The sequence below is a fragment of the Lolium rigidum genome, chromosome 3, assembly GCF_022539505.1.
Source record: "Lolium rigidum isolate FL_2022 chromosome 3, APGP_CSIRO_Lrig_0.1, whole genome shotgun sequence".
NCBI lineage: Eukaryota > Viridiplantae > Streptophyta > Magnoliopsida > Poales > Poaceae > Lolium > Lolium rigidum.
This window is the reverse complement of record NC_061510.1, coordinates 341,621,842-341,692,717: the sequence shown is the minus strand read 5'-3', so window position 1 is coordinate 341,692,717 and position 70,876 is coordinate 341,621,842. Positions and strand designations below refer to the sequence as shown.

General features: G+C 48.1%; 4 protein-coding genes across 5 annotated transcripts; 1 reads left to right on the top strand and 3 right to left on the bottom strand.

Annotated features, from left to right (window-relative positions):
* Positions 1-21,553: 21,553 nt before the first annotated feature.
* On the bottom strand, positions 21,554-23,218 carry LOC124697148 (premnaspirodiene oxygenase-like). Its single transcript, XM_047229781.1, has 2 exons — positions 22,325-23,218; positions 21,554-22,204 (listed from the first exon to the last, which is right to left on the bottom strand). Exons 1-2 carry the CDS (start codon positions 23,216-23,218, stop codon positions 21,554-21,556), a joined length of 1,545 nt encoding a protein of 514 aa, XP_047085737.1.
* A 19,873-nt stretch (positions 23,219-43,091) lies between these two features.
* On the top strand, positions 43,092-46,954 carry LOC124703959. Its single transcript, XM_047236193.1, has 6 exons — positions 43,092-43,757; positions 45,010-45,112; positions 45,409-45,464; positions 45,817-45,981; positions 46,241-46,354; positions 46,678-46,954. The coding sequence occupies exons 1-6, from the start codon at positions 43,113-43,115 to the stop codon at positions 46,768-46,770; spliced, it is 1,176 nt and encodes a 391-aa protein (XP_047092149.1). The 5' UTR covers positions 43,092-43,112; the 3' UTR covers positions 46,771-46,954.
* Positions 46,955-47,551: 597 nt separating this feature from the next.
* Positions 47,552-49,696, bottom strand: LOC124703957 (proteasome subunit beta type-2). Its single transcript, XM_047236192.1, has 3 exons — positions 49,437-49,696; positions 49,231-49,354; positions 47,552-48,081 (listed from the first exon to the last, which is right to left on the bottom strand). Exons 1-3 carry the CDS (start codon positions 49,592-49,594, stop codon positions 47,728-47,730), a joined length of 636 nt encoding a protein of 211 aa, XP_047092148.1. The 5' UTR covers positions 49,595-49,696; the 3' UTR covers positions 47,552-47,727.
* A 9,412-nt stretch (positions 49,697-59,108) lies between these two features.
* Positions 59,109-70,034, bottom strand: LOC124703955 (chloride channel protein CLC-d-like). Of its 2 annotated transcripts, none has more exons than XM_047236190.1 (24): positions 69,628-70,034; positions 69,441-69,513; positions 68,578-68,799; positions 68,456-68,502; positions 68,268-68,366; positions 67,497-67,571; positions 65,880-65,968; positions 65,175-65,315; positions 65,020-65,090; positions 63,844-63,923; positions 63,607-63,756; positions 63,448-63,507; positions 63,296-63,370; positions 62,739-62,890; positions 62,417-62,552; positions 62,213-62,344; positions 62,036-62,113; positions 61,910-61,965; positions 61,752-61,829; positions 61,504-61,660; positions 61,329-61,430; positions 61,183-61,224; positions 60,702-61,069; positions 59,109-59,161 (listed from the first exon to the last, which is right to left on the bottom strand). In XM_047236190.1, the coding sequence occupies exons 1-23, from the start codon at positions 69,814-69,816 to the stop codon at positions 61,052-61,054; spliced, it is 2,322 nt and encodes a 773-aa protein (XP_047092146.1). In that variant the 5' UTR covers positions 69,817-70,034; the 3' UTR covers positions 59,109-59,161; positions 60,702-61,051. The 2 variants fall into 2 exon arrangements, with proteins under 2 accessions (XP_047092146.1, XP_047092145.1); XM_047236189.1 differs by having other exon boundaries at positions 61,178-61,224; positions 69,628-70,033.
* Positions 70,035-70,876: the final 842 nt, after the last annotated feature.

Here is a 70,876-nt window from a genome sequence, read left to right as displayed (position 1 = left end):
GTGTACTGCTAACTTTGCTAGAAGTTCAGTTGTCTTCTTGTCAGTCTGATATCCTGAGGTAACTTGCTCAACCCATGTGGGTTGTACTGTGGATATGGCCATAGATGTGGCAGACTCTGTCGACGGTCGTCGAGACAAGGCATCTGCTGCAGTATTTTCCACTCCCTTGCGATACACAATGGTGTAGTGTAGGCCCAGCATCTTGGTGAGTGCCTTATGCTGCCATTGTGTGTGCAGGTGTTGATCATTCAAATGGGACAGACTGCGCTGATCCGTGACGATCTTGAATTCACCACATTGCAAGTATGAGCGCCACTGGTCAATAGCCATAAGTATGGCCAGATATTCCTTCTCATAAGTGGACAGTCCACGAGTTTTTGGACCCAGAGATTTACTGACAAATGCAATGGGGTGTTTATCTTGTAGCAAAACTGCACCAATACCTGTATCTGACGCATCTCTCTCGACAGTGAATTGCTTGGAAAAATCTGGCTGGGCGAGTACCGGTGCAGTGATAAGAGACTGTTTCAGTTGCTGAAATGCAGTTTCAATTTCAGATGTCCACATATAAAGCACTCCTTTGCGCAGCAGGTTGGTCAAGGGTTTAGCCAAAATCCCATAATGTTTCACAAATTTGCGGTAGTAACCAAACAATCCAAGGAAACTACGAAGTTCCTTCACATTTGTGGGTACTGGCCAGTCCCTCACTGTGTCAATTTTCGTCTGGTCAGTGGCTACCCCTTCCGCTGAGATGATATGTCCCAAATAGGCGATGCTGGGTTGTGCAAAAGCACATTTGGACATCTTAACTTGCCAGTGATTCTCCTGGAGGCGTCGCAGTACCAAAGAAATGTGCTGCAAATGATCCTCATAGCTGCTGCTGTATATCGAGATGTCATCGAAGAATACCAGTACAAATTTGCGCAAATAATCAGAGAGTGTATCATTCATGGCACTCAGAAATGTCGCGGGTGCACCTGTCAATCCAAAGGCCATAACTGTGAATTCGAACTGGCCGTGGTGAGTCTGGAATGCTGTCTTGTATTCTTCGCCAGGTGCCATGCGAATCTGATGGTAATCGGCACGCAAATCGAGCTTGGAAAACCATTTGGCGCCCGACAGTTCATCCAACAATTCATCGATCACTGGCACAGGATATTTACTCTTTATTGTCAGAGCATTGAGATGGCGATAGCCCACGACAATACGCCAGGATCCATCCTTCTTGCGCACCAAAATGATTGGTGAGGAGAAGGCGCTGGTACTGAATCTAATCACTCCATTTTCTAGCATCTCAGCAATCTGACGTTCAATTTCAGTCTTGAGTTGAGGATTGTAGCGGTAGGGTTTTTTGTTAACAGGTTGTGCTCCAGGAATGAGTGGGATTGAGTGATCACAGAGACGTCTGGGTGGCAAACCCACTGGTTCCTCGAATACAGCTTGGAATTTCTTCAGAATCTGCACCACTTCGTCAGGTAGCTATGTTCCACCACTGTACAAGTAAAATGGCTGAGATTGTTATTGCTTTGTAGAGTAACAGTGTGTCCTTCATGGTCAAATGACATCCATTGCTCGTCCCAATCCACCCTCATAGGGCTGTGCATTGCTAGCCAGTCCAGACCAAGGATACCATCATATGCCCCTAGTGCCAGAAACTTGAATTGTGTGGTGAACTGATGTCCTTCACACAACCAGGGACAGTTAAGCAGAGCTTTGTCGCAAACCATCTTGGCACCATTATCTACCTTCACTTTGACATTAGATTTCAGTGCAGCTACATCGGTGAAACGAGGAATGAAAGAGTTGTTGATGAAGGAGTGAGTACTGCGTAATCAACCAAAAACTGAATCCTCTGGTTCTGTACAACACCAGTTAGCTGAAAAGTGAGAGTACTTGGATCCTTGACCACTGATTCAGTAGTCATCAAATGTAGTTCAGCCATGGTACTGGTGCTTGCACTTTGATCCTCCTCACTTGCTTCTTCCCCTTGAAATAAATCCAGCACCTCCTGCAGTTCAGTCCTTCATCGCCATCGCCGGGGGGTTTCGATTCCCGGAGGATCTTGCAGCGAGCTGGAAGGGTAACAACCCATGTGATCGGTGGCTTGGCGTCTACTGCAACAAGAACGGCGAGATCACCGGCGTGAACTTTGGCCACCTCAAGTTCAACGGCACTCTTCATCCGTCTTTCGGCGATCTAAAATCCCTGATGATGATCATTGTCGCCGGCAACAACCTCACAGGTAATGTGCCTCCGTCGATCGCCGCATTACCATCTTTGAGGATCATCGACGTCTCCGACAACTCACTGTCGGGCACCATGCCGACATTCCGTAGCGGCGTGATGATCTGGGCTGGAGGCAACAAGAATCTCACCGTCGCAGGCACCTCCCGGCTGTGCATCACGGACCCTATGTGTCGTTTCGCTGCTGCCGCCGCTGCGGCCATTGTTTTTCTGGTGCTTGCTTGATTAGCGGACTTGCTGCTTGTGATACTTAACTCAGGGTCAGTAGTCACTAGTCAGGACTTTTATCATTTAGGTGCTGATCTGTTGCTTTGTTATTCTAGCTACCTGATGTGCTTGTGTTTTAACTTCCCTTGTGTGGCCTGAATTTGTAAGAGAGGCAGAATAACTCTTTGTTTCCCAGTATTCTCACTGTTGCACTTTGCAAAATCCTCGGATTAATTGCATCCTCATGTCTGTTACCTATCCATTCTTTATCCTCCTTCCCAGAATGGTTTCCAGAGTTTAAGGTGTTGAACTTGAACTTGTAAACCTGGCACAGTACCATTAGGCTGTCAGTTAGTTGTGGTTTCATTTAGTCTGTCAGTAAGCTATGGTTAGCAGTAGCGCTTCTTGACTGAACAAACGGCCAGTTTGTGAGCCTATTCTCGAGCTGACACAGTAATAGCAAGCCTTGTGTTGTGTCGTGGGATGGCATGAGTAAAGCACACACCGCAGAATAGTAGGAGGTCATGATCGGGTGATCTCGGGATGGAACAATTACAGCAGCCCGGACATGCCTTTTAATTTGGATCTTCAGTTAGTTTTGTATCACTACAAAGAACAGAGAGAAGAACAGAAACGCTGCAACGTAAATCATCCATCGTGTGTGTGATTCGGTATTTTTCGTGTGTGTTTGAGTTCCGTTTCTGACACAGGGCATCTTCAGAACTGAGCGATTTCTCAGTTGAGTGTTTGACACATTTTCTTCAATGTGGGAAGAGTAATTTAGCAAAGCATCCTATTGCATATGTACATTCTATGATTTTCCGAAATAGAATCACTGACAAGTAACTGCAATTCGACATGGTCGCACAATTGGATTCAAGTTCAACATGGAGTTCTTATAGCTCCAGTGCTGAGTACAAAGCCTCACGACTGATGACACTATAAGCCTTTTCAGTGCTGTTCTTTTTGCAGACTGAGGTCTCTCACTGCTGTGGCAGAGAAATACTACATTTTAGACCACATATTGCGTCTAGATCATGTTATGCCTACTTAGCTGGCATCTTATCATACTATAGATGTAGTCCATGATGTAGAACATGTTCTTGTAGTCAGGGCAGTCCAATAGCTTCATAGAGTGACCCCTAATGTTGGTGGTGTCTCCCACCTTAGGATCAAGGATGTACCTCAGAATTGAGTTCAAGTTAAGGAATCCTTGATGCAAGCAATCTCTAGTTCCAATCTTGGACCTGTCTTCATACCATTTCTTGACGTTTTCCTTCCCTTCATGGGATTGGCATGGATGGTGATGTATTGAGTGTTGTCCTCGGAGGGGCTATTAAGCACCCTTGCAAGATGATAGGCACTACATGTGTACCTTTTTTCAATTGCCATCCAAATGAATATTTTAGAGACAACCACTCAAAATTGAAAGCCCCGAAGAACTTGTTGCAAGAAAAAAGGTTATTTCTCACAATATTGCTTGACTAGAGGAAGCTTTGGAATGTCATCAATGTTTTCCCAATTGACATTCTCATATCAATCAATGGTAGATTGTTCTTCATAATCACATATTGATTGAAATTTCGTTGTTCTATAGCATGGAAACTTGCATCAGTTGCTTTTTTTTGATCAAGGAGCATAGCTCCAGCCTCTGCATCCAAAGGATGCACACAACTTTCTTCTTTATTAAATTATTCGCAATGCCTTACAAGGGGAATACAAAGATCAACTCGAAGCCTCCTTCCTAGCGATAACTCGCTATACCTAGGATGAAGAGGGGACCATGAACAAGGCCATACTTCCTGACGGTACACCAACACACATCATCCAAAAAGCAAAACCCTGAGGGTGTATCATTGCACACGTTGCAGAGTTTGCAACCGCCATCTATCTTGAACCCATCTCCAAGCAAGATCAACGCATTGACTGTGCCAGGCCTGCCGTCGATGTCACCATAACACCAAACAGCTCCACCATCTTTCCCGCGTCCAGCAGTCCTCACCCGTCTTCGATACTCCGCAGCTCCACACCGCTGAGAATCATCGACGACAACGTGGTAGATGAACACCACTCCACCAAAAACCACCTCCATCCAGCCGCTGCTCCAAAAATGATGCCCCAAGAGGTAGCACGATGTAGGGAGCTCCATCATCGTCCGATCCTTGCTGGATCTAGGGTTTACCCCGGAGCAGCACGAGTGAGTTCCCACGAACTGCGACGATGATGCCTTCAAGAAGGAAGCGACGCTTAACGCCGCCATCGCCCGCCAATCTTGACACGGTTTTCACCGATAGCCGCGAGTCTCCAACTCGGCGAGAGCAAACGGAGAGGCCAACAAAGATGATGCCTTCACAGGGGAACGACGCCTATAGCCGCCGCCATCATCCGCCAAGAACAAAGTCAAGGCGCGGTGTTCACCGGTGGCCCCTTCACCGCTAGCTTGCCGTCGACTAGATCTTCATCGCCGGGGTAGAGGGATCTCGTGATCCACCACCCCAGCAACCAGCCGACCTCCTCCGGCGAAGAAGAAGGCCGCCTCCACCGTCGAACCCAAGGCTGCTGCCCTGGGCGACCTCGTGTCGCGGGAGAAGCCCGAGACCATCTCCACGCACCGGTGAGAGGCCGGGGGGAAATGCCGCAGACCATGGATCAGTTGCTATACTAGGCTTGGCATATCTACAATTTAGCTAGATCTTCCTGAGTTACTTTTGGTTGCAATCTCTCTCCTAGTTCATGAAAATTGTCTCATCAATCCTTCTCAAGGGTATATGCAAGATTGGCTTGGGGCTCTCAGCCCCCCAAATCAACAACTTCAGGAAATGCACCAGATGATGCATGTTTCTTCCTTCTACTCCTTTCTTTGAGCCTTTAATATCTGGTAGAAGACATGCCCTGAATGTCATCGAGATGGGCATGCTCTCCCATGAAAGGATTCATTGGCACTTCTTATTCTTATTGAACATCTTCTTGAAATGCTTAAGCAGCTAACTTGTTCTTTGCAATAGTCTCATCCCTCTTTTGGTAGTCACATATTGCTTTTTCTTGGCCTTGTTGGCCAAAGTTTCCCTTTGGTCTTCATCTGCCTTCATGTTGCCCCAGTAAGATAAGACTTTTTAGGTGTGAGTAGCAAAGTCTTCAGCTTCATGAGTAGCAGTTAACTTGCCTTTGTCTTGTTTAGAGGCTTCTTCTTAGAAGGTGAGAGGTTTGTGTCTTCAACTTCATGAGTAGCAGTTAACTTGCCTTTGTCCTGGTATTCTGGTATCTTGGCCAGTTCTTTCACGCGACCTCCCTCTCCCTCTACCTCTTCCAGTTGGTTTGATCTTTTCTCCATGCAGATGTGGCTTTGATGCTATTGGAGTTGTAAGAAGGTTCACCCTAGGCATCCTCTCTCGGTTCAACTTATTACTCATGAAAGCCAAGGGGTGAGTTTTGCTCATCAAATTCATCTTATGATCTTGGAGAAACCATCCTCGCTCTCCTGACTCTTCGAGGAGTCAATTGCCTCCCAGGGCTAGATTCATGGTACTCTTTAGGTGGAGAAGTTAGTGGATCATCATTTGGATAAGCATCATCTAACTCTTGAGGTGTAGAATTGTTGTCATCATGAACTCGTGCTGCCACCTATGAATAGAAGGACAGAAGATAATATAGTTTAGATAAGGAAACATTGGCAAGAGGTTTTTGGAAATATACTGAAGAAATTATTTAAAACAAAGGTGTTTTAACTAGTCCGGAAGTTCCAAGTTATAGTTATTCAACAAAACCAAGCGCAACAAAAAGTTGTTCTTAAAATGTCGATGAGATAACTCGAAGGTTAGAAAAGAGAGGTTTTTGGAGTAACATCAACAACATGTAATGGCAACTAAGCACATTGATGACATGTCATGCTATTAATTGAGAAAAGAGAGGATAGTGGTAACTAGCTATGTTACCATCACATCACATATTTCAAGGCAAAATGAGTCTACAACTTAATAAATATAGCATTTTGTGTTACTACACTTATGATACTTACCACTATGAAGGTAGTAACATAGAGTAGTAACATGTGTATGCTACTACCTAATGTTATTCCCCACTACGACTAGTCTTATGTATGAGTGCTTTATTATCGCATACACTACGAGAAAAATAGGCGCTGTCGTGTGCCCCCACACGGTAAATATTTCTTTGCCGTGCGCACGGAGGAAAACGCACGGCAAAGATCTTGGCCACGGCAAAGACAGACACGAGCGCACGGCAAAGATACGATTCAGGGTAACGACGGAGGAGAGCGCATGGAAAAGAAAGCTGCACGGCAATGGACCAACACAGCCCACAGCAAAGATTTGATGCACGGCAAAGCACAAAAGGCATCACCGTGCATGCCTTTGCCTAGTGTTTTTAACAAACGCACGACAAAGCAAGCCTTTGCCTAGTGTTTTTAACAAACGCACGACAAAGAAGCTTTTGCCTAGTGTAAGCGCACGGTAAAGATGTAAAAACTGGATTTTTTTCTCAACTCAAAAGGCGTGGCGTGGTATAGTTATCAATAAACGAACTCTTAGCCCAGTGGCAAGGTTGCACGCTTTCCCTACTCTACGCCCTAGGTTCGAATCCCAAACTGGCCAATTTAGGGCCTTTTTTAGATAAACATGTTTGGCACACGAGGTTGCCGTACGGCGTCGCATGGCAAGGCCTTTGCCGTGCAATGTTGGCGAGTCGCACGGCAAAGCCTTTGCCGTGCATATAGGGCCCTTTGACATGCAAATAGTTGCACGACAAAGTCTTGTTTTCCCATAGTAATAGGACCCTCATAATTCCCTCCGTCCATCAAAGAATGGACGGCCTCGAGAGAAATCTGTGAAAGAGTGGACATCTACGTCCCCCCGCTGGTAAATTTGTGTGTAGCCCCTCGGTCCATTCCTCGAGCTCACCCCATCGAGCGACGACCTAATAATCTCGTCCTCCCCGAAAATACCCCAAACCTCTTCCTCTCCTCCCAACATTCCTCTCTCTAGTCCAATCCTTGATCCGGCCCGCCGCTCCAACCTCCAATCCCCGGCCACAACCTCCGTGCCCAATCCATGTAAGCTGCCGGAGAGTAGGGATTGCATCCCACTTGAACCATGGCAGGTGGAGGAGCGGAAGCCGACGATGGCTAGCGAGTCAAGGCCAGCTTCCCTGCCGGTGGTGCAACACGCAGCCGTCGCGGGTCTGGTTGTGGAGTCCCCGACTGTGCTCTATTAAGGTAGTGCACTATTAATTCAAGGTACAAAATTTATCTTTTTTGAGAACGTCATCTCCCGCTAAAGAATATTCCGTCTTTATAAGACACGAAAGTGTCAAATCCGGGATTTGCACGAATGAAGGGGTATATTGCCATTTATTTCTAGATTACGCTAGGCAGTGCAGATTGCAGAATATATATATATATATGGTATTTCTTGATTCGGTAGCAGCCCATGCCTTAAATATTTGCAATTGATGCAGCATGGTGCCGTCATGGAATCGAGTATATATAAGTGATCGAGGCTGCGAGGGCAAGTCCGATCGTATGGGACAATTGCTTCGTATCCCCAGAGATATTTCAGTAACAATGTCAATATCCTTGATCCTCTTCCTGGTCACGCTGCTGGGCGTCGATGGCGGCTGCCGTCTCTCGGCCGCTGCGCCCACGGACGCCACGGACGTCGCGGCCATGCAGGCCATCGCCAAGTCCACCGGCGCGGACAGATCCCTCGGCTGGGGCGTGAAATCGGCGGATCCATGCGACGGCACCTGGTCAGGCGTCCACTGCGACAAAGATCTGGGCCACGTCACCGCGATCAGCGCCAGCCGCGCCGGCCTCAAGGGCACTCTCTCCGGCACCGACCTCGTCAACCTCAGGTTCCTCGCGGAGCTCGATCTCAGCTTCAACTGCCTCGGCGATGACCTTCCCATCCTCACAAGGCCACTCAACCTCTTGACGAATCTCAATTTACAGTCCAATTGTTTCCAGATCATGCCGAAAGGCTTCTTCCGCTCCTTCCCTTTTCTCGAGACCGTCGTCCTCGACGACAACAAGGTTATCATGGGTGACATCACGGAGATGCCGCCATGCCCCGCCCTTAGAAGCTTCTCGGCCAACAACGTTACAATCTGGGGAAAACCCCCTGCATACTTCGGCAACACAACACTTTTTCCTGCTCTCGAGAGACTCTCGCTGGCTAGGAACCAGCTCTGGGGTGTGGTGCCCCCGTCCTTTGGCAAGAACACCAATATAAAATTCCTAGACATCAGCAGACAAGATGATGATGGATACACCGGCAAGTTCACCGGACGTCTAGATTTCGTCCTTGGCATGACTGGACTCGTGGAGATCTACCTGGCTGGCAATACATTCTTCGGGCCACTGCCAAACGTCTCCGGGCTTGTCAATCTCAAGGTGTTTGATGCCGCCGACAACCAGTTGTGCGGTCCGGTCAAGTTTCCTTCCGGCGTTACTGTGAACGTAGACGGAAACCCCCAAATCGGCAAGAGCTGTCCATAAGCAATCATACGATAATAGTTTAGCAAGAGTCGTTTTATTCTCCACCACTTTATTTTGGATTAACGGTCATTATTATAAGATGTGATCGAAAAGGCAATGTTATCTTTTGGAAGAAATATAATGACGTACTATTGCCATTTCTTTAGATCAACTATGTTGCATCTTGCCGTAATGATTAACTATTTATCGTGGAGTTGCAAACCCATGTGTCAACCAACCAGTGAAATTACCAAGGAAAAAAATAGCGCGCTTGTTGACTGCCAAAACCCACCGGCGGGCAGCGGCCTTGTCAACACTGTAGAGCCGGGAAGAGCCTAGAGCTGCGGCTGGCTGAGACCCCTCCGAGCGACGGCCCGCAATGCTCTTCTGGTCACACGCGGCGTTGCGAAGTGCAAGGGCGTGCCACCTGACCTATACCTGGTCAGGAAGGTGATGAGGATGCCTCGCTTAGTTTCCTGCAGGGCATACATGTAAACGTTAAATACGAGCCTCGATCGGCTCTCGGGTAATCCCGTGAATCGGCTCAAAGAGCCGATCCACCCATGATCCGTACGGGGTGCACGAATACTTGGTGGTCCTGCTTGATCAAGATGAAGCTAATGAGATCTACGACGATTTAGGGTTTTCACCGCATAATCGGATCATCCTACTCCAGGTTGGGCCTTGCGGCCACGCACGGTGCTCGTAAGCCGATCCTAAACAAGGCCAAAAAACCAACATGAAGTTGATCCTAGGAACATCCCGTTTAGGACTTGCGAACGCCACCCTACGTGCCACTGGATCCTCCCCCCCTTTGTAAGGCCTAACTATTGCAGATATTAAACTAATCCTTGTAGAACAAGCAGGGCCGGCCCACAGGCCGGGCAAACAGTGCGCCCGCACTGGGCCCCGCCGAGCCAGGGGCCCCGGCCCAGCTAGTAGATTCATTAGTAGTAGTTGAAGTTTCTGATTTTTTTAGTCCTCTAAATAAGATAAAGGCCCATATAGATGTGCAGCCCACCGAGGCAAACTAGCACGTACGGGACAGGAGTTCCATTCCAGGAATCGATCGATTTTTTTGCTCGGTATCGTTCTTGATTTCTCCTTTGTCTGTGTTCTCTCGACGACTCCATCGCTCCAATAGCCAGACGAGACGACCCGTCTCCTCGACTCCTCCCTCAAATCAGGTCCTGCCCCAAATCCGATTTTGCGGCCAGCCATTAAAAGAGGACAAAGACGCAGCTCAATGTCTCCATTATTCCCAGAACTTCGCCCTTCAATTCTCAACATTTCTATTTTCTCCAGATCAAATAGCCGTTTGCGACTTGATTTTAGAGAGGTAAAAAATTTCCGTCTGCCCTAACGTTGCTCTCAAGCCTCAATCCACTGTTAAATAGCTCCACTCTTGATTTGTTCTTCACTTCTTCAGATCAATGCCTCAAACAGCCAAGATCCCTAGAGTCGGAGAGTGTTATCGTGTTGATTGGATTTGAGAGCAGGTCTGTATGAGAAAAGACAGAGAGTGCTCACTGAGAAAGAGGGAGAATCGTGCAGTTTATGTCTTCCTGAAGGTGTGGTCAGTGGTCTTCTCGTTCATCCGAATCGAGCTCAGCCAGGTGATTCCGTTCCCTCTCTTGACCTTTTTTAGGTAACTGGTATATTTTATTGGTTGATATGTCTTCTATAAAGGAGTTATCAGGTTGTGCAAAAAGAAATAAAAAACATAGAGATGCCTTGTTAGAATCTTAAAGAGGAGTTATTCACAAGTTTATTAGAAATGGTAGTTCTTCATGGGAACCGGACTCTCTGCAATTAGCCTTAGTAATTGTTTGCACCGAGGCCCTTAAAATTAGAATAAGGGCCCCTTTCTAACATTTTGCACCGGGGCCCTGAAAACGTATGGGCCGGCCCTGAGAACAAGGAGCAATCGTAACGGATCAGATCTACTAAATAATGATCAAGCGGGGTGCCGCCCCCACACCTGAGATAGGCGTGAGGGCGGCTAGATATGCAAGGGTTGCACTACGTAAGCATGCTTAAACGAAGAACAATGCTAACCCTAACACATCTAATGATAACTACGTTGCTCGCCATCAAAAACGCTTCAGTACGAGCAACGCATGAACAACGTGCTTGTGCTGCCTAGATCGCAAGATGCGATCTAGGCAGCATGTCGCTTACCTGATAGAAACCCTCGAGACGAAGGAGTTGGCGATGCGCCGAGATTGGTTTGTTTTTGGGGTTGAACGTGAGTTGTTGTTTATTCCATAAACCCTAGGTACATATTTATAGTCCAGGGGACTTTCTAATGTGGGCGTGCACTAAACCGTGCACGAGTAAGATTCTATCTCTTATCTAAAATAATAAACTACTAAATAAAGATACACGGGCAATTCAGCCCAAAACCCTTCGTGCCAGGCCGCTTTAGAAATCTTCCACCTGTAATCTTCCAAGCCCGGCCCACCTCTGGATTTGTCTAAAATCTGGTGATAACACATGCCCCCCTGGTTTTGGAAATAACATTTCCAAAATCATTATGCTTTCCCTTCGAAGGGTCATGTCGTGGCAGAGCAGAGCCATTTGCAGCATCCGTCATCATTATGCCCTGTCTTCTCAGCTTCTCTAAAAATTCTGACAGCTTTAGCATCGATCCCTTGGAAGCTGTAATGGCATTAAACCTTCACCAGATTTCTCATTATTTAACCGTGCCGACTGGTTAGCTCTCTTTATCCTCTATTCCATCCCAGCTATCGGCACCAAAAAAACCCTCTCCTCCTGTAGCGATGTCTTCCTCTTCCTCTTCCTTCTCAAAACTCTTCCCCCAATCTTCGCCGAAGAAGAAGAACGAGGACAGCCTCCACCCCGCAGTGAATCCCTTCTCCTCCGACAAGGAGGAGAAAGAAGGAGAAGCAGCGAAGGCCAAGGCCTCCCCTCCGCCAAGCTCCCGCCGAAGAAGCGCCCCCGCATGTGGGCGGACAGCGAGGACGAAGATGATGACGAAGAGGAAGAGGAGGAGGATGACTCCTCCTCCATCGGGTATCCGCCGACCAAGCGCTTCCGCTCCTGGGCGGACAGCGAGGATGATGATGATGACGAGGAGGAAGAGGCTCTGGCCAAGGGCTGGGGCAGCAGCGACGAGGAGCTCCTCGGGAGCAGATGCCGACGACGTCGACGGCGGCGATGACGAGGACAGCGACGACTAGTAGTATAGGACTAGTAGTAGCGAGGCACTAGGCACCAGATCCCTCTTTTGAGAGCCATCGGCTCTTTCTTGTAAAGCCGCTCCTTGGAATTAATGAAATTGTTCTTTCCATTCAACCTTTAATTGCTCCAATTTCATTCCTTCCGTTTGTCATGCTAAGACCGATAGCAACGCGTCGGACTTCTTTCCTTTTCTTGCAGCAACAGCACAGTCCAAACCCTGTACCAGACGACGGCTTTTCTTTCCCAGTTCCTCCCTGAGACGACCATGATGCAGCCGCAGCCGAGGCAAAACAGAGCTGTATGGACCTAAGCTCGATCATGTCTGAGGGAGCTCCTTATGCCGAGCTAGCCGATTTAAACATAAATCGGCTTCCCAAAGCAGAGAGCCCTCAAGGTGAGCTGCCCCCCGAGTTTCTTCAGTTCCTGCCGGCCAGATAGGCTCCTTTCCTTTGATGGACCTAATGCAATCCATCCTTGACCTGATCCGCACGCCCATGCTGCTCCTGACATTGTTCTTGAAGAAACATTGTTCTTGAAGAAATTTCCCTTGAGTCGATGGCCATGCATCGGCTGTTATATCCTTAAGTCGATGCCTGCAGCATCGGCTGTGTTCGAAAATTTTCAAATTTTAACCTTTTTTTTTTTTTTACGGCCGACCTGTGCATCGGCCCCCATATTCCAATACCCATCACCAGAAGATGAGATGCTTCTTATCTACCTGGGTGCCCCCCGAGCCGATTCTGTCAAGAAAATTGATGGTATCGGCTCTGTTGGATAGCATGTTGAACCCAGGCAGAATAGTGGGTGAGGATAATTTTGGCCGATTGCTGGAATCGGCCTCCACGTTGCTTGCTCGTTGAAGGTTTTGTAAGTTCCCTTCATAAGTTTTTTTTGGGGCCGATCACAAGGATCAGCCTCTCCTGGTTTGCTCATTGGTTTGATCTTGCTACTTGGTCGGGCCGGATAAAACCAACCCGACCTCGACTTGATGCGCTTGCTCGTCGTCCACCTTGAGTGCTCCGTAGAGTCGTGGAGCGCTAAGCTCAGTCGGCAAGACGAGTACCATGTTTGTGCCAGCCGATGTCTCATCATCGGCTTTCCTCCGTTTAGGGCGCCACTCCATTTTCCGTGGGCGACCCTCTTCATCCAGGGTTCGGCTGAACCTTTGCAGCCAGATCAGGCCGTGCCTTCCTTAGCGTATGCAGTACAACCTTTCGGCTTCCTCCGAGCCGCGCAATCGCTGAACCCCGCGCTTTTGGGAACGGCTGAGTCCGTCGGGGCACCACCTTGGCCGGTGGTACCTGTCTTCTTCCACTTCTCCCTCGTCTTCCGAATCCTCAAGATCTGCCCAACGAGGTGACTCGCCGCGTTTGCTTTGTGGCGGGAGAGGCCCTAGGCGCTCGAACACGGACACGTTGGCTGCCTCCTTCTTTTTCTGATTGCATTCGGGCAATTGCCGATTGTGGGCAATCGGCTCATTCCTCGAATCCCAGCGAGTGTCCGAAGAAGGGGCAGTCCCGATGTCCGGCGTTGTCATCTTGCTCCCTTGATGCTTCCGTGGCACAGCGCTCGTGCTCCTCCTCATCGCGATCCTCGCCGACGATATCTTCCGGCTTCTCTAGCCGGACGATCTCCTCTATCATCATAATTGGACCGTCGGCGTTGGTCATACCGACTCACATATTTGTTGAGGAGGTGATCGGAGAGGGGTCGCCGATATCTTATATTCTTCACCTCTCCCTCTCGTGACATAGCGCTTGCCATCATGACGGAGCCGATCGCGTGGAGCGGCCTCCTCTCGTGTCCTTGCTATGAGAGCAGCTGCCCTCATCTCCATCTTTGCCAGGAGTGGTTTCCGTGTCCTACCATGTTGATGCCGAACGAGGGACCCGGCTGGCAACCTTCAGGGTAGGTGATTTCCACCATGTTAACGGCGGGGAAGGGTTGGGTGTCGACCTTCATGGCGTATCGTTGAAAATTAGCCGCCCCTTCTCTATCGCCGCTTGGATGTGCCGACGCCACACCCGGCAGTCGTTGGTGGCATGGGAAAGCGAGTTGTGGAACTTGCGAGACGGCTTTCCGTTTAGCTCCTTCGCCGTGGGGAACTTGAGACCTTCAGGAATCGTCAACTGTTTCTCCTTGAGCAGGAGGTCGAAGATTTGTTCAGTCTTGGTCACGTCAAAATCAAATCCCCGAGGCGGCCCTGGCGGCTTTACCCATTTGCAGGCCACGGGGTTCCCCCTGAATCCACTCAGCCATCGCTATCTCTTGGCCTCCCGCAGCACTTCATCTTCCTCTCGTATCGACCATAACTACCGCACGCTTGAACTTGTCTTGGTACAGGTCGGGGTGGCGCTGTCCATATGCCGATAGTTTCGAACCATGTGCGCCGAGCGAGGGATAATCTCGCTTGGGAGGCCATGTCCTTGAGCTGTGTTGCAAGGCCTCGCTACGCCAACTCGACCGCTTCCTTTTCAGTTATACGAACCGAATAACATCGGTTCCTAAGATTCCTGAAGCGCCGGATGTATTCTCGTCACCGTTTCCCCGCGCTTCGACGTAGTTGTGCTAGATCGGCAATGCCGGACTCGGAAGCTTCGAATGGTATTGCATATGGAACTGTTCTTCCAATTGCTTCCAAGACTGGATGGAGTTTGCCGGCAAAGAGGTGTACCATCCAAAAGCCGATCCCGTGAGGGACCGTGAAAAGAGCCTCACGCGTAGCTGATCCGACACCGAAGCCGGTCCCAGTTGAGCCAAATATCGGCCGACGTGTTCGATGGAGCCGGAGCCATCCGATCCACCGAATTTGGAGAAGTCGTGGAGCCGATATTTAGGTGGCAGCGGGATCATCTCGTAATCGTCGTGGTACGGCTTGGAATAGCCGATCGCCCTTCTTTTCGGCATCATGCCGAACTCGGTCTCTCGGCATGGTACCGATCCGATCCGCTGTGCTGGCCGTAGGAGTTGTACTCTGAAGATTCGCCGGGGTGGCGTACTTGGCCTGCCATGTTTGCTTTTCCAGCTCTGAGCCAGCTGCAGGAGCTGGGCTCGGGAGTCTCGTCGGTGTGGCGTATTTAGTTAGCCACGTCTGCTCCGTCGCCGACGTTCCTCCAGTCTTCGCCGGAGTCCCCGATGTTGTGGCCTGGTTTGTGAGTGCCCAGTCACCACAATCCGGCACATACATGCACGCGTATCCATGAGGGATCTCCTTAGGCGCCTCCATTAAGAACTGGTAGTCACTAGGGTCGCCACCAATCCTGTAGACGAGGAATGCCGGTGTAGTCGGCACTTCAGCTGGTGCTGCCAACGCAAATGGCAGCGGTGGACGGGACTGGAATGGCAACTCTCCTTGATGCGTCCCGAGAGCTGGTCCTGACGGCGAGTACTGGTGGCTCATGATCTCCTGGATCACGCGCGGAGCGACACGCTCCAACACGTTGACCAAGTTCTCAGAGTGGCGGTGTAGCGAGTGAGCCACCAGGTAGTTGATCTCCTGCCGCAGACCCCTGGTGCGTTCCTCCGACGGGGTTGAGAGGTCTATCCCATCGAGCGCACCTTGCGGTGAGAACCCCTTCCATCTGATGCCACCGGAACGGGTTCTCTGAAAAGAGCCGATGAGGTCGGCTTCGAGGGTAGCCTTGATCTCGTTGTATTGCTTCTTGAGGTCGTCAGGCAGATCCCCGTAAGTGACTGGCGTGCCGTCCGCCATCTCAGATGTAGATGGCGATGTGGTTGATGTAGACGATAGTCCCACCGGGCGTGCCAGAATGTGTTGACTGCCAAAACCCACCGGCGGGCAGCGGCCTTGTCAACACCGTAGAGCCGGGAAGAGCCTAGAGCTGCGGCTGGCCGAGACCCCTCCGAGCGACGGCCCGCAATGCTCTTCTCGGTCACACGCGGCGTTGCGAAGTGCAGGCGTGCCACCTGACCTATACCTGGTCGGAAGGTGATGAGGATGCCTCGCTTAGTTTCTGCAGGGCATACATGTAAACGTTAAATACGAGCCTCGATCGGCTCTCGTGTAATCCCGTGAATCGGCTCAAAGAGCCGATCCACCCATGATCCGTACGGGGTGCACGAATACTTGGTGGTCCCGCTTGATCAAGATGAAGCTAATGAGATCTACGACGATTTAGGGTTTTCACCGCATAATCGGATCATCCTACTCCGAGTTGGGCCTTGCGGCCACGCACGGTGCTCGTAAGCCGATCCTAAACAAGGCCAAAAAACCAACATGAAGTTGATCCTAGGAACATCCCGTTTAGGACTTGCGAACGCCACCCTACGTGCCACCGGATCCTCCCCCTTTGTAAGGCCTAACTATTGCAGATATTAAACTAATCCTTGTAGAACAAGGAGCAATCGTAACGGATCAGATCTACTAAATAATGATCAAGCGGGGTGCCGCCCCCACACCCGAGATAGGCGTGAGGGCGGCTAGATATGCAAGGGTTGCACTACGTAAGCATGCTTAAACGAAGAACAATGCTAACCCTAACACATCTAATGATAACTACGTTGCTCGCCATCAAAAACGCTTCGATACGAGCAACGCATGAACAACGTGGGGCTTGTGCTGCCTAGATCGCAAGATGCGATCTAGGCAGCATGTCGCTTACCCGATAGAAACCCTCGAGACGAAGGAGTTGGCGATGCGCCGAGATTGGTTTGTTTTTGGGGTTGAACGTGAGTTGTTGTTTATTCCATAAACCCTAGGTACATATTTATAGTCCAGGGGACTTTCTAATGTGGGCGTGCACTAAACCGTGCACGAGTAAGATTCTATCTCTTATCTAAAATAATAAACTACTAAATAAAGATACACGGGCAATTCAGCCCAAAACCCTTCGTGCCAGGCCGCTTTAGAAATCTTCCACCTGTAATCTTCCAAGCCCGGCCCACCTCTGGATTTGTCTAAAATCTGGTGATAACAGCGCTATAACAAAATAGCGTGGGTCTAAAAATACGCTATTAGCATGCTATAGCGTGCTATTAACGCGAATAGCGCGCTATAGCGCCAAAATAGCGTAGCGTCGGCTCTCCAAATATGCTATAGCGTGCTATTAGCCTTGGAATAGTGCGCTATTTTTTTCATGGGAAATTACTACTACCTTCGTTTTGACCAATAAGGCGCACGCGTATTTCAATACGAATTTTGACCGGAAAATTAAAGAATAAAATTTTAAGTATATTATGTAATTAGTATCGTTGGACTTGTATTGAAAAACACTTTCCAATAATGCTAATTTTTCCACTGTTCAAATACTAGGCCGATTCAACGATTACTAGGCCGATTAATCGCTACTAGGGGCTTGACCGTGTCGATTAACATTAATCTCTTGTGTTAATCCTTTAGCCCGATTAATCAGTCCGAAAGTCCGATTACTAGGTATTTTCCCGATTAACTACCACACTTGGTAAAAAAAAGTTACAAGATTTTCAATGCATATCGCTAATACAGGTGCTACCCCTCCTAAATAAAGTAGATTTTGCGAAGCTCCCGCTTGATTGCAGCCTCGAGTAGCTTCATTTCCACTATTGCCAAATAGTTTCTTGCCCTCCCAGACCAGTTACTCATAGTTTCACAGACCTCAGATACAGGAGCTCGTCCAGGAATTGGAGGATGCCTTCTATAGGTTAGGTGGTTGAGGTGTAAGAGGGATCGTACCCTATGTAGGTGGTGGGAGAATATAAACTTCGGGGTGAGAGGAGAAGAAGTGGAAGGAAGGAACGCGCCTTCGGCTAGTGGATCCTGATTCGCTCCTAACCTTAAAGATTAGGTCATGGAGGAGAAACGTACAAGTTTTTCTCGGATTTTAGGCTTTAAAGAAGTAGGGAGAGACATACAAAGGCTCATATACTATTATTTTATTATAAAAATTGTTTGAAGTGCTAATTTGTTTAGGTTGCACCGATTAATAGCCGACCGATTAAATCAGTTAATCGTCCGAATTTCGATTAATCTCTACTCCCAAACCGGCCGAGCAGTTAACGATTACCGATTTCCTTAACATTGATTTTTTCTATATATTTAAAGTAAATTTTTATCAAAGAAAAACCACGTAATACGAGAATGACTTATTCATTGAAATGGAGGAAGTACTAGTAAGAGACACATGCTTTGCACGTAATGAATTCTTTCCTGTCTAATGCAGTTTGAAGAAATAATTTAATTACAATAGCCGTCCCACAAAACGCGTATCCACCATCCAAGCCACACTAAATATGGTGTAAATGAACACGGTAATCGGGTCAAACATCCGAACTGAAAATATTTACATATATTAAATGATACAAATCATTAAACATACCGAACGCCAACTATATTATGCTGATCATTGATGATACGATGTAGAGCTCTACCCGTTGACAGCCTCTGAGAGCAACCGCAAGATGGATTACTAAGCCACCGTCAATGAAGTTATCACCGGGCTTATTTCTTAAATAGTGCACTATTAATTCTTCATTTGTTGATGTTGTGGACAGGTTATTTCTGCACCCGGCCAGGTGTATATGCACCGTTTAAGTACAAAAAAGCATCTTCTATATTTTCACATGTTATATGCTCCTAAAGTTGTTTCAGAAAAAACCAACATGTTTTGTTTCTCGTGTAAAAAAGATAAATTTTGGTGCAAAAATAGTCCATTTCTCAACATACTTTTTTTATTTTTTTACACAAGGCATCGGCCGACGACCTCGACTTTTGGCCATCGACGTATCAGCAGGCCACCGGCACCTTGCGCCATTCCTGTAGTACGTTTACTTCATTGATTCGCTTTTGTACGTACCATTTTTCAAATATTCTTAGTGATGTGCGTTGTGATGGTCTTGAAAAGGTGAATCATACCCTTAATCAGAAAAACTCATGCGCGATGAGTATAATAACTGTAGACGTTAAAAACTCATACCCTTATACCGATGTCGATGATGAAGGGTGCCAGGTAACAACCTCCACTGTTTAAATGAGCTTCTGACTTTTTAAAGTGCAAGAATTTGAAAGGTATTATTGTGAGGTCTAAGAGATATGTCATTTGCTCTATTTCCAGATTCTTGTGACAATGCCAGCGAATTCTCAAGAATACATTCCAGATCATTGAAAGATACTATTTGCCATTTTACTCATTTAGTCAAGGTGTAAATTTCTATTGCAATCAAGGCTTAGATATAAAATAAGGATATTTCTATTGCTCTGTTTTGTTGCTTCATATGCTTTGGTAATACTCGTGTCGTAATATTTCTAGGGTTCTGGAATATTTCTCAAAAAGTAATTTTGAAGCATTCATACATTCTAGTTTGCGTGTCTCATATGAGTTGATTAGGAAGTTATATGGGCATCACATGTTTTACTCTAGATGCTTCTAGGTGCCACAGATGTCACACCTGCAAGTTAAGAACTTTATTTGCTTACAGTTTTACTGAATAGCAAGAGATTCAATTCCATATTTCTCAGCTATACTGTTCAAAATATAGTGGAGTACTATTTTAGAGAGCTGGTTGTGCTTATGTTAGCTGTTTGTAAGTGTAGCAGACTACAGAAACTCAATTCGGCTCCCGGGTGCGTATGATCCCTCTACCATAATAACATATTTCCAAGTGTTAAAAAAATTTGACAAATAAATTTACATGTACATCTCCATAATATATGTGTATTCATCAAGTTTCACGAAAAAATGATTTTTTTTTTGTAATCTAAGCGAAAACGAGAAAATTTATCTTCTGACAAGGCTTTGTTTCAGCACCGAATTTTGTCTTTTTTACACACGCCACATGACATGTCGATTTTTCATGAAACGACTTTGTGAGCGCGTAGCACATGAAGATGTACGTGCGAAATTTTTGTTTCAATTTTTTTGACATTTTAAAATGTGTCTAACATATATTTCAAAATAAAGGGAGCATACGCTCCCATGTGCCCAAACATCACTCCCGACTAGCAGACTAGCAGTACATTAATGCATAGTATATGTTTATGTGTTCTAAATGGCTTTATATTTCTCAGTTTCCATGTTCTAAATATAGTGGAGTACTATTTTGTAGAGATAATTGTAATTAAGTTAGTTTGTAAGTGTAGCATCACTTTAATAGAGTAAAATTGGCACCAATTGCTGCTTTTGTCATGTTTAACTTCTCATCGTAATTCGGATGTTTGTTAGGCCCATCGTGCACAAGAACATGCTCAATGTTTGCATGCTTTGCATCAAGACTAGATCATGTACATGTTCATCTGTTGTCCGAATTAACGGTTGTCATAGTGTTAGTGTCCGCAGTCGCTTCCTTTCCCTAGATGGTAATTATATGAATTCTAAATCCCTTCTTATGATATTGCATCGCTCGGACTTCGGATGGAACGGATCCACTTCTAGACATCGTATAGCCTGCGGATGCATTGGAACTTCAGATTTCCTAATGTCATGTCCATTGCCTATTCACGGAGAAACTAAAGTGTCGGTTTATTGGCAGTGTCTATTAACGCTGGAGTACTTGTGTGGTCTAGTGATTTGGTTCAACACTTTCCATGGTAAGGGAATGTTGCAACTATGTTAAATTTATTTCTTAATCATGAAACCTTTCTGGTGTTTGTGTGTTGTGCTGGTTCCAACTCCCAAATGTTTTGCATGCACGGGTTTCATAGTTTACGTTAAGTAAAATCCGTAATCGTGGAATCAAGTCGCCCATGCAAGGGCTCACCAGCAAGCCTGAGTTGACCTTGTGTAGTGTGTTCACTCACTAGCTGCGGTTTAATTCATTCCTTGGTCACTGTTTTGATGTTGCGGCCATCCTGTCCTACAAAACCTGCTGGGTTCCTCAGGCAGTAGTAGCGGACGCAGGCACCTACAAAGCCTGCACTTTGCATTTGCGGCTGATGCAGGTAATGTGGGAAAGTCCGTGGACGTGTCCACTTGCATTCGGAGGTTTAGCAAGAATATGTCATACAAATTGTAATACCTAATGTTTTTGAGTAATACTAGTTTCTCTTGCAAAAACAAAAATGTAGCTGGTTCCTACCGTCAAAGATACACCATCAAGTGCCTCGTGATATGTGCTAGGTCCCTCCTCATATTTGACCGATTATCGCGTTGGTATGGTATATTTTCAAAAAAAAATCTTGAGATCGTAATGAAATCATATACACTTTAGTTATTTCAAAAGTATTTACATAGATTAGGCACATATTTGAAATTTTCAGTTATTTTTTAATCAAAATCTTGATCGAAAAAATATTTTACAAGATATCATCACGATTCGTCAGATTTCACATATACTACGCGTAGTACACCATATCAATATGAAACATGAAACATATGACGCACAAATCACGAGGCAGGGGCAGCGGTCGATGTCTGACCCGTAAGGCCCTGCTCCGTTAGGAAAAACGGTCTCCATCGCAACAAGCACGTATACGCATCATGTCGAAGTCACGATGGGATCAGCTGCAGGAGGAGGCACCACGTAGGGTGTGGCGCAGAGCATGAGAGGGTTCTTCCGGCGCACGCCGAGCCCCATGGCCTCCGCCATGTCCACCTCCTCCACGCCGGCTGGCAGCGACCAGTCGAAGTGGTACATGAGCTGGAACAGCGCGAGCTCCATGCCTGCGAGCCCGTAGTTGTACCCGGGGCACATCCTCCTGCCTGCCCCGAACGGCGTGAACTCGAAGTGGAGGCCGTGGAAGTCGACGGCGCCCTCCTCCTCGAACCGCTCCGGCACGAACTCCTCCGGGTCCTTCCAGTACCGCGGGTCCCGCGAGATGGCCCACGCGTTCACCACCATCCTAGACTTGGCCGGCACCACGTACCCGCCCAGCTCAGTCGTCTCGATGCTCTCCCTCGGGACCAGGAGCGGCGCCGCCGGGTGCAGCCGGATCGCCTCCTTCATCGTCAGCTTCAGGTACCTGACGCTGTTGCTGCGCAGCTCCGTCTCGCTGATGGTCTCCTTGCCGTGGAACGCGCGCCGGACCTCGTCCTGCAGCTTCTTCATCACGCGCGGGGTGCGCATGATCTCCGACATCGCCCACTCCGTCGACGATCCGGACGTCCCGGTGCCGCCGGCGAACATGTCCTGCCATCAAACCAACGCATACACTTGTGGTCAGCAACTCAGCAACGCCATGCATGAATTTTGGAATCCGTACGTTGCAACCTAAGCAAAACCTAACTGAAGTATCACACTACAACTTACCAGCACGACTGCTTTGATGGTGTTGTCCGTGACAGGGAACCCCCAGGGGTTGTCGCCCTTCTGCAAGGTGAGCATGACGTCCACGACGTTCTCGTCGACGACCTCCTTGCCGCCGGCCACCCTCTCGGCGCGCACCTTCCTCCTGCCCTCGATGATGTCCACGAGGATATCGTCGAACGTCCGGTGTATCTCCCGGAGCTTCCGCTTCATCCCGGTGGCCTCGCCGAGCACCTCCCTTAGCCGCGGGAAAAGGTCCGGCACGTTGAACCCGCTGGACAACCCGACCACCCGCTTGATGGCGTGCTGGAACACCGGCATGTCGGGCCGCACCTCCCCGAACGCCGACCGGGAGATGGTCCGGCTGCTGATGTCGTACACCATCCTCGTCACGTCCACCGGCACCCCTTGCCTGGCGGCGACGCGGACGAGCTCCACCTGCCGGCGCACCTCCTCCTCCCGGATGAACCCGAACTGGAGCACCCGCTTCGGGCTCAGGATCTCGTGGATGCACAGCTTGCGGATCTTGCGCCAGTAGTCGCTGGTCGGCGCGAAGATGATGTCCGTCCAGCCGTAGCCGCAGATGCCGCCGACGAGCAGCCTGGGGCGGTTCGCGAAGTTTGGGTCCTGCACCTTGAGCACTTCCCGCGCCAGCTCCCGCGACGTCACCACCACCAGCGGCATCGGCCCGATCTTCAGCATCATGATGGGGCCGTGCGCGCCGGCAAGGTCCCGCAGCCGGCGATGCACCAGCGTGTTCACGAAGTGGTGCACGCTCCCGATGATCGGCAGCGTGCGAGGGCCCGGCGGACGGCGCGCCGACGTCGGCTTGAAGAAGTAGATCATGGACACCGCCAGGAGGGCCAGGAGGATGGTGTTGTACGTCGAGTCGTCCATGGCGATCGATCGACGAGACCCTAACGTACTAGCTAGCTGGATAATTAACTTCGCTAGTGTACGTCTGGTAGTGGAGTGATGACCTAGCTCAAAGGCTTGCACTGATCTCACAGGTGGAGACACCAGCTGTATTTGTAGTGGAAGCGAGCAAGTACGTCCACGGGGAGATGCACTATCCTGATTCTTCGGTCTGAACGATTCCATCGAATCAAACGGAGAATTAGCAGTAGCATATATATGTTAGATTATTAGGCAATTCTGGAGTGAATTTAATTAACAAAATCAACATTATAGATGCACTAGTATAATTAACCATATACATCAGACTAAGCACATATAATTGATCTAAATATGTAACAAGTAGTAGCGGAAGATATGAGATGAGAAGCACGTACATCGTGACCGCAAAGGTCGCTCAAGCTGCGGCATCACCATGGCCACTGTTGATGTCGTTCATGATGTTGTCGGAGACACCGGATCTATCGATGTAGGCCGTCGTGGAAGAAGACGAGCAGTCACACCGAGACGTTCTCCCTAAAACCTTATCGTCTGCCTCCCGGTGCAGGATCTCAACGGACAGGATTTCGAAGGCCTGCTCTCTAGAACAGCCATGCACGTAGTCGCCGGGATGGAGAACACTAAAGAATGGCGCAACAAAAGGAATTGGACTACAGAGGGAAGAGACAAAAGTGGAGAACTCTAGATATGTTATGTCTCTTCCGTCTCCTGTCTCCTGGTATAGCCGCTCGGTGTGGCATGCCAAGGCAGGCGGTGTATAAGAAGGAGTGGGCATGAATTTCTACTTTTCTACAATAGTTAGAACATCAGTTCTTATAACCTGCTCCAAATCTCTTCCAAGTAACTATGTGAGATAAAATTTTGTCCCCAAAGTTCTCCCCAAGCTATCAACCACCTTGAGATTTCAAAAATTGTAGGTTGTATGTGTTACTTTCATCTACATTCAACATCTCTCCGATCCATAAAGATCTTAGTACAATAGTTGTCCAAATTTAGTACAAAATTTCTGACGTATAATATGGATCGAAGGGAGTACTAGTAGTACAAAACTACTCCCTCCGATTCATATTAATTATCACTACATGAATGTAACTATAATTAAAATATGTCTAGATACATCTATATTGGTGTTAATATGGATCAGAGGGGGTACTTTAATTTCAAATTAACATTTATCCACCAGCTTTGTCTAGAGCAATATAACTCTATTTTTGTTTTTGCAATCTCAATCGAGCAATATAACTTTATTTTTATTTTTGCAATCTCGATCGAGCAAAATAACTTGCATGGCCAAGCTGTATTTGTAGTGGAAGCGAGCAAGTACGTCCACGGATTGACTCACCTGATTCTTCGGTCTGAACGATTCCATCGAATCAAACGGAGAATTGGCACTATATACAAGGGCTTAATTAATTACTAGTAGTACAAAGCTTAATTTCTAGAGTCATACTGTATAACTTTATTTTTATTTTTGCAATCTCGATCGAGCAAGATAACTTACATGGACATTGTCGAAAAGAACTAGGCGCGATAAAGTGGGACAAGTGTACACATTGTGCAGCAGTTTCTCAGACTTGACGAAACGTACGTTTGGGCCGTAACGTACGCATCGACGAGTGTCACCTTCATCGCTGTGGATCGGAAATTACCATGTCCCATGAAGAGGAGAAACTGCCATGAAAACTTACAACTGGGTAGCTACAGCTAGTGGTGATGGTTACTCTGTCGCCATCAGACGACACCACAGTGACAGCATTGCATCCGTCAACCTGCAAAACATCACTGATGTATGCTACTCAAGTGAATAAAAGATCCAGCTACGTAGATCGAGTTATCCAAAATCTTATCCAATGGGACACATAGCTGGTATGTGCATACCTATACCGCCCGGAGACTACATACCTCCCCTCCCGAAACCCTACCTTCCCTGCCGCCTCCCTCCCGGGCGGTGGCGGAGGACCCCGTCCCCAAGCCCCATCAGCCCTCCCTTAGACCGCCGCCCCTTAGGCTGCCGCTGCTGCCGTCTCCGGTGCTGGTGGTGGCGCCCCACCCGTTGAACGACGATGGGGAGGAGAGGGCTTCCGCAGCTGCGCATCATGGGAGGCGATGAGGCGCAGGTTGAGGACGCCGGGTGGCGCGGCTGCTTGGCTGTGGCCTGATGCACTTCGCCGGTAGCCATGGAGGAGTGGGCGGAGCGGTGGCGCCCTTCACTCCCGGCGGCGGTTCGGCGTGGTTCGCATGATCCGCGCCGCCTTTTTCCTCTCTGGTGATCCGGCAGGAGTGACTGGCGGCGTGGGGGCTGCTGGTTAGCTCTTTTTGGTGGCGGTCCTCGGGTTTCTCTCATGCGAAAGATGAAGACCTTCCGGAGGCCGGTCTGCCTTGATCTGGCTAGAGTGATGAGTTTCGGAAGGAACCGCCAGCAAATGGAACAGTGCATCTTTTGCCTGGAGTTTGATGGATCGGGTGGTATTTGATCGCGCGTACCCATGCTTTTAGTCCGACCGTTTGGTTCTGGAGGGAGCGGCATGAAGCTCTATTCTGTGTTGACACCAAGTGAGTTTTTGGTCCATGGTGAAGTCAGAAGAAGGAATATCGTGAAGACCGGATTGGCGGACTAGCTAAGGAAGGTTCAAGTCTCCGCGATGTTGAGGGACTTGCTTAGCGTTCCGAGCTCTGCAACAGTGGTATGAAAGTGGGGGCGGCAACACAGGTGAAGTTCAGAGTCATAGGCATTGTTTTGAGAGCGGGGACTATCTTCAGGGTGAAAACCTAAGATCTTTGGTCGGGCGACGACGGCGCTGGTGCACCGTTCCCTTCTTGGAGGCGTCGCTTTTGGAGAGTATGTATTTCAGGTGTTGTCTTGGTGGTGGATATATTAATGTTGCTAGGTCTGAGATGTTGTAGCGGGACTTTTGTTTCTTAGTTTTCTTTTCTCTTTTTTGGCTGCATGCATCCGTACTGTTATTAGGATGGTGCGTTATTGCAGAGACTGAGTATATTTGGTATCTTTTGATATCAATATATTCCCCTTATCAAAAAATGTGCATACATATACATATGCTGCTTGCAGCTGCGGCTATTGAGGTTAAGAGGAAGATTAAAACGAAGAAACATGTTCACCTAAAAAGGGTCGTTCTACATCTAAGTCGGTTGTCGAGACTCACTGTTCTCATATCAGATTCCGCAAAAAAAAAAAATGTATCGACTGTGTTTAAGTCAAATATAAAAGTGCAACTTCAGACTAGTGAAAAATGCAACCCACGTGTTCTGTAAAAGTGTAAATTATATTTCTCTCTCCATGAAATTGAATTTTTTTTTTAATAAATCTAGACATAAGAAAATCTCCGGCGACCGAAATAAAAGCCAAAAGAAAGACGAGTTCATCCACAGGGTTATGAGTCCTGATCAACGAAATGATGTACTGACGTCACCCACCAGTCCACCTAAGTTATCTTGCTCGATCGAGATTGCTGGCAGTAAAATAAAGTTATCCATGGCGCCCTAGCCGATCTGACACCCATAGTTGGTTTTGAGAGATGATCCAAGCAAGGAATTAGTATTTAGAATATAATCACGAACGTTCAAGATGAGAGATTTCATGGGAGAGGCTGATACCCTCCCCTCTAGATCTTGTAGGCATACGAGGCCGAGACGTTGAGGATGTTGAGTAAATGCCATTAGCGAGGCCCCCGTGTCGCTCTCCTAGGTCGACTCGAGCGTCGCCCCGAAACCCTACAGTTGTCGCCTTCTCCTGGCCGACGGTGGTGGTGGGGCCCCGTCCATGGTTTGGGCCGCTGGGTACCTTGGGGGGCCTTGCCAGACAGTGGTGTTGTGATCAAGGGTTAGGGTGGCTCTTGGATGCGGTGGGAGCTTGGTAGTCGACGGCACTGGGTCGCACCAGTCCGCCCCCTGTCTGGGGCTGCCGCCGGATCTGATGTGATTGCGACCCATCTCGTCCTTGTACAGCTAAGTCGAGTGTGTTTTTTTCGAGAATACACCATCAAATGTGTATCAATTATATATAGAAGAGAGGCCAAGACGACCGATACACAACGCCAAGAATGGTACAACTCAACTCGACGATACAATGTCACTCGTGCTTGGAGTCGAGTGTGGTTATCTAAAGAGAAAGATTAAATGAAACATATTTTCATGTGAAAGGGTCCTACATCAAAGTCGACTCTGGCAATCTACATCCAAGTCAGAGTGTGTCTAAGTCAACTCTAAAAGGTGCAACTTCAGATTCTACATCCAAGTCAGAGTGTGTCTAAGTCAACTCTAAAAGGTGCAACTTCAGATTAGTGAAAAAACGCAGTCTTAATTATATTTTTCACTGCACTGAAGTTGCATCTATTACAAAACTCTAGAGATAAGAAAATGTTAAACGACTCGTGAGCAAAATGAATACATTCAAGAGATCGTAAGTTTCTTTCAAGTTATGATCCCACCATGTTTCGCAAGTTTGTTACTTGTATCGACATCTAACCACTAGTTTCTTATACACTCTATACTGTTGTTTGTTTTAACTAGCAAGGCGGCCCTCGGAAATCCGAAGGAAACATCTATACTCTTTAATTATTTAGTATTATTGTTCTCTGATTACATATATAATCTTATATATTCATATTGTGTCACAACGTGTATTAATATATGATACGGTTTTGTAACCACTGAATAAATTGTGAATAAAATATGATAACTGCATATAATATCTCTAATCATATTTTCTTATTCATGCAAATAATCATTATTTTATTTAAAAAATGAGATTTATGGTGCTAGGTTAAATTTTTATATGATATTGTATTTCAATTTTAAAATTTTCTATTCAATGTTAATAGATTATCCATTTAGGAAACTGAGTATTTTATCATTTCAAGTTGTGTTTAATCTATAAGCTTTTATAAGGATGTAATTTTATTGATAAGGCATATTGTATCAACAAAATTGTTTCAGTGGCACTTTAGTTTAATATAGTATTGTCGCTTGATCCCTAGTGGCCGTCTATGGTAATAAATGTTTATTTAACGGCCATATATGATAATTTTGTAATCATTTTTTGATGATATGGACCAAATGTTTAATTCACCTAGGACAGAAAATAGGACAGTAGTCACTCCTTTGATATATTTAACAATGAAATTTGTAAGGATTTTTTTCTTATATTCAATTTTTCATTTTCTAGAATGCAGATGCACACTTGAATGGAAACCTTTAGTTTATTCTTGTAGGACCCTTGAATCCATTTTTTCCAATTTGTACTTTCATTAGCAATATTTGGGTATATATTCTATTTTATGTACAAGTGCATGTACACATATACTGCCGCTTATAACCTATGATGCATGTATTCATTGTTCATGCCATGTCCTAGCTTGTACTTCCACTGTCCGTATATAGATCAAAAGGTTTATCTAGATTTGAATATATCAATACACTAAATATTTAGTGCCTAAGTACATCTAAATTTTGATAAACCTAAAACATCTATTTATGAGTAGAGATAGTAGTTTATTTCATTCCAACACTCCTAGTTCAAGGTGGTAGGAGTATGTGATTTCCCGAGATCCCGTGATCCAGTCCAAACAGTTCAAATTGGTAGTTGGCCAACGTCCTGACTCTATCATGTGAGCTTTTTTGAAGTACTGTTTTACATGGACTGTCCTATCACGCTAGGTTTTTTACACCGATTGCCAATTTGAAAGACCACTCTATCATGCTCCCTTGTTTTTATGATCGCTAAATTCAAACGTTTCGGTCGTTGCCGATTTTTTTTATAAAAAAGATTGTTACGTGTCCATCTTCGATGCTGACCTAGGTAACAATAATTTTAGTATATTTGTTGATGGTCACATACGTGACATGATATATATTATTATAGTTTATGTAACATTTTAGGCTTTAAATTTTAATCGTTAAAATTAAGGTCGACAGCTCAAATAATTTTAGTATATCTAGATTAACGTGGTGTCTCGAAAAAGAACTGTATATTAATATAATAGATAAATTGATGTAAGATTTTAGACCCAACTAATAAATAAAAGAATTAACATTTAATAAATGCAGATTTTTTGTTTTATTGGAAAGCAAGAGTCCTAGAGATATACTCTATCCAATCTCATCTTTTTTTTTCTCTCAGAGTCATTTTTTCATGTTATACATGTTACATGATTTCCCTTCCATATTTGACGCATAAGTCTATTATTAAACGTGTCAAACATTGTTACCCAGTTACGTACGTAACTATTAGTTTTTTTGTTAGATCCTATCCGTAAGTTATAGATCTAACAGTTCAAATAATCCATGTGATCTAGACTGGCCACTATATCTCTACCGTGCAACTCTTTGCATATTGTGCCATCAGCGTAATCATGTAACATAGAGATAATTTTTTTTTTGAAATATCTCTGGCCGGATGCAGACCCGTGAATGGACTCTCACGTTCCTATTTTTATCATCTAACCCTTTGTATGTATTGCGGTTAGCGTACACGTTTTCTTTTCTTTTGCAATAGCATGCACGGACTCCTTTTTTTGAAAGGCATGCACGGACTCTTGGGGTGTAGCAAGTTTACACGTTTTTTTTTTCTTTTGACACGTAAATAGTCTAGGTGAATAAAAATATTTACGCAATTTTTCGCTATATCCTAACCGTAAATTACAGATCTGACAGCTAAAAATATTTACGATGATGTGGATTAACGTGGTGTCTCTATTTTAGACCTTCGTATTGTGCTTTTAGTATATAATAGATGGCCATCACTTTAGTCATATGGAAATATCATTACAAAATATCTGTTGGATGGACTACCGGGGCTACATCACACAAACAAAAATACGCAGAAATGAAATGTCCACAAAATCTAGCAAGATGATGTGCTGACATCTTTATTAACATGAACAACAATTAATTAAGGACCGAAAGGCAAAATGTAGAAGCCTTGATATCATCCACCACCAAGACCAAGGGAAAGCTATCTTGTACCCACAAGATTAGTCACCCAATGAGAAAAGAGACAGTGATAATCCAAAATGAGACATTCTTTTAGGCTTGTAACCCTCTTGTCATGCAAAACACATGGTTAGTTAATAACATATTAATCCTCTTTACTTCATCCAAAAAATGTAAAAATTATTCATTTGCATGGACTAGAGAGCATTGAAGGGTATTCATAAGGATCGTTAACTTGCACTCTTACCGCCAAGTTTTGTTATGGTTGTCCAAGATGACGGGATATTGGTGCATATATGAGTCTCTAGTGTCATCTGAAATGTAGCTTTTTATAATGTGTATGTAATAGTGGTTTTCACTCCACCTTTTGGGCTTCATCAAATTTAGTGTCACTTTGTCAAATTTCCTTGATGTCATAGCTAACCTATGTTAATGTCGTCTCTTGGATCATTACCAATGTCTTTTTTTGATTATTACCAATGTCATCAGCTAGTAAACAAGTGATATAAGTGATGTTGAAATTATACTTTTTGATTATTTCCTCATGCTCGGGAGGCATACCGTATGCTCTCCCCCACTCATGCCCGGGACGCGTCGGCATGCACTTCTTGGGGGCTCAGGCTGCCCTCCAAGGTCTGGATCTTCTCCTACCTCACCGACATCAACAGGCTCAGCACACGGGCCAACCTCTTCGCCAAAACTGTGTGCCATCTATCGCTTGCACCGCTTGCCACCTCCTGGAGACCGGGAGGTACCTCTTCTTCAACTGCGCTCTTGCTGCGGAGGTTTGGGACCGGATGGGTACACCCATTCCCGGGAGGCCCTTCTCTTTCTGGGAGCTGCAGCCTCCTCATGGGACGATGACCCATATATGGCACTCCGGCCTTGCGACGATCATGTGGTCGCTCTGGAAGGCGCGGAATGATCTTGTCTTCAAAGCCAAAACCGTAGTGGGGGCAAAGCCCCCCCCCCCCCCCGCGCACGGTATGGATCGTCTTCACTGCCTATATGTACCTCTTGTAAGCTGCTAAGGTTGATCAGGTTATAAGATAATCCACGGCGTTTGTAAACACTTTCCCTCTTGTAAGCTGCTAAGGTTGATCAGCTTATAAGATAATCCACGGCGTTTGTAAACACTTTCCGATATAGTGAAGTTTTGATGGTTGTCGCCCGTGATCCCCCTCTGTGTTAGAGGAGTTTTCCACGTTAGAATCTTATGTATCCTCTGCGACTTCCTTTTCATTTTTATTTATTTGCTTGCCACATTTATAACAAAGCTTTCGATCTTGGCTCTGTCTCAGCTCTCGAGTCTGCGCGTCGATAGGGATGATTTTACAACGATGCCGCAGAAGTTCTTCTCGGGGATGCCAATGATGCAGGATTTCAGTGTCACGAACAACGGTGCCCCTTGCTGGATGGAGTTTCTCCACTGATATCCGATCGCGACAGTTACTCTACTCCATCCAGACCACCAATGCTGGAATCCATGGTACATTGCATGGGCTCTTCAGCAACAGTACCATAGGGCTTCCCTTTCCCTCTTTAGCCATAGTATCTATGGCGGTGTTGCGGTCAGAAACCCACCGGCGAGCAGCGACGGGCAACACAGTAGAGCCGGGAGGCTCCCAGGACTGCGGCTGGCCCTGGTCCCTCGAGCGACGGCCCGCAAAGACTCGGCACGCACGTCCGATGCTGGTGCAAGGGCGTGCCACCTGACCTATACCCGGTCGGGAAGGTAATGGATTTGCCTCGCTTAGTTTCTCGCATGGCATACACGTAAACATTAAATACGAGCCTCGATCGGCTCTCGGGTTGCCTCGTGAATCGGCTCAAGGAGCCGATTTACCCATGATTCGTACGAGGTGTACGATCACATGGTGGTCCCGCTTGATCAATATAAAGCTAAAACGACCTACGACGATTTAGGGTTTTCACCACATAATCGGAACATCCTACGCGTGATTGAGCCTGGCGGCCACGCACGGTGATCATAAACCGACCCTAGACAAGGCCTAAAAACCAACATGAAGTTGATCCCCGGAACATCCTGTCTAGGGCTAGCAAACTACACCCTACGCGCCACTGGATCCTTCAACCCGTTTGTAAGGCCTAACTATGCAGATATTAAACTAATCCTTGAAGAACAAGGAGCAATCATAACGGATCGGATCTACTAAATAATGATCAAGCGGGGTGCTGCCCTTACACCTAAGATAGGTGTAAGGGCGGCTAGACGTCTAAGGGTTGCACGGACGAAAGCATATGATACGATGAAACAATGCTAACCCTAACACATCTATGATAACTACGTTGCTCGCCATCAACAAGGCTTCAAGCACGAGCAACGCATGAACAGACGAATAAACGTTATCGCCTAGATCGCAAGATGCGATCTAGGTAGCATGATGCTTACCCGGAAGAAACCCTCGAGACAAGGGAGTTGGCGATGCGCCTAGATTGGTTTGTGGTGAACGTGATTGTTGTTTATTTCAGAAACCCTAGATACATATTTATAGTCCGTAGACTTTCTAACATGGGAGTAATCCCAACCGTGAACGAGCCAAATTCTATCTAACCGACACGTATCCTACTATTTACAGATACACGGGCAAACTAGCCCAAACTTTGCATACAAGGCCGATTCATGTATTTCTTCCATGTATATTCTTCAAGCCCATCTTTAATCGCGGCCCACCTCTCGATCCGGTCAAATTCTCGGTGATAACACATGCCCCCCTGGTTTTGGAAATGACAATTCCAAAATCACTCTGCTTTTTCTTCGTCGGGTCATGTCGTGGCAGAGCAGAACCGTCGCAGTATCCATCATCATGATGCCTTGCCTCCTCAACTTCTCCGCGTGACCTGGCAAAAAAAAATTTTCTTTGGGCACCACTTCCTCGGAAACTGTTGTGGCATTGAATCTCCACTATATCCCTTTATTTTAACCGCATCCTGCAGTTCACTTCTTCATCCCCTTCGCATTAGCACTCCAAAAGCCCTCCTCTGCCACCATGTCTTCTTCCTCCTCTGCCTCGTCGGGGCTTTCCACCCAGTCCTCCCCCTCCGCGAGCCGACGCCGGAGTGGGACCCGGAGGAGGCCCACGTGGCCCACATTCGCCGCGCCATAGAAGACGGGGACGAGTCCAGTCACGACTTCTCCGTCTGGTCTGAAGACGACAAGTCCTCGACCGACGGGGAAAGCGACCTCCGCTTCCTTGCCGACGGGGAAACGGAGGAGGAGAGCGATGACGATCGCTTCTCTCGGGACGACTTCACCTCCTTCGAGGAGGAGGAGGAGGAGGAGGAGGAGGACGACACCTCCTCCGATGAACCGCCGGCCAAGCGCTTCGCCCCCGGCCGGGGAACCTCGGCGACTTCGACAGCGACGACGACGCTGACGAGGAGGACGAGGACAACGAGGGCCCTGCCGGCGGCCGCGGCAGCAGCGACGACGAGCCAGCCGGGAGTAGCGCCGACAGCGGCGACGACGGCGACGACGAGGGCAGCGATGGCCCATAGATAGGACCCTTAGCATAGGATCAGCAGTAGTAGATGGGGCAATGTATCCCCTGGTACTTCCTTTTGAGAGCAACCAGCTCTTTATGTAAGGAATCCCGTTATCAATGAAGAATTTCCTTTAATTTGATTTTGCCGATTTCCTTTATGCTAATTTAGCCGATTTCCCCTCATACTGATTCTGCCGATTGTCAACTTAGTCAATGCTCAATGAGCCGATGACAACACATCGGTCCCTCACGATCTATCCTTTATCTCTTCGACTGGTAACTTTGAGATCTGGTGGATAATGTGGAAAACCAATGCCTTCAGGAGAGCCCTAGGACCGTTGCTGAAACAACTTGACGCTGAAGCTGATACTTCTGCAGAACAGGTGCCACTTGCTTGCAAATCTCCTCGCGATAGTTTCCAGTGACGCTCTATAACCCTGCTCTGTTTCTTTGCAGCAACAAGATGGCCCAGAGCCTGTCAATGATGATGGATCCCCCTTTCAAATTCCTTTCAGCAGCTCTGGTGGTCTTCTTCTGTAACAACTCACCGCTTTTGAAGAAGGTTACGACGCAGGGCCAGCCGATGACACTCCAATCGGCTTCCAAAAACAGAGTGTCTACCAGATCAGCTGCCCCCCGAGCCTCAGTTAAGGCGAGAATAGCGGCGAGGACACAGTTCAGTCGAAGGGCCTCGAACTCAGGCAATTCTGAGACAGCCACCATGCAGAGCCAGCCAGACTTGCCACCGTCGGCTTCCAAGAAAAGGTCAGCTCCTGAACCTATCGTTTCCCAAACTCCCACCAAAAAAGGGCAGGGCAGCTCCCTCCTCTCCTCGGCTCATGTTGCATGCTGACCCCTTGTCGTTCTTATCGACCAACCCCTTCCTCTACAAACTGATGGCACCTCCTGTGGGGATGTCGAGGAGGTACTCATGTCATCCGCCACTCTAGCAACTTCCACGAGTGCAGTTGAGAAGGTGGCCAACTTGGCCAAGCCGACAGTAGATACACCAGAGCCGATCACCTTTTCTTCCGTTGAAAGCCGATATTGCAGACGAAACACCAACGGCTTAATGAGCAAAAAGCTGCCTTGTACGCCAAAACTGACACCTCCGACAAAGACTCGCCGAACCGGCGACCTTGCGCAAAGGGTTGGAGGTCCTCGAAGAGAAGGTTCGGGCAACAAAATCAGCTCATTGAAGCCGAGGAAGCTCTCATTGTTCACTCCTCGAGGAAGCAGAAGGCCTCGAAGCTGAACTGAAGATCGACTTGGTCGAAATCCGCGTCTTGAACACGCAGCTGGTAGATCCCGTGTAATTTGTACTAGAGTCGATGGCTGTGCATCGGCTTTGTTTCTTAGCTCTAAAATCGATGTCTGTGCATCGGCTGTACATCGTGAGAAATTTTTTTTTACTGGCCGATTTTTCTATCGGCCCCCAATATTTCACTGCACGTGTTTCGCACATGTTCATCTGATTAGGTGCCCCCCGAGCCGAATCTGCCAGGTAACTGCAGATATCGGCTCTGTAGTTAGCCAAGGTACTGTACTTGAACGTCGGCTCAGTTAGGACCAATGTTGACTTCTTCCAGCTCATCAGCCGACGTAAACCCGTTGCCCGTTAGATCGACGTTGAACACGAGCGTAACGTATGGTGAGGATAATTTTGGCCGATTGCTGGAATCGGCCTCCATGTTGATTGAATCACTCAATGAAGGTTTTGCAATGTTCGTCCATATATCTTTGGGGCCGATCACAAGGATCGGCCTCGCCACGTTCGTCCATAGATTTGTTCTTGCTATACGGTCAGGCCGGTGGATAAGACCAGCCTAACCCCGTCCTTCGTCACGTCGATGCGCTCGCAGTCGTCCAAATTGATGCCTGAGAGTGGCTCTTGGCCTGTCGTCTCCCAAACGTTCATGCCAGTCGTTGAAATCTCGGATGAGTCATCTGCGTGGACGACCACTACTTCATCTCCATCCCACTGTATTAAGCATTGGTGCATCGTGGATAGAATGCAACAGTTGGCATGGATCCAATCTCTCCCTAGCAGGACAGCATAGGTGCTCTTGCTATCGACAATAAAGAACGTCGTAGGGATGGTTTTCCTTCCTACGGTCATATCCACGTTCAGAACACCTTGTGCGTCAGATGCTTGGCCGTTGAAATCGCTCGATGTAACGTTGGTCTTGATCAGGTCCGAGCTAGAGCGTCCCAACCGACGTAGCATGGAGTATGGCATAATGTTGATCGCCGCTCCGGTGTCCACCAAGCATCTTGTTGACAGGCTGCCCATTGATATAACCTCGCAAGTACATGGCCTTCAGTGTGTACGTAGCTTCTTTCTCGTGGCTTCTCAAAGATAACCGGCCGTGGGCCGCAGTCAAGTTGTGCCACAGGTGCTTCGTCTAATCCTGGAGCACTAAACTCCGTCGGAAGGATGAACACCATGTTTGTGCCAGCCGATGTCTCATCATCGGCTTTCTTCTGTCTGGGGCGCCACTCTTTCTTTTGTGGCCGTCCTTCTTCGTCCAGAGTTCGCTGAATTTTCGCGGCCAGATCAGGCCGCGCCTTTCTTAACGTGTGCATGTATAACCTTTCGGCTTAGTCGCTAAACCCTACGCTTTTGGGAACGGCTGAGTCCATCAGGGCACCACCTTGGCCGGTGGTACTTATCTTCTTCTTCTCCATCATCGTCTTCTAATTCCTCGAGATCTTCCACCCGAGAGGACTCAGCGTACTTGTTCCGAGGCGGGAGAGGCCCTAGACGTTTGAACACGGACACGTTAGCTGCATCCTTCTTCTTCGTCTATATTCTCGGCGGTTGCCGATTGTAGGCAATCGGCTCATTCCTGAATCCCAGCGAGTAGTCGAAGAAGGGACAGTCCCGAGTGCCTATCCACGTCGTCTTGCTCTCTTGACTTTTCCTTGGCGTGGCGCTCATATCTTTTCTCGTCGCGATCATGCCGACGATGTCTCCTGGCGTCCCTAGCCAGACGATCTCTTTCGTCGTCTTTGTCGTATCGTCGGCGTTGGTCGTATTGACTCACGTATTTGTTGAGGAGGTGATCAGAGAGAGGTCGCTGATATCTCACATTCTTCACTTCTCCCTCCGTGATGTAGCGCTTGCCATCGTGCCGGAGCCGATCGCGTGAAACGGCTTCCTCCTTGTCCTCGTTATGAGAGCAGCTGCCCTCGCCTCCGTCCTTACCGAGTGGTGCCCGGGTCCTACCATGTTGATGTTGAACGAGAAACTTGGCCGGCACCTCCCGTGGTAAGTGCATTCCACCATGTTAACGGCGGGGAAGGGGTGTGTGTCAACTTTCATGGCGTACTGGCTGAAAATTAGACGCCCTTGTTCTACCGCCATTTGGATCTGCTGACGCCACACCCTGCTGTCGTTGGTGGCATGGGTGAACGTGTTATGCCACTTGCAGTATGGCTTTCCGTTCAGCTCCTGCGCCGTGGGGATTTTGTGGCCTTCGGGTACCTTGAGCTGCTTCTCCTTAAGTAAGAGGTCGAAAATCTGCTCAGCCTTGGTCACGTCGAAGTCAAACCCTCTTGGAGGACCTTGTGGCTTAACCCACTTGCAGGACACGGGGCTTGCCCCCCGAGTACATTCAGCCACTGCTACCTCTTGATCTCCCGCGAGCCTTCATCTTCATCTGCCTCAACCAGGACCACCGCACGCTTGAATTTATCCCGGTACACCTCTGGGTGGCGCTGTTCATACAACGACAGCTTCTGCACCATATGCGCCAGTGAAGGGTAGTCTGCTTGGGAGGCCACATCCTTGATCGGTGATGCGAGACCCACCACCGCCAACTCGACTGCTTCTTTTTCAGTCACACGAGCTGAATAGCATCGGTTCCTAACGGTCCTGAAGCGCTGGATGTATTCTGACACCGTTTCTCCGCGCTTCTGTCGTACTTGTGCTAGATCGGCAATGCCAGCCTCGGAAGCCTCTGAGTGATACTGCATGTGGAACTGCTCCTCCAACTGCTTCCAAGTCCGGATTGAGTCCGGTGGCGGCGATGTGTACCACCCGAAAGCCGATCCGGTGAGGGACCGTGCGAAGAACCTCACATGCAGCTCATCCGATGCCGAGATCGTGCCCGACTGTGCCAAATATCGGCTCACATGCTCGATTGAGCCGGAACCATCCGATCCACTAAACTTGGAGAATTCGGGGAGCCGATATTTGGGTGGTAGCGGGATCAACTCGTACTCGTTGGGGTACGGCTTGGAATAGCCGATTGCCCTCCTTTTCGGCACCATGCCGAACCGGTCTCTCAAGATTGTATCGATCCGATCCGCGGTGCTGGCTGCGGGAGTCGAACTCCGAAGATTCGCCGGAGTGGCATACTTAGCCAGCCACGCTTGCTTCTCAAGCTCCGAGCCAACCTGCAGGAGTTGGGCTCGGAGGTTTATCGGAGTGGCATACTTAGCTAGCCACGTCCGCTTCTCAAGATCTGTTCCCGAAGTTCCTCCTCGCTGTTCCGAAGTCCCCGCCGTTGCGGTCCGGTTCGTGAGTGCCCGATTCTCTGCGATCGCGGCACGTATGTGCACGTGTATCCGCGAGGGATCTCCTTAGGCGCCTCATGCAAGAACCGGTAATCACTAGGGTCACCACCGATCTTGTAGACGACGTATGCCGGTGAACTCGGCACTTCTGGTGCTGCCAACGCGAATGGCAGCGGTGGTCGGGACGGGAGTGGCATCTCTCCTTGGTGAGTCCCTAGAGCTGGTCCTGACGGAGAGTATCGATGCCTCATGATTTCCTGCATCACCCGAAGAGCGACACGCTCCAAAGTGTTCACCGGGCTCTCGGAATGGCGGTGCAGCGAATGAGCTACCATGAAATTAATCTCCCGACGCGAGACCCGGTGCGTTCTTCGATGGGGCGGACAGGTCCACTCCATCGAGCGCGCTTCGGGTGAGAACCCTTTCCACCCGATGTCGTGTGAGCGGGTTCTCCGGAAAGAGCCGATGAGGTCGGCTTCGAGGATCGCTTTGACCTCGTCATACTTCTTCTTGAGCTCCTCGGCCGGATCTTCGTACGTGACTGGAGTGCCTTCCGCCATCTCAGATGTAGATGGTGATGCGGTTGATGTCGAAGACGGTCCCACCGGGCGTGCCAGAATGTGTTGCGGTCAGAAACCCACCGGCGAGCAGCGACGGGCAACACAGCAGAGCCGGGAGGCTCCCAGGACTCGCGGGCTGGCCCCGGTCCCTCGAGCGACGGCCCGCAAAGACTCGGCACGCACGTCCGATGCCGGTGCAGGGCGTGCCACCCGACCTCTACCTGGTCGGGAAGGTAATGGATTTGCCTCGCTTAGTTTCCTGCATGGCATACACGTAAACATTAAATACGAGCCTCGATCGGCTCTCGAGTTGTCTCGTGAATCGGCTCAAGGAGCCGATTTACCCATGATTCGTACGAGGTGTACGATCACATGGTGGTCCTGCTTGATCAATATAAAGCTAAAACGACCTACGACGATTTAGGGTTTTCACCACATAATCGGAACATCCTACGCGTGATTGAGCACTGGCGGCCACGCACGGTGATCATAAACCGACCCTAGACAAGGCCTAAAAACCAACATGAAGTTGATCCCGGAACATCCTGTCTAGGGCTAGCAAACTACACCCTACGCGCCACCGGATCCTTCAACCCGTTTGTAAGGCCTAACTATGCAGATATTAAACTAATCCTTGAAGAACAAGGAGCAATCATAACGGATCGGATCTACTAAATAATGATCAAGCGGGGTGCCGCCCTTACACCTAAGATAGGTGTAAGGGCGGCTAGACGTCTAAGGGTTGCACGGACGAAAGCATATGATACGATGAAACAATGCTAACCCTAACACATCTATGATAACTACGTTGCTCGCCATCAACAAGGCTTCAAGCACGAGCAACGCATGAACAACGAATAAACGTTCATCGCCTAGATCGCAAGATGCGATCTAGGCAGCATGATGCTTACCCGGAAGAAACCCTCGAGACAAGGGAGTTGGCGATGCGCCTAGATTGGTTTGTGGTGAACGTGATTGTTGTTTATTTCGTAAACTCTAGATACATATTTATAGTCCGTAGACTTTCTAACGTGGGAGTAATCCCAACCGTGAACGAGCCAAATTCTATCTAACCGACACGTATCCTACTATTTACAGATACACGGGCAAACTAGCCCAAACTTTGCATACAAGGCCGATTCATGTATTTCTTCCATGTATATTCTTCAAGCCCATCTTTAATCGCGGCCCACCTCTGATCCGGTCAAATTCTGGTGATAACAGGCGGACAATCAGCTCTCCAAAAACATGCCAGAGCTTAAAGGCACTAAGATCAGTCGACTGGGCATCAACAACAACAAGTTCTCAGATTCAGTCACCTTCATCACTGACCTAGCATCCTCAGCAAAGCATCTCCAATTTAACCACAATGCATTCATTGGACCACTGCCAGACTTCAGCGAGTTCGTGTAGCTAATTGTGCTCTACATGGACAACAACAAAATCACTGCGGTCATGCCCCGTTGGACAAATATGGTGGAATTTCCCTTTGAGTAATATGGTGGGATTCCCTTTCAGTAATATTGTGGAATTTGCCTCTAGGTAAGGGCGGAGGAAATTGATCGACCCTCAAAGCATGTAATTGTCGAGGTCTGATCCTCTAATCATGTTGCATTTAAGCTCCAAAACGGTTCCACTAAGCCGTTTGGTGGACATTGCTGGTGTCGAAGGAGTTGAGCACCTGTACCGAGCGCATGTCATCAGACAAAGTCCACCATTTAGCAAGCAGTGTATTGTTGGTCATGTTGAACTCTTGAAGTTTTCGAGTCGAGAGCGTAGGATCCAGGGCCCAAAGGTCCCCAAGGGTCCTGAGCACCTCTTATTTTATTCGTTGGAAGCCGGCAGTGGCGGACCCAGGAATTGGCTAAGATCAGAGCTAATTTCTAATGCCTAAAAACTATGCAATTTTTTACTTAGTCATTCCCTCCCAATAAAACAATATATAGCAAAGGCAAATTACAAATATATAAATATTATTTTAATGTGAAATAAAAGCTCAATGATTAACTAGACGCGACCTCCATGGACGCGCCCCCGAGCTCTGTGACAATACGCCGGCGATTACGGGAGGATTGCTAAGCGGAGGGAAGGAGGGATAAAGTTTGGGAGGGCGGCGCCCTGACTCGCTGGAGGAGGGGGCCGGCGATGGTGGCAGCTTACCTGAGCATCACCTCTGTGTTTCTCGAGGGGGATGAGCGAGCCGAGAGGGTCTTTTTTACTTTGTGGATCCCGCGTTCTTTGTGCAGCGCTCACAGAGCCCGTTGTTTGTTGTAATTACTTTGAGGTACCAAAAGTACGTAGGGGCGATTGCCAAGAGGGCCTTCTTTGGGTCAAATTCGTGTAGCACCTCAAAAAAACTGTTTGAAAACGATTTGAACACAAATATATCCGTAACGGTAGGTGTTTATGTCAGGTTACATGTTATTCCATTGCCAACGTGGCTGCCATGTAGACTTCTTAATTGTATCTTTAAAACGTGCCAGTTTTATTTCATCTCTCCATTGTTTCAGTTCGATCTAGGCTATTCCATTCTCCATTCATCGTCTTGCCAAATCCCTGGCCCATGATCCCAAATTGAAGCTCGCCGTTGTTGTCCTTGTTGCTGGCACTTGAAGACCTTCCACGACACATGTCAGGAGCAAATGTCTTGGTCTCCGCCACAACCGAAGTCCGCTTGCCCTCCTCTTCGCCACCCAGGCTCTCATCTCCTCATTCATCTTCTCGCAAAATCACTAGCCAGTGTTCCCAAATCGAATCTCGTCGTCCGTTGTCCTTGTTACTAGGACTTGAAGACCTTCCGCCACATCTCTCAAGAGCAAATGCTAGTCTTGCTGATTATGTGATCTATAGTTGTTGTTTTCTTATTTCATATTTTGTTGAACACCTTGTGAGCATCTTCGGTGAACTGAGTAAGCCTTACAAAAATGGTAGAAGGTGATCGTATTCGGAACGCTGGATGTAACCAAATAGTCGTGCATTTGCTGAAATGCGATTCGTGGACAACCAGGAACTTTGTGTCACAACTGATGCGGAGTAGAAATCGTTAGCAACAAAACCAAACACAACATATACAACGTGAATTATATATTTTCATTTATTTATCTGGATAGCATCCACGGAGCAGGAGTGGTGTTTTGGAACATGGGAGCATATGCTCTTCTATATTTTGAAATGCAATTTGCACACATTTTGAATTTCAAAAAAATTAGAACAAAAAGTTTGCACGTACATCTTCACGTGCTACGCGCTCACAAAGTCGTTTCATAAAAAATCGACTTGTTATTTGACGTGTGTAAAAAGACAAAACTCAATGCTAAAAATAATACTTTTTGTAAGATAAGTTTTCTCTTTTTTGCATATATCATAAAAAATATTGGTTTCCGTGAAACTTGACGAACGCACATATATTATGGAGAATTGGAGATGTACATGCAAAAAAATTTGTTGTTAAATTTTTTTGGCCCTTCGAAATATGATTTTTGTGTAGAGGGAGCATACGCACCCGGGAGCCGAATTGAATTTCCGCCACGGAGCCATATTGTATAGATGCGAGCAAATGCTCCCATCAACCTGTGCCGTGTGCATGTTAGGGCATGTACAATCGTTTAGACAAACACCGTCTATAATACCATGCCATCTCACATTTAGACGGCACTGCAGACGCCCCTTCCAATGAAGAGTCTGTTTAGGTGTCTGTATAAGCGCTTAAAGATCGGTGGAGAGAAGCGTCAATCAAGACACATCCCGAAAGAAAAAGAACTGCCATCTCTAGACGGCCCCATACAACGGGCGAGCTGCCGTCGTTAGCTACCGATTCATACGGGATTAGACCGTCTTTAATTTTGCAGACGGTGCTTCATAACTGGTACTCTCTTCCTTCCAGCTAGACAAATATCTTACGTGGCCAGCGCTACAGACTGCTGATTCAACACCGTTCAATCAGCAGAGAAAAACCAGCTTAGACGGTTCACAACTTTCGTGTTCAAAAAATAAGAAGAGAAAAACCACTCAACCTTGTGCTCGGGGAAACGAGAGACATCCTACGTGGAGTGTGAGATCCAGACCGTTGGGCCCACACGCCACGTCATCCTGACCGCCTCTCGTGCGTCCTGCCGCGGAAGAAGACAAGGTAGAAAGAAGCTCCGCCGCCGGTCATCCTCTTCGCCGCGCCCCCAGCCTCACATCCCCATCCTCACCTCTCCCCCACACACTACTCGCATCGCAAAGAAAAGATCTTTCCTCCCACCGCGCCGCCCCGACGCCCCGTCCTCCTCGCCCGCCCCGTTCTCCGTTCTCCACCCCCTTGGCCATCGTCCTCACACGGCACCCGCCGCCGCCATGGCCACCGCGGCCTCCCTCCTCGAACCCACCCGCTTCCTCTCCCTGCCGCTCCCGCGCTCGCTCCCGCCCCGCCGCGGCCTCCTCCACCTCCCCACCTCCTCGCCCCACCGCGCCCCGCGCCTCCGCGCCCAGGCAACCACCCCCCGCCTCCCACCCTCCTCCCCCTCCCCCTCCTCCTCCTCACCCCACGCCCTCCTCTCCGCGCTCAAGCAGTCCCTCCTCGACTCCCTCGCGGCGCTCAAGAAGCCCGCGCTGGCGCTCCTCCTCGCCGGCGCGCTGCTCGCGGCCGCCGCGGGGCCGGGCGCCCACCACGACGCCGCGCTGGCGGCATCCGGCGGCCGCGTCGGCGGGTCCGCCTTCTCCTCCTCCTCGCGCTCGTCGTCTTCTTCGCGGTCGTCCTACGGGTACACCGCGCCGGCGCCCAGGGGAGGGTACTCCGGGTACTCCTCCGCGCCCTTCTACTCGGCTTCGCCCTTCGTGTCCGTCGGCCCCGCCTTCGGCATCGGCTTCGGCGGCTCCGGCTTCCTCCTCACCCTCGTGGGCTTCGCCGCCTTCCTCTACCTCGGCGGCTTCCTCGGCGACTCGTCCGGGGGAGGGAGCGTGCTCACCGACACGCAGAAGACCACCGTCCTCAAGCTGCAGGTCTTCTTCTACACATTTCCTTCTGCTCATGTCCTCTTTCTGTCCGCACGGATTTCTTGCCTCAGTAACTGATTCGAACTAGTAGCATGGATCAGTTGACAGATGCAGCATTTCATACGTTTGCAAGGAAAAATATGCAAACGAGTTGATGATAGATTGGTTGTTGTAAAATGTCTTCAAATGAACCCATGATAGATTGGCTACTGTCAAATGTAAACCATTTCTTGATTTGGTATACCATTTCTATGTGTTGGCATCAGATTGTAATTCAGCCTTTACTAGCATAGATCAGTCGACAGACCCAGCATTTCATACGTTTGCAGGAAAAATATGCAAACGAATAGATCGGCTAACGTAAAATGTGAACCAGTTCTTCAGTTGACCTGTTGTTAGATTGGCTACTGTGAAATCTAAACTACATCCTTGATTTCCCATACCATTTCTAGCTTTCGGCATAAACCATTGCTTGAGCATGCCAATGTAATTAATTGTCAGGTTCACTGGCACACTAGAAGCCTTTGTCTAATATAGATATTGCGACTATTTGATTGTAAATTGTGCTGAAACTTCGTGGATTTAGGATCCATCAAAGGTAGCAGCGTTTAAGCTGTATGAGAAACAAAACTTAGCTTAGTACATGTATTATCTTTAAAATGTCAGAATTGTTTGGAGCTCCTGATGTATGTTGGCAGATGTACTGTGGTACAGCTGAGGACAAATATGGAAATGAGACATTGTATTTCCATCATGTAATTTTACCTTTTTTCTCTATCATTCGTAGAGATGAATACATTGTTTGGACGAGATGGGGGCCTTAGAAGTGAGAACACAAATCTTCCTTCCAAATGTATAAACTAGACGGCACTAAGATTAGCTGGCGATGCTACACATATTGCCAATATCATAGAGGATTTAATTTGAAACAGCTGTGGTAAAACAAGATATCATTAGCAGACCTGGTTTGGTTCATAGTTCACTTGCCGTTGATGGATGACTGATATATTTACCTTCTCAAACTTAACTATGTAGTGTTGCTTTCCAAACCGTTATAAATGTTGTTTACCCAATGTTTTGCATTCTTATGTACATTGCTTGGTATAAGTAATTTGTTTATTAATCGTGCCCGATGTAACTCATGTTGTACATAAATGTACAACTGCACAAATGCTTGATCCACATAGATAGTCAATTAGTTTTGTGTGGGAGGAATCCATTTTAATTTCCTAATCTATATGTTGACATGTGTGCCTAGGTTGGGTTGCTAGGTTTGGCCCGATCATTTCAAAAGGAGCTTGATCAGATAGCCGAGAAGGCAGATACATCAACTCCAGCTGGGTTGAGCTATGTACTAACAGGTAAAATCAAATGTATGTTGCTTCATTATACTACTTCACAGTTATTGTGATATATGTTATAAATACTTGGTAACAAAAAATTACTCCATAATCCATTTGGCAAAGGCATTATCTTATTGGTTACGAGTTAGGACACATGACTCCTTACATACAATACACTTAGTTTAATCATGATAAACTGCTTTAAATTATGCAACTCCTTTCTGAAACATATTGTGAAGATTTGTAGGTTTTGACCATTTTTCTACTATGGTGAGTCAACCTAACTATTTGGTTGTTGATATGATATTTTTCAGAGACAACCTTGGCATTACTTCGGCATCCAGATTGCTGTATCTCAGCTTACTCAACAGTAAGCACTCTTTGAATTTATCATTCACCTTTTGGAGCAGATTTTTTTCTTTGCTTCCTTCCAAATCTATAATTAGCTTTACCCCTCCACAAAAGTAAAAGGCTCAGTTTTGGTGTGTATTTTTCCAATTCACCTGTAATTGACACATTCATAAGCTTGCCAAGATTTAATCGCCAAAAAAGTATATCCACAACTTCTGAATGGGAAACAGCCCCAGTTTGTAGGTTGTAGAACATTGCATACATGAGCAGTATATCATGTAAACCAAGGAGATCTTGTTGATTGAAATTCGGTAAATTTCTTGTTTGGATCTATAATTTTTAATCTCTGTGTGGTTTGACTTTTTCTGAAGGTGGACGTGAAAAGGAGCATAGATGATGGGGAGAAACGCTTCAATCAATTGTCAATTGAGGAACGAGGCAAGTTTGATGAAGAGACACTCGTGAATGTGAACAGTATCAAGAGGCAAAAGGCAGGCAGTCAAAGATCAAGTGGTTTTAGCAACGAGTACATTGTGGTATGCTTTCTAAAAATACTCTCAAGTTAAAAGCAGGAGTCTTTTGATGTGATACATCTGATCAAAGTGTGCTAATATTCAGTATTCACTTTTTTCTGCCTAGTAAAATAAACATAATTGACTGCTGTGCAAATACTCTCACCCCTGTTACAAAGCTTTTATGAACCATATTCTCTGTTTACTGACAAACCATTCCCTATTACCTGTGTTGCTAGTTGTAATGATCATATGATATCTAATCTTTTTTTTTTTCTTGTAGATTACCATATTGGTTGCTGCTGAGGGAGTACACAAGATACCTACTATAAATAGCAGCTCTGACTTGAAGACAGCTCTACAAACTCTTGGTGGTGTACCATCAAGCAAAATACTGGTATTCCCTGCATGTTTCTTTTCTGTCAACTGTACTGTACTGGAGTCAAAACTAACAGTTCTTTCAAAAAGCTGGTTAAATATCTCACTCTAATCAGTTCGCACTTAGTTCTGTAATCTACTAGTATTAAAGAATCTGACAGATATGTACTAAATAAATGAAAATTGACATGAATCAATGATCATCATTACATCTTGTACACTCAGTTGAGCAACATCTATTTCACTACTTTTTGAATAAAATGCAGGCTGTTATCCATCTTCAGTTAATATGCTTAAGCAGTAATAATGATGTTTGACATTATCTTGACCTTTTTCTTATAGGCGGTTGAGGTCTTGTGGACTCCACAAAATGAGAACGACACATTGTCGGAGCGGGAACTCCTGGAAGATTACCCACTTCTGAGGCCCCTATAGAAGGATTAACATGTACACTACCCCTATAAAAAGATCAAGTCGTGGATTCATTTTTGACAGACCAGTTTATTAACTAGTATAGCTCAGGTTTCACGTTTGTGTTTGTAAAAGTATGATTGTAAATGAAGTTACTCTTAGCAGCTACATGAAAGTTTGCTCAATGCAACCGTGCTGCATTACATAACCTGACATAGTATGTTAGTCTTGTACCCTTGTTCAGTTTTCGTGACGCAGCTCAAGTTTGTAAATAAATTTCATCAGCAAGAACACATTACTCACTTGTGATACCTAGTGTCACATGCATTTTGGACTATGGATCATGTTAGAAATACACAGGTAAAGAGGAGAGAATAAACTAACAAATGTTGTCTCTGATAAGCGTTGATGTTGACTGTCGTGCCAATTTATCTGGATAACAAGAGTAACGATCCCAAAGTAGAGACCTTTGCAGGCAAGCAGACCGCCAGCAGCAATACCTAGCCATACGCTGGACTAGGCGCGTATAAGCAGAGGATTTTGGGCTGTAGGATAGTGTCTCATGGTTTTGTTCCCTGTCCAGTCTGATTTATTACGATATAAAATTCACACATAGAGCGTGCAACATGAATTACACTCACAATTCCATCTAATTCTCAACATCAAGAAACAAAGTTAAGACACTTTTTGTGGGATGAAGGAAGTAGTTATAAGCAGCAACAATCCATTACTTCAAGGTACACACATAAACATGAAGTCTAAATAACTAAAATAACCGGACACACAGCATTTGAGAGCAAGAAACTGAGAAAACATGTAATGATGCAGTAATGGGCATAAACAGACTAGTCATTGTCTGAGAGAATTTGCAACACAGTTCTCAAATCCAAACGTATGGCGATTACATTGTGACAGTACGCGGAAACAATTAACAGGAAGGTTCAGCATCCATCCAAATGCTCACCGACAGGGCCAATCACCTCAAGCGTTCACTGCTGCGGCTGCAGCTTCAGCTGGAGGAACGTCGCCTACAATTTCACGCCTCGCATAGTCCCTGGCACCATCCCTGTCCACGATCTTGATCGCGAAATTCTGGGGTGCAACGACCAATCGGAGTCTGATCTCCTTGATGCACTTGTCGACAAGGTCTACCGCCTCCTCGACGGTCATGTCAGGGCGGTAAAACTTGTCCATCAGTGACAGACAGAAGTACGAACCGTAGCCAAATGCACCCTTGTCAATTTTGTGTAGTGTTGCGATGTAATCGATGTAGTACATGGATGCACCAACATCTTCATCAAAACCCGCAAGTATGATGTTCACAGAGTACGGATTCTGCACAAGCGAAACAAGATGTGATGTCAGAAATTGTAAAATTTTGGAAAGATGAATATACTACTACCAGACTGAGTAAATGTTTCTGGTAATTTCAACTTGTGCTCTACAGTAGTAATGTCAAGCCTTCAACTACGGCAAAAGGAAAAGGTGGCCCCAACGTATTGGCCATATAGAAAAAGGAATTAAGTTACAAATGGAATAATTAAGTAGCTATAACTCAAGTCTATACTGAATATCAGCATACCAGAAGCTTTTGTATCTATAAATCGGAATTCGGATAAACTTCCAACTAGAAGCCAACCAACAAAATAAAGGGAAAACAGGATGCCAGTAGTGCAAGTAAAAATTGCCACGTCTCCACCTTAAATGATGCTGAGTATGCATGCATGATGATTCTAACAAACGAATCCAAGATATCTTGTCAATGAGTTAATTAACTGGCAAAGATGAGAATGCCAAAGGTCGATCAGAAACAAGCACTATTGCAGATTCCAAACTATCTCCATGTTGCTATCCATCCATAACATGAACAAATAGCCATTATGAGTTTAGGACAGTAAAAGACAATTCAGAAAGTTCAATATCATAGGCGATAGCTCAATCTTACTACGCATTTCCTGGGTGTACTGTAGAACAATTCTTCTGTTAATGATCCTAATGCTGGAAACATATGATTAACTAAAACTAGCATAGATGCATATTTATTACAAAACAAAACGTCACGAGCAGTTGAAGTCCATATGCAGGATAGTGTTGAGGCATCTAATTGAACATACAAAATAGGTTCTGCTAGACATTAACTTAAGCTACCAGAGACACACAAATAAACAGATATATAGTTTCCTAAGTTGCTCGACAAATAAGTAACAGACGATATTCATAAGCAATACCAAGAAGAAAACCTACAAGCCTAAGTAAGCCAAAAGCCCCCATTTTAAGTCAGCCAAAACCTCCAATCGCATAACCAATCGAACAACAGGCCTACACGGCTACACCAAACACAGCAACGTCGACAGAACGCAGTTTCTGCCCAACCGAACCCTAAGAAAAGGAAAGCCCTAGCCCGTCCCTGTGACAGTCACGCGCAATCCACAGCAGAACGGTGAAAAGAGGGGGACAAAAAATAAATTAGGTCGTATCGGTTACCTTGCGCAGGGCGGTGGCGAGCTCGCCGCGGGTGAAGTTGGCGGTGGCGGCGGTGCTGAGCGAGACGTTGTTGCGGAACTGGTGGAGATGGAGGTTCTTCTGGATGAACTCGGTGAACTGCACGCTGTTTTCAGGCCAGATCGGGTCAGATCGAGACACGAGCGGGGGAACCCGAAACCAATCGGCGGGGGTGGCGGGGGTCTTACCGGTCGCCGGGCTCCCCGGAGGCGCCCATGAGCTTGTGGGAGTCGAGGACCATGATCTTGTCCTCGTCCGTCTTGTGGACGAGGATGCTCTGCACCGCGGACGTGTCCGCCGCCACCACCGCGAAGTCGCGGCCGACCACGCCGATGACGCACTCCATCGCGACCGCCGGCTCGGCTGGGGTTCGTGGGGGGAGGAGAACGGAGAGAGATTTGGTGGCGGGCGAGCAGCGGAGGGGAGAGAGGTATAGAGGGGAACTGGGAGGTGGAGTTCGGCTTCGGTTCCAAGAAAGAACGAAGCCAGAGGGAGAGAGAGATGAGGACTCTGGGCCGTGCTGGGCTGCCTTACGGTATCAGGCCTGTGGGCTGTGCCTTTTTTTTTGAGAGAGAACTTATTGATTAAAATTCACATCAATACAAATGTTTCCTCTGATACAATCCGGGACAGAATAGAAAATACTTGAAGATAAACTACTAGTCTTGGCTAAAGTATGCGCCCCTCATTCAGATAACGCCTCACGTGACGAAAGGATGTCGACGAGAAGGAAACCACCAGTTGCTTGATGTCTTGTCAAAGCCTTCATTGCGAGCTAGCGTTACTCATCGAAGGGCTAAAGCCTCTGCATATTCATATTCCGGTGGTGCAGTACCATTCAGATGCTCCTGACAAGCCATGAGAAACTCACCGTGGTAGTTACGGATGACAACACCAGCCGCCATGCACCCAACAGCCTCAACCAGAACCGATCTTGACGGCGGTGGAATCCATTTTGGAGATGCTAAATTGGAATCACACCCTTGCTTTGGATAGGTCTTGGACAACTGATCTCTGATCAAATCGATATATGTTATAGCTTTACCACTTGTGCGGCCCGGGTTAGGTTTGTCATTGGAATTAGAAACCAACCGCCACCGTTGTAGCTTGAAGTTCGGGCGAACGGGCCAAACAATCAAAAGGTCACTATTTGCATGACGAGAAACTTTTCCTGGCGAGTTGAAGAGAAACTTTCTGCTTGATCTCTCGCCAAGCCACCCTCGCAAACTAACAGAAAAGCATGGCATGCTCGATGCCTTCACCTCTCCTGCAGAATGTACATGCGCAATCCGCAGGAACATGCGCCATCCGCAGGAACATGTCGACGAACTAGCTGCACGCCACTCGGTAGATAGTCGTGAGCGAAACTCCAAAGGTGAATCTTCATTTTCCCAGGCGCTTTAATACTCCATATGGCCTTCCACAGTTAGTCACGAAAACAGAGGCAAAAGCTTTGCCCCAATCTATTAATTAAGAAGATAATGCCTAGTTTATTAACAGAAAACTGGGCAAAACCATTACAACATCACATGGGGACTAAACCCAAAGTCCACAACTTCTCGAACGCCAAACTAGATCAACCAACTCTCCCAACCTGTTGTGGCCACAAACTGTCAAAACAAAGCTCACTACACACAACGGAAACCCACTGGAAGATGAGATCATCCATCAAGCGGCAGATTCCTTTCTTGTGGTGCTACTCTTCTTGCTTTTTCTCTTGAGATACTCTTTCACCTTCTTGGTTTTGTCGCCCGAATCCTTTCCTGACAGGAGGTGCACAATCTCTTTGCTAGATTCTGGGATAGCCGTCTCCAAACTGCTAAGAAGGTCGCAAAGCTCTTTTGCAAAGAGAGCCCCGGAGTCAACGAAAGCAAGCGACTGACTGAGCTTTGGAGATGGTGGCATGGAAACCACCGCCGAGGGCTCAATCGAGTCCATGTCCAAATGTATCAACGATGAGGGAGAAGCCAACTCCCCACACAATTCATGCAGCTTCAGCTCGGGCATCATCAACATCACAGGGTCTATGACCTCACTCTCAGAAGGAGACGACACATGGGGTTGCTGCAGCGGGCAGGGAATGGCACGAGGGGAGAAAGCACCATATAGGCCCTCGTCCCCAACTTCAACTGAATGGACACCAAGCTAGGTTGAAGGAGAGGCTTCATGTGCACCAAGGGATGTGCCAAGAGCAGCCCCCGCTCTCACCAAGAAACACTCGACCCTCGCGAGGCAGTCCTGAAGCTCGGAGCGGAGCAACATGGCCTGCTCAGCAAGGGAAGGCTGCACATCCGTCGTGGCCAATAGCTCTGGCCGCAGTTGTGGTCGGGAAGGAGGTCGCTGCAAGGGTCGAGGACGAACAACACCATGTGTTTGCTCAGTGTGGCGAACTTGGACCGGAGGTGGGCAAGGAGCAGTTCTCCCAGTGCAGCACTTCGCTTTGTGGCCAACTTGTCGACAATTGTTGCACCTGAGCGGCTCACAGCAGATTGAAGCCCAGTGCCCGGCTTCATGGCAACGGTGGCATCTCCCGTTGAGCCAAGCAGGAGGCGGAGGATGCGTCTTCAAAGCCGGACGGGCAAAGGCCATCCGGTGTAGGGAGCGCCTAGGCTGGACGAGCACCCAAGGCGCCTCCTCCTGACCAGCATCACCCGTCCCGGTGTCGACCACGGCAGGATTGACATCAGCGATGGCGGCCGGTGCTGCCGGACTAGGTGGCAACACAACCACACATACACCCGATGCCAACCCAGACAGGCACTGCTCTATGACGGACAACTTGACGATGTTGGGCGACTTTGCCACCGGCACAGACTCGGGGACCGGCGGCAGGGTGACTGAACCACCTTCCCTGGAAGCGGCGGGGACGATGGACGGGCAAGGCGAAGGTGCAGCCACCATCGCGGGCTTATGGGGGCGTCGAGGACGAGCCAAACGGCCCCAATGGCAGGGTCGGCCTTGCGGGAGGCCAGGATGGCCGCGGCCAGCGCGGCAGCGTAGGTGGCCGGCTGAGCCGGAGTGACCGGCGCGGTGGGCGCAGGGGAGGCCTCCAGCCAGGGGCGGAGCTCCCAGTAGGGCAAGGTAGGGCAGCTGCCCTACCTTGATTTTTTGGTGAATACACTTAGATGCGCGTGTTTTTTCTGAAAATTTTGAGTGGTCATACATCGAAAACGGACTCCGTATGAGAAAGTTATGCGCGTTTTAGTAAAAACACTGCGCAAAATCGATTACAGACCAAAAACATAGACTATTTTTACCTCCAAATATAAACTCGTATTCTAGATTCAATGTGAATAATATTGCTTGTATTACAGAGATTTATCATTGAATATACCTGACATAGGCATCCCAAATGGGCCTGCCAAAGATAGTACCCGGGGTTTAACGAAGGCCCACTACCCGAAGAATAAGAAGGTTCGAGAGCCCAAGATATATTAAGGAAAGTAGAATTGTAATAGGAAGTGTTGTTTGTAAATGCTGGCGGGATGAGTTAGAAACCGTCCCGGACTCGTAACTTGTACAAAACGAAACCCTCGGCTCCACCTCTTATATAAGGGGGAGTCGAGGGACGAGGAGATCATTGAATCATTGTTTGCAAACCCTAGTTTTCATAATCGTCGAGTACTTTTCGGCTGAAACCTTCGAGATCTACTTGCCCTCTACTTCTAACTAAACCCTAGCCTACAATCCATAGGCATTGACAAGTTAATCCCTTGTAAATACCCTAGTATATACAAGATAAGCTTGAGTTATTCATTATACATACTTGTAGAATTGAAGATTTTTAGATATTTTAAAGACACGTAATACTTTCTCCGACCGCATTATTACTCTATTGAGATGACATAGGATTTACCCGTGATGACATCAACAATTGAAAGGAATTTTCTAGCAACAAAAATAATCAAAATCGAGTTACGCATCAAACGAGGGATAATCAAACATCTTGATTATTTGAATTACATCATATTTTATAAGAAGATAAAGCTTTGACATTGAGTTAGCATTATTGGTATGTTTTTTTAGGTTATACTTACAATTAATTTTTTTTATTGTATTGAGATATTACTATTTTTTATGACTATTTGTTATTTGCATTATTTAAAGTTCGCCCTACCTTAGATTTTTTTCGTCCTTCGCCACTGCCTCCAGCACCTTACCGGGGTGGACCGGAGGCCCTGTGGCGCGCCCGGCAGCAGGAGCAGCTGCGGTGGGCGGCAAGACACGGGCGGTCGCCGGCGCGGGCATGCCCAGCTCTGGACGCGGCAGCCACCACCAACGCGCAAAGCAGGGTCGGATATTGGTGAGGATGGAAAGAGGAGGCACGGGGAAGACCGGATCTGGTGTCAGCGCTGGGAGAGGACGCCGGCAGAGAGAGATCAAGCCGGCGGCGGCGCTAGTGTTGCTTAAACCCTCGCCCTGCCCTGCTCAAAATACTTTAGACAAGTGTCACTGTTAGACACCGCTGTCAGTTTCGTCAGTTTCGTCAGTTAGGGAGTAGCTAGTCTATTTTCTGTTATCAGCTGCGCTTTGCACGGCGCAGGACCAAGTCTAGATCGTGTAGCACGAAGCTCGGATCATGGGATGGCATGATCGGTAGTGGAGCACGTTGCTCACCACGTTTTCCTTTTTCATGAATAAAAGGAGAGAAACGAGAAAAGCTGCAAGAAGTTGAGCGCAGCACAAAATTCTCTCGTGTGTTCGTCGAGTTCATCCTCTCTCTCCCTCAATTTCTTCCTCTGATCGAGTTAGGAGTTTAGGGAAACAATTGGTATCGGAGCGTTGCGATCTTGCGGCCATGTCAAGCAGATCGCCGCACCAGTCACGGACCCCTCCACCCGTGGAGCGACGGCGCTCGCAGAGCCGCGGTAGGGACCGGTCGCGACACGGCGGCGGCGAGGTGGTGGTACAGCAGGTAGTGCGCGAGTCCGGCGGCGGCTCCGGCGCAAACCTGCACTTCCCGATGCTGACCCGGGAGGGTACACGACCTGGGCAATGGTCATGAAGGTCAACCTTCTGGCGGCGTCTCTCTGGGACGCCATCACGGATGATCACGTCGCGCGCGTCGACGACATGAAGACCCTTGCGGCGCTGCTCCGATCCACGCCGGAGGACATGCATTGCATGCTCATCGGGAAAGGATCGTCCAAGGCAGCGTGGGAAGCGATCCGCACCCGGTTCCGGGGGCCGGATCGTGTCCGCGACGGTCGCCTCCGGCGGCTCCGCACGGAGTTCGAGACCGTGTCGTTCAAGAACGGGGAGAAGGTCCAGGACTTCTCCCTCCGCCTCTCCAACCTCGTCGCCGGACTTCGCTCACTGGGCGACACCGTCGCCGAGGAAAAGATCGTCCGTAAGTTCCTGTCCATCGTCCCATCGCAATTCATTCAAATCGCTTTTTCCATGGAGACCCTCCTCGACCCTGCCACGATGACTGTCGAGGAGGTGACCGGGCACCTGCGCGCGATCGAGGAACGCCTGGATGGAGATCAAGGGAGCGACGCGCCTGGCGGCCAGCTCCTGCTCACTGAGGAACAGTGGGAGGCGCGCAAGCGCCGGCCTCGCGGTGGCGGTGGCTCTTCGAGCAAGGGTGACGACCGTGGGAAGAAAGGCGGTAAGCCACCGCCCACCGGGGCGGGCGAGCCCGTCGACAGGGACAAGTGCCGCTACTGCGGCAAAGCCGGGCATTGGGCCCGCGAATGCCGGAAGAAGAAGCGCGACGAGGCCGCCAAGAACAAGGCGGCTCCGGCGGCGGCGAACCTCGTCGAAGCCGAAGAGGAGGACGGGCCAGCGATGATGATGGCGTGCGTCGAGGAGATCATCGAGGCTCCCACCGTCGTCACGACGGAGGCACCACGAGCTCACGAGGGCGCACGCATCTACCTCAACGAAGAGAAGGCCATGATCACTCCTTCGCGCATGGACGGCCAAAGCGGTGAGGTCTGGTTCCTCGACACAGGGGCCACGAACCACATGACAGGCTCCATCAACGCCTTCGCTGATCTAGACCGTTCAGTGTCTGGAAAAGTGCGTTTCGCCGACGGCTCAGTGGTGGACATCCACGGGCGCGGCACCGTCGTGTTCGCCGGCAGCAGCGGTGATCACCGTGCGTTCACGCAGGTGTTCTACATCCCCGCGCTCAAGAGCAGCGTCGTCAGCCTTGGGCAACTCGACGAGAGCTGGTTCGACATCAACATCCGCCGTGGAGTCCTGACCATCCACGACCAGCATCGACGCCTCCTGGTCAAGGTAAAGCGATCTCAGAATCGGCTGTACAAACTGACCTTCACCCCTGTGCATCCAGTGTGCCTCGCCGTGGGTGACGTGTCCGATGCCTGGCGCTGGCATGCCCGGCTCGGGCACCTGCACTTCGACGGTATGCAGCGGATGGCTCGCGGCGGACTCGTGCGTGGTCTACCTCAAATAGATCACGCCGACGAGCTCTGTGACGCGTGCCTCGCTGGGAAGCAGCGACGCTCTCCGTTCCCGCAACGGGCGAAGTACCGGGCGGAGAAGCCCCTCGAGCTCGTCCATGGCGACCTGTGTGGCCCGATCACGCCACAGACGCCAGGAGGGCGCCGATACGTGCTGCTGCTGATCGATGATCGCAGCAGGTACATGTGGGCGGAGCTGCTCACATCCAAGGACCAAGCAGCACGTGCCATCGTCAAAATACAAGCGGCGGCAGAGGTGGAGTGCGGGCACAAGCTGCGCGTGCTGCGCACCGACCGTGGCGGCGAGTTCACCTCCGCCACATTCTACCAGCACTGTGAGGAGGCAGGCGTGCAGCGGCATCTCACAGCTCCGTACACGCCGCAGCAGAATGGCGTCGTGGAGCGCAGGAACCAGACGCTCCTCGGCATGGCCAGGAGCATGCTCAAGGCCAAGCGGGTGCCAAACAGATTCTGGGGAGAGGCCGTCCTCACGGCCACGTTCATCCTCAACAGATGCTTCACCCGCAGCGTCGACGCCATGACACCGTACGAGGCGTGGCATGGGAAGAAGCCGCACGTGCGCTTCCTCCGCGTCTTCGGCTGCGTCGGCCACGTCAAGGTGACGCGCCCAAACCTTCAGAAGCTAGAGGACAGAAGCCACCCGATGGTGTTCGTCGGATACGAGACGGGCTCAAAGGCGTACCGCCTCTACGACCCTTCCACCAAGCGCTTGCACGTCTCCAGAGACGTCGTCTTCGACGAGGGCGCCTGCTGGAACTGGGACGCGCCGGGGGAGCCACCGGTGAGCAGCGTGTTCACAGTCGAGCACCCTATCTACGTGACACGCCTAGCTACCGGGGGAGCTGGGTCACCGGCCTCGAGCAGTGGCGCGTCGACACCACCCACGCCCCTCTCAGTCTCGACGTCGACCACGCCATCACCAACACGCGGTGGAGGAGCAACTGCGACACCCACGGGCGGCACGCCGTCTTACTTCGTGTCGCCACCAACGGCACGCTCCGCATTATTCGATGCGGCGGACAGTGCCGACGCCCCTCACCGGTTTCGCCTCGTCTCTGACCTGGTGGGTGGACCTGCTGGCCCGGCGCAGCTGGCACCGCGCCCACAATCTGCGGAAGACGAAGAAGAGGACGATGAGGCACTGCACCTCATGGTCGGTGAAGAACCAACGTCCTTCGCAGAGGCTGAGAAGGAGGGCTGCTGGCGTCGAGCCATGCTTGACGAGCTGCAGTCCATCGACGAGAACGAAACCTGGACGCTCACCTCTCTCCCTGCAGGCCATCGTGCGATTGGCCTCAAATGGGTCTACAAGGTGAAGAAGGACGAGAACGGGCGCATCGTCAAGCACAAGGCCCGTCTTGTCGCCAAGGGATACGTTCAGCGTCCTGGGGTGGATTTTGAGGAGGTGTACGCGCCAGTCGCTAGGCTCGAGTCCGTGCGGCTGATCCTTGCACTGGCGGCGCACCGCGGCTGGGAGGTGCACCACATGGACGTGAAATCCGCGTTCCTGAACGGTGAGCTCGAGGAGGTGGTGTATGTCTCACAGCCACCGGGCTTCACCGCCGATGGACGTGAACATGAGGTGTACAAGCTCCACAAAGCTCTGTACGGACTGCGCCAAGCTCCGAGAGCATGGAATGCCAAGCTAGACGCAAGCTTGGTGTCTCTAGGCTTCAGGCGCAGCTTGTCAGAGCACGGCATGTACGCGAGGGGCAGTCATGACACACTGCTCATCGTCGGCATGTACGTCGACGACCTGGTGATCGCAGGAGCAGAACAACAAGAGGTGAACAAGTTCAAGCAGGAGATGAAGAGCTTGTTCTCCATGAGCGACCTTGGTGCCCTCCGTTACTACCTCGGACTCGAGGTGAGACAGGGACAAGGGCGCACCTCTCGTGTCACGAGGGAGCTTATGCAAGCAAACTATCGGAGCGGGCTGGCATGGCGGACTGCAACTCCACACGCACGCCCATGGAGGCTCGATGCCAGCCGAGCAAGGACGAGTAAGGAGGCGCCCGTCGACGCCACCTTCTACCGCAGTATCATCGGCAGCCTCAGGTACCTGGTGAACACTCGACCTGATATCGCGTTCGCCGTGGGCTTCCTCAGCAGATTCATGGAAGCACCGGCGGCGGATCATCTGGCGGCAGTGAAGCATCTCCTGCGGTACATCTCAGGTACACTGAACCACGGTTGTGTGTACAACCGCGGTGACGACGAGACGCTGATCGGGTTCAGTGACTCCGATCACGCCGGTGACATTGACAGCAGGAAGAGCACCTCAGGGGTTCTGTTCTTTCTTGGAAGCAGTCCTGTCAGCTGGCAATCTCAGAAACAGTCGGTGGTGGCAAAATCGTCCTGCGAGGCGGAGTACATCGCGGCGGCGACGGGAGCTAGCCAGGGCGTGTGGCTGGCTCGTCTGTACGGCGAACTACTGAATCGAGCAGCAGCGCCAGTCACCATCTACATAGACAACAAATCAGCAATATCCCTGTGCAAGAACCCAGTGATGCATGACAAGTCCAAGCACATTGATCTGCGGTTCCACTTCATCCGTGATTACGTGGAGAAAGGCATGATCAGGGCAGAGTTCATTGGCACAGGAGAACAGAAGGCAGACATTCTGACGAAGGCTCTTGGTCGTGTTCGATTTGAAGAGCTTCGCGGCAAGATTGGCATCATCAACACTCAGGGCATGAGCTCGGGTTGAGGGGGAGATTGTTGCTTAAACCCTCGCCCTGCCCTGCTCAAAATACTTTAGACAAGTGTCACTGTTAGACACCGCTGTCAGTTTCGTCAGTTTCGTCAGTTAGGGAGTAGCTAGTCTATTTTCTGTTATCAGCTGCGCTTTGCACGGCGCAGGACCAAGTCTAGATCGTGTAGCACGAAGCTCGGATCATGGGATGGCATGATCGGTAGTGGAGCACGTTGCTCACCACGTTTTTCCTTTTTCATGAATAAAAGGAGAGAAACAGAAAAGCTGCAAGAAGTTGAGCACAGCACAAAATTCTCTGTGTGTTCGTCGAGTTCATCCTCTCTCTCCCTCAATTTCTTCCTCTGATCGAGTTAGGAGTTTAGGGAAACAGCTAGCTCGCCCCGCGCCATGGTCGCGAGAGCATCGAGCCGTTGGGCTTGTTCCAGATACCCTTTTAGTCACGAATGTGAAATTGCTTCATATTTTTCTTCAAATCTTGCCGGCGAACTCCTGCCAATACAAGATTGAGCGACGCATGCACGCAGCTAGATTGCAGAACAAGTCAGCAATGCCATGCAGAAACGAAGCAAAGATACCCCTGCCTATCCAGGGTTCAGGCTTCACAGCAAACAGAGACCAGTAGCATGAAAGGGTCACCCAGACGATCGACTAAACCCAGGACGTTTCTCGCAGACTATACCAAATAGACGAAATTTACACGGAACCCGCAGAAAGCAATGCGACGCAAGTTCCCACGAATGAATTTCTCGTGAGTATACTTTTTTCTTTTTTTTTTGAAACGAGGCAAAAGCTTTGCCTTTCATTGATATAGGAGAAAAGAGTTGGCCCGTTTATGAGGGAAACTGGCCGAAAAACCGTACAACACGACACCACACACCAGCCCCGAGGCTGCGCTCCACACGGGTCGACGACCAACCAGGTCGACACCACACCTCAACGCAACAGGCGGAGGCGAAAGACCGGAGCCACCGCTCCTACTACCACGCCGACCCCAAGGCCGCGCCCCGCCTGGCCGAAGACGAACCTGCCTCCACCGAACCACCAAAACACTGCACAAGCCCCTCTGACCGGTGGACGTCCAAAGCGAGGCCCCAAGAGGCAAAGCGACACAAAAGCGCCGCCCACGCCCGATCCCGCGAGGGATCTAGGGTTTCCCCCGGAGAGCCCGGGCGGAGATCATGAGACACCCACTTCGACGACGCCTTCAAGAAGGATGCGACGCCCACGGGCGTCACCGTCGTCGGTCCTGGCCGGCCGCCAAGACAAAGCTTTCGCCCAGCAAGAGTCCCAAAATCTCGCGCCCGCCCAACAAGGACCGGCACAGACCACCACCTACATCCGCCGAATCACGACACCCGGAGCAACGCGCCTGAAGCCAACGGAGCACCGCCGAAGAGCACCGTGGGCGCCGCCGGAACGCCACATAGAGGGGACGCCGACCAACACCAACGCGGGGCTCGATGACGAACGCCGAAGACTGCAGACAAGAGCTCCTAGAACACGCAGCCACCGCAGCCGAGGACGCCTTCCCGTCGCGCCCCTCACCCAGCTCCTTCTCCAGGCACACCGCCCCTGGCCTGCAACCGCGGCGCGCCGCGACATCAGCAAGCAGACCCGCCGCGGACGTCCCGCAGCAACCTCGCCGCCATGGCTGTCCACTCGCGGCAACTCCGTGGCCAACCCAAGGCCGCCGCCGCGCAGCCCTCCCGGTCCGAGGCCGGGCCGGCACGACGCCGCCACCGCGCCCGTGGCCTGCACGGCCCTAGCAGGCCCAGATCGAGGCCCGCCCATGGCGCTGGCCGCCGCGCCGCCGACCACCGCCTGCGCCTCCGACTCGGCCATCCGACGCCACACTGCAGGGGCCCCGCGCCGGCCAGCCGCCGCGCCGCCACAGCCAACCGCGCCCCGAGCCAGCCCAGATCTGACCCGGCCGACCTCGACTGCCGGAGTTCCCGCCGCCAGCGGCTAGAAACGCCCCGCCGCAAGCAGCCACGCCCGCAGCACACCGCCGAGGCCACCGCACGCCGCCATGCCCGCTGCCCTGAGCCGCGCCCGAGCGAGCTCCTCCTCGCCAGGGACGCGGGAGGGGAAGAAATGCCCCGCCGCCACCTTCCTCGGGGAGCGCGCGGCTTTGCCGGCCCCCTCCGGCGGCGGCGAGGTAAGAAGGGAGGAGGTGGGAGCCTAAGGCGGCGGCGGCTAGGTTTGCCCCTCGGCCGCCAGAGGAGGGCGACACGAGGGGTCTAGACCTGTGTGACTGCTGTAGAATCAAACAATTCAAATCAAACCTCGTGAGTATACATGAATGGTGGATATGACCACCATGAGTGAGTGTGAGTCTATAAACATTTCTACGAGCAACAAACTTACAATCACCTAATTAGTCACCAACACATGGGCTATCCTACTGTTGCATCAACCTTGGAGGATCCAGTCTATGTTGCATCTCTCATCCCTTCGGTGTTGCTTGATTTGTGTGCCTCCGAGTCCAAGGGTCTGATGATGCCCCCAACATGCGGTGGAAGGTTAACTGCTTGCTATCAAAATTATCTTGAGACGTGTTGTACTATGTATTTACTACTCAATCATCAGACTGTCAAGAAGAGGACGCTGTAGATGTGAGTTTCCCCCTGGCGTTTTACCGTTCAGGTGAGCTCTGCAGGACAAAATAGTTTACACAGTCAATCCAAAATGGCATCAAGAAATTGTGCTACTACTAGACTTATGGCAGTAGACAAGCTTGCAAGATGTAGATAATATGGACCTTACAGTAGTCGACTGGAGCTCTGTCGTCGCAATATCCCCATCCTCCTGTAATCGAAACAATAGCAGTGAGAAGTCAGAAGGGTGTCCAGCCAAATGTAGTTTCTTAACTGTATGCACAATACAACAGCAACAATCATATGGCTCATCACCTCAAGTAACAGATCCTTTCTTGTTATCAGTCCTACGACACGAGAAGGCCGAGGAACAACAAATATATGCCTTAACCCTAGTTGGCGGAAGAGATTGTACACCTGAGAACCATTACACATATTATCATACATATTCAACGCAGAGAAATATAGTCCAAAGGAAGGCAAGCTTTACCTTTGCCAAAGACATGTCCTCTGGCACTATGTAAGGAGAAGGATTTAGAAATGGAGCTAGATCCAAATACAACCCAAGCTCATCATCCGTCAAATGAATATCATCAATTGACTTCCCTTTACTTGATGGTGGTTTAACAAAGTCGCTAAAATTGTGCCTGTGAATCAGCAAAAAACAATCCATTATTGCAGGTCAATAAGATAGTATACTGAACCTATTGGTTCCTACTTAGATAGAAAAGCACAAACCTGTTCAGTACACCTGGCCCACAAGGGAAAGGGGTATTCTGGAAATCTACTTTAGATTGCAAAAGCACCAATAAGTGACTGAAAGAAGAGGACGAATGGGTCAGTGAACAAGGTAAACCAAGAAAACAAGAGTGCATGGTACTGCATCTTATTCTTACCTACGAAGTATGAGACCTATGACAAGTTGCTCGCCATTCTGCCCACGATCAACAATCTAAACAACAACGACAATCAGTTACTGAATGCCACAAAGGAACAGCTTCTTATAACTGCCATGTACTTACAGGAAAACCATTATGATTGTTGCTTCGCAAAACAGAGATAATGTCGATAACTCTTGAAACACGAGGAAGGCATACAACCTAACACAAGTCACAGAAGTTCGGAACCTGTTAGAATTTGGCTGTGGCCACAAGATATAGTTATTACTTCTACATAAATGGCTTAGAAGTCTTCAGAACCTTTTGATTCTTGCAGGCATCCCTTGCACTCATGTTTCTCATTATTTGCTTAGGCCTAGAATCAAGCAAGGGGATTCCCTTTAACCGGGCTTGCTCTTCATATAGCCCTTCGTTAAAGAAGTCACCAACAGCCTACATAAAGAGAAGTCAGAAGGAACACCCTAACATCGTGTTCAACAAAGAATCAATGTTTAGAGTTTGTACCTTTGAGATTAGAAGAACAAGCATTATTAGTGGCAAGAGTTGCAAGTTGTTTGTAATCTCAACCATAATAACACATAAAGACACGGTCATTCTCATCGAACCACCAAGAAATGAAGCAGCACCAAGTAGAGCATACCTATACCAATATCGATAGTAGGTAGGAAATTATGTCTCACCAACAAATTATCAAAACAATTAAATACCCGGGGGAGAAAGGAAAAAAATAATTCAAGGTGCTATTGATACAAATTAAGAAGCCTAATAGAGTGGTATTAATAATGCATGAACCATAGGCTGAATTGAAGAGATTGTGAGAACTCACGTGCCCTCGTCAACATTTAGTTTCTTATAAAACTTAACAACAGACATTCCAACAAGCCGGCCATATGTAGATCCAATCATTATTCCTGGAACAAACTGACCCGCTGGAACAGCAGTTCCAAATGTTACAACAGCTAAGGAGTAAAACATGACCTGAGCAAAGCAAGAAAAAGGGGGACAGGTAAGCATATGAAAAACAAAGATTTTTTATATCTCAACACTCATCCAAAAGATGGTAAATGGAATGTTGAGAAATAGAGTTTGCTACAGCACAGTAATATATATGTATATAGTAGCTGAGAACCCATTATTGTCTATCGTACCAATAGCATGTGCTACTAAGACAGGAAAACACAATCAAACTTCGACAAGATATACTGATTGTTTGAACCCTATTTCAGATTATGATTATATGGACATATAGGTGCTTCATACTTTTCTAACTCGATATTATTAAAAGTGAACTAATTCAATAGCTCAGGATGAAACCCTAATGGAGCCAGGAAGATAGTGTGAGTTATAATATTCCATAAATCAAACAGACAGACTACGAATTACCAGAAAAGTAATAAGGCTTTGTGCGCTGTACTCGTGGAATGTTTTTGCACTGAACAGATTACGTATTGCATCATCCTGCAAGAGAATGTATTCGACTATTGTCACATGGAATACGGAATGTCAAAGGAAAAGCTCACCAAATATATTCTAACCTGAGAATTGAAGAAAATGGTTGCTAGATCATTGTACTCATTATCTTTTGAGCAGTAAAACTGCAAAATGCAAAGAACAGATTAAGGGGAAAATACAACTAATATAACTGTAGCTAGATGACATGTAATTTGAGTTGAAAATTCCCTAAATAGACTCACATTAACAAAATTCCCATCTGTTCCAGGTGGATGAGGGCATTGGATACCAGAATTAGCTTCTAATTCAGGACAAGGACTGCATTTCCTCAGTAGTGGCAACACAAAGGAAACGGTGGATGTTATCAAAGATATGAGGCAAGCTTCAAAAATCTGCAAATTTTACCCCACTGTTAGGCACAGAACCACAGGAGGAACTCTAATTCGTAACCACTAAGAAATATCGTATCTTCAGCATACCTGGACTCGTTTCCCTTTCTTATGAAGATATGTTCGCCGCCATTTAGTTATATACAGGGTGAGTTGATTAAATAGCGCTCCTGAAGAAACACAACATGGATTGATTGAAAAATCATCAAATATAGGCACATTGGCACAAACATACCAGGACTGCTCATTTGTTTTTTACCTATGGTTAGTTTGTGGCCAGAATTTTTTAATATTGTGGTAAATCAGTAAATTAACACTATGAATCTCCATGGAACTTGATCCAACTCTAACTAGACTGAGGGAATAACCTCCCTCCCTTCCAGGTTCCAGCTAACCTAAAGTTGGGTGAGGACAAGAATCCAGGCTCTAGCTAGGTGCAATTTTGCTTTTCTAGATAGTTGACATTCAGAGGAGTTCGTGAAGTACAACCGTCTGAGTCTTGTCAGAGGTATAGCTCAAGAGGCATACACGTCGACCGGTGACTTATTTTCGAGAAAACGCAAAGGACCTTTGCGTTTCATTTCATTGAAAAGGTAGAATATGATTTACAACCTCCTAGGAGGCGAGATACAACGAGATGTAGGCTAACTTAGTGCACATCCCAGGTGGATGGCAAGACTACTCTAAGCCCTTTTGCGCCTGCTCTAGCCCATAGGTTGGCCTCGTCCTTGATCATGGAGACAAGGGTTTGGACAGAGGGCTGGCTTCCTTGGAAGATGCAGTCATTGCGGTGTTTCCAAAGCATCCAAGGGGTGAGAAGCGCTGCGGAGGCGAGTCCCTTGCGCAGCAGCTTGGGGGTTTGCTGTTTGGCCTGCACCCACCAATCCATGAGGGTGTCTTCGCCATTAGGTGCTCTTGCTGTCATCCTGAGCCAGGCGAGAACTTCATGCCAGGTGGTTTTGGCGAAAGGGCACTCGAGCATGAGGTGATGCATGGTTTCTGGCACCTGGTCACATAGTCGACCGGTGACTTATAGGTATAGCTCAAGAGGACACCGAGGAGGCAACAACAATTTTTGGATAAATTGCAAAAGCCAGGACTCGGACTCGAGACCTTAGGCTCTGATGCCATGTCAAGCTTCATGCACTAGCCAACGCAACCAAAAGCCCAAACTGATGAAAAGGGCTAGTGCAATCCACTTATACACTTCAACAAGTCTGACTATGGCATTTCTATACTTGATAAAGTTTGCATGTTGTTACTTACCAAGAAGTCCACCAATAACACCGATAATCGCCACAGGTAGAAGTTCCTGGTAAGAGTAATCTTCTTGGCCTCTTTAAGAAAAAGTGAAAATCAAGATCATGAAAGGTCATTTTCAGACTGAGGATTCTCTGCTAACAAGGAAAAGGTAATCTTACCCAGATATGTCCCAGATAATGAAACCTCCAGCACCAAAATGACCACACTTTCCGCTATTGCACCAATTCATGGCTGATCGCACCACAACAGCCACAACAGCAGATGTAAAGAATACTCTCCACATAAGATGGCTTCTCCACCTTCAGCGATACAATGATAACATAATCAGTCATATCACATTACATTAGACTAAGGACAGGCAGTTGAACAGCATGTTTGACATCATTTGGCTACCCAGCATGAATAGATGTACATAAGAAGAACTGTCATGAGAGGTTTCAATGCACAACTCCCAAACATGCTAGACAAATGTATATCAATGCTACATAATGAATTAGTTGACTGTAGAACCCACCACAGGCATACTCAGGAGTAAGAAGAAACAACTAGCTATAATCAAACCACACAATAAAAGCTCCAAAACTATCTGGACATATATCACTATGACATCTAAGATTCATGTGGAGCAAGAGTTCCAATTTTCATGCAACATGACTGGTGTTGCAAAAAGATTTTCCTATGGATTAACCTTATTGACCCAAAAAAAATACACACTTAGCATAATAAAACATATAGTAACAGTGTAATGGCGGTGCACACACAACCCTAAAATATGATATTACAAATACAATGGTACTTAGGTTTCACGTCGGCATGTCCTGTTTCTCTAGAAAAAAGAAATAATAAAGAAAGAATATTCTTACCAGGATGTTACTTCCTCCAGGGCGAATAGTACCCCACCAACCGGAGCTCTGAAGGCGGCAGCAACTCCAGCTGCACATCCACATGTCACCTTTTGAAACATTAATATAGCTTTGAGATCTTTAATATGAAAACTGACCAATTCCATCCTAAAAGAGGCTTATTGCCATGGAGCATAACAGAAAAGAATGTATTCAACATGAAAAACAAAACAACCTAGTTCCTCCCTCAAGTGAGTTATGTTTCAAGAAATTCCATCCATTTCATCGCCCAGAATAATACCCAGTCCTGGCAATCTCAATGACAATCTCTGGTTTAGTTTAGAGATTACTATATCTTCTTGGTACTCTACCTCTTAAAAATTATTTTTAGTGCTACGAATTGGGAACTGTGCTATCAAAGGTTCAGAAAAAAAAATGAGAGCCCATCTACTGTTTGCAGTAGCTGATAGAGACATCAGGCATCAGGCACAGAAAGCCCATATGATAGCAACAAGAGGTTATAGACTTCCCTCAAGAAAAAAGGGTTCTGGGTAAGGTGGTGGCACCAGCCAGGAAGTGTGGGACTGGTGCTGTCATGTGGGACATGAGTACATGACATGGGCACAGGAGGAGGCCATAGCTGGACTCCGGTCAAGGAGGGGATGTGTTGGTCCTTCCAAATGAAAAAAACTGTTATGATTTGGTTAAATATGTCCCTGTTTCTCAAGTTATCTTTCCCACGTTGGTTTTGGTTTAGCCCAAAGTTGATCTCCTAGGCATGTAGGCTGTAGTGCAGGCCATATAATGCCTTCCACTTAGTCAATAAAGCAAGCAAGAATTGTCAACCTCCCTATGCCGATCAGCGCCTCATGCCGCACTCTCACTGCATGAAGGGAGTGAGGTCGTGGACCTCGACCTCCTGTTGAGCACCCCTACAGCCCAAGGTCCAAACAATGCCCCCTTAGCTAGCTAGGACGTGACAGGTGCTTCTGCTCAAATCCCTCATTTTAAACAGAGAAGAAGCCGGCAACCATTAAGTATTTGTCTAAAGTGTCGAAAGTTTTAAACTAGAAAGATAATGCTCATGTCTGAAGTCTGAACCATTTCAATCTCAATGGAACGACCTTAGTTTATTACTACCTCCGTCCCAAGGAATAAGGCGCACGCGTATTCCAAGACGAACTTTGACCATAAAAATTGAGCAACAAAATCTTGATTATATTATATGTAATTAGTATCGTTGGATTCGTATTCAAAAACACTTTCTAATGATACCAATTTCATACAAATAGTCGTTATATATTTAAAGCAATTCTTGGTCAAACAAAAAACACGTAAAACGAGGACGCCTTATTCCTTGAATCGGAGGGAGTATATTAACATATAGTGTCATGGCCAATAGAAAATCTCAATACAGCATTCTATACTCTACACAAATATATTATGCTCTCTTTTTTCTGTTGACAAGCTGCTAACAGGGAGTGAAACTAGTCACAATAAAGGTTGTTCAATTTAATAAAATGGTTCAGTTGGGATGTTAATAAGAAAGCTGAAATCAAGAGATCGAGTCAATGTAAACATGAAAACATAAAAAAATGACAAATAAATAGCTACTGCATGGTAAGGAGAATGACTTACAAGGTCTCGCCGATCTCGGTCACTTTCAAAAATCTGCACCCACCTAGAATTCAAGTGGTACTTCGCGGATCCACCCTATGTACATGCACAGAGTAAGTAATTGACAATATTTGCATGCCCCAAATAATCATTACTTGCAGAGTAGAAATGAAGTAGAAATGAGAAAGACAAAAGCTGATGGCAAGTCGTTATGTACTGGGTTTTACGACAAACACTGTTGGGCTATACAACAGGGATGCAAGTTTAGATGGATTGCCAATCCGCTCAATTTGTAAACATCACTACTGCTGACGACTATAATATTCTTGAAATGGCCTGTCTCCAGTTATAATTTCTCTAACAAAAATGTCAGTGGTTTCATGCTTTATAAATTTGATGAGGTGGTTAAGCGTTGTATAGATCTTGATGAACACTACAAAACCACACCTAGTACTATGTTATATGTAGCACCAACCATCTTTGTCATCATATTACTACAACATCTAATCATGATGAACACTACAAATTCTTGAAGGGTTTCCATGGGTTTTTCTAAATTGATGACGAACTGACGCCCCTTTTGGCACGAAAACTAGGCGCTTGATAACTGATTCATAGACCTGTGAGTGAGTCTATGACCCCTTTACAGGAGCTGGGGAAACACTACTGCCTATATGCATTACATTTATGCTGATCAAAAGACAATTTTAAACATGATAGAGAAAATCATATATCTGTTTTTTCAACTGAGATAAATGCGGAATGGAACATTATAGCGCCAACATAACCTACTTGTCCAAGAAGTGAAGCAATACAGGCCCCGGTGTGAACAAGAGGACCTTCTTTTCCTAGAGCCAATCCACCTCCAACCGATCCAATGCTCCCAAAAATCTATTACGCAAAGGTCAAAGCAGCAGTATTTGAGCATGACATGACATATTATAATAGCTGAAGAAAGCAATGTAAAATTCTAAACTCACCTTCCCAACTAATGTCCTAAAAAGGAGGATTCCATGCGTGTCAACCCCTACATAAAATATTTCAAATTATGTCCCGAGCTGTTAAGAATACCAATATCAGGAATTCAAGTGGTCAACCTTACCATTTAAGTAACCTTTGATCTCCGGGATACCCGATCCAGCAGCTGCTGGTGCAAACTGTGTGATTATGTATACAGAAGAGAATACGAGGGCTAGATTGAGAAGTATGTACACCAGGAACCCCACAAAGTACGAGTGCTGTATTATTTTAAAAGTCAGAGTAAATTTCCATCCAGAAAAGTTCTCGACAGCCAGATTTATGAATATAGCAGCCAATCCAGTACCTGAAAACAGCACGATTACATTCATATACCAAAGCAAAATAAATCCACTCGATGCAAAGAACTAGATCGTGGGAACAAAGGGGGGCAGGGGGCAATATTTTGAGTGTATAAAACAGTTTCCATTGACAGGGTATATGGTCTTCTATGCTTGGACTTGGAATATTTCCTATCAACTAAATCATACTTGTAAGGAACAGCTAAACTGGAGTGACACAGAGAGGCTCGCATTTCTAAAATCATCAATGAACCCAACAAAGCACAAAATAATAATTTAGACTCTACACATGAATTTCTGAAGGTGTAAGCAAAAATTAGTTGGGACTTTATGTTCAAATGGACAGAGTGGAATTTCAGGGTTTTGGTTGTAAACCATAGTGCTTCCAATATAGATCACATACGGAAATTACCATATAACTTGCTTTAAAAAAATATAATGTCACCATTCCTCCTACTTAGCTTCATCGGATTATAAAAAACATTTTTTTTACTTCAGATGGTACAGAACAACTTAACAGCTAGCGCTTACTAACCAATGCATATCTTACTTCCACACCTCGGGAATTGTCTTGCTAGATTAAGCTTTTAGTCTCTTACAGTTACAGATGAGAAATTCGGCTCAAGATCGTCGAGAGGGCACTCACCGACGCCGATGACCAGAGCGAAGAACCACTTGAGCATGATGTAGTAGGGCACCCAGAACTTGCTCCGCTGCGCCTGCAAAGCACCCAACACGCCCAGAAGCTCATCCCACCGCACACGGACAGTCCGAAACCACGAGTACGAATAGTAGGGCACGGCACTAGCAAAACGGGGCGCGTTAGTGCGTACCTGCTCCTCCCGGTAGGCGTAGTTCTCGATGACCTCGTAGTCGAGGCTCTCGACGGCGCCGACGAAGAGCTCGTCCTGGGGCGCGGAGGTGGAGGCGGCGGCGGCGGACCCGTCGGCGGTGGGGAGGCGCGTCCAGGCGAGCCGCGCCATCCCGATGCCGTCGGGGAGGTCCTGGTCGCCGGAGAGCATCGGATCGCGCGCCGGATCCCGGCCGGGGCGAGCGATTCGAACGGGGAGGCGTGGGGGAAGTTTTTACTGGACGGAAGAAGCTCTGGAGCTGCCGGGCTTGGCTTGGTTGGTATCGGAACAACCTGTCAAAAATTTGTGGGTTGTTTTTGGCTGCTTGTGGGCTGGCCACGGCGTCGCGGTCGTCGCGGCGCTGGGATCTGGGGAATCAATGGCGGCGGCGCGCCGGAGCACGTGGTCGGAGACCGGGAGGAGTGGGTCGGAGAGCGTGTCCCGTGCACGGTGCGCTCGCGCTCGCGGTGCGAATGGATGGACACGGCCACGTATTGACGCTCATCCAGCGCACGCGGGCGATTTACACAAAAATAACCCAAAAGTAGAAGAAAAGCACAGACTAACCCTCCGACGAAACTATTTCACCAATCTAACCCTTTTGTGTGGCGCCTCTCCCACGGACGCCACACATGCCCATGTGGCTCCTCCTGCTGCCGCCACACACCCAGACTAACGTGGCACCATCGACGCTGAGCTGGATGCGTCCATCCGACGTGGCAGCATGTGTGGCGCCGTTGGGAGGGGCGCCACACATGCACTTGTAATCCCCCAAACATACTGTGAGACAATTCCTATGGGACTTAGCCGTTTTGCGAGGATCGATGTGTGGCGCCGATGCCACGGGCGCCACACATCCACTTAAGTGTAGCGCCCGCGCCCGCCCCAGCCCGACCCAGCCAGTTCTTCTCTTCTTTTCTTCTCTCCTCCCACGGAACCGCCGCCGCCGCCCGCCTCCCCTTGGCCCCCCCACCAAATCGAGCAAGAAATCATCAGATCTGTCCGGCCAACTCCTTCCTCCTCCATTCCTCAAGGTATTCCCCTTCGATTCCCTCCGATTCATCCACTAGTATTGGTGGATTTGGTAGATTTGGGTATGAACCCTAGATATGGAAATTTATGTTGGTGGATTTGGATATGAACCATTGATATGGAAATCAATGTTGGTGGAATCTACATTGTAGTATATGTGTTTGAACCAAAGATTTGTTGGAGCCCTAGATATGAAATT

Bases quoted from the DNA above. Each gene is read 5' to 3' on its own strand.
- LOC124703957 (XM_047236192.1), bottom strand. From the start codon at position 49,594: ATGGAGTGCGTCATCGGCGTGGTCGGCCGCGACTTCGCGGTGGTGGCG. The intron at 49,355-49,436 runs GTAAGACCCCCG...GCCTGAAAACAG, and splicing joins TCCGGGGAGCCCGGCGACCG to CGTGCAGTTCACCGAGTTCA. The intron at 48,082-49,230 runs GTAACCGATACG...TCGCTTGTGCAG, and splicing joins TCGCCACCGCCCTGCGCAAG to AATCCGTACTCTGTGAACAT.
- LOC124703955 (XM_047236189.1), bottom strand. From the start codon at position 69,816: ATGCTCTCCGGCGACCAGGACCTCCCCGACGGCATCGGGATGGCGCGG. The intron at 63,371-63,447 runs GTTAGAATATAT...ATTCTCTTGCAG, and splicing joins CCATTTTCTTCAATTCTCAG to GATGATGCAATACGTAATCT. The intron at 61,070-61,177 runs GTCCATATTATC...TTTGTCCTGCAG, and splicing joins CTCCAGTCGACTACTGTAAG to AGCTCACCTGAACGGTAAAA.
- LOC124703959 (XM_047236193.1), top strand. From the start codon at position 43,113: ATGGCCACCGCGGCCTCCCTCCTCGAACCCACCCGCTTCCTCTCCCTG. The intron at 45,113-45,408 runs GTAAAATCAAAT...GATATTTTTCAG, and splicing joins GTTGAGCTATGTACTAACAG to AGACAACCTTGGCATTACTT. The intron at 45,982-46,240 runs GTATGCTTTCTA...TTTTTCTTGTAG, and splicing joins TTAGCAACGAGTACATTGTG to ATTACCATATTGGTTGCTGC.
- LOC124697148 (XM_047229781.1), bottom strand. From the start codon at position 23,218: ATGGACGACTCGACGTACAACACCATCCTCCTGGCCCTCCTGGCGGTG. The intron at 22,205-22,324 runs GTAAGTTGTAGT...GTTTGATGGCAG, and splicing joins CCATCAAAGCAGTCGTGCTG to GACATGTTCGCCGGCGGCAC.